Genomic DNA, 72089 nt, shown 5'->3' with positions numbered 1-72089 from the left:
TCTACACAGGGATGGCGTGGTTACTGTTGGGTTTGGCATGGTTAATTTAAGGGGTGGCCATATGCCCTTCCTGTTGCCACCTGTACCCCCTGGGATGGAAGTAATGTACCCCAGCTGCTGCGTGTAGTGTAAGCCATGAAAGAATGCGAACGTGTTCAAATGCCTACGAGTCGTGTAACTCAGGCGAACTTGGGGACCAGCCCAGTATTCACGTAGTGGGATGTGGATAACCGCCTAAAAACCATATCCAGGCTGGCCAGCACACCAGCCCTCGTCTCCAGGCAGATTCGATCCGGGGCCAGCGCACCTACCCGAGTCCAGGGAGCAGCGCATTAGAGCGCTCTCGGCTAACCTGGTGGGTCGAAGCAAGAAACTTAATGTAGAAATATGCCCTATTCTCAAGGATTTGCGAGATAAAACACGTTTAATCTACACTGTTATTTTCCACTGTAGCGTTTGAATTTTCCTGCGACCATCGATGATTGTTAGTTGTGTTGTTGATTCCATTCCATGTGAACATCGCTTCATCAGTGAATAGTATTAATGAAAGCAAATCATGACAGTCATTTAGGAAGTGAACAAATTAATGTCGTGTCACATTGTCGCCAATGTGAAGATCGTGGACACGATGTATGTGCAATGGGTATAAATTTTCCGCTCGTTATATCCACCATATACTTGTTCGCGGGCACTGATTCCATGCGAACAGTTGCCGTGGTGTACGCTGGGCCATTTCAACGACGTATCACTGCTCCTGCATAAGTTGTTGAGCTACACGTTCAGGAAAAAATGGGAACTTCGAAGAATACCTGTTTCAGGCAATGTTCTGAAAACTCTGAGAAGCACTCTTCGATCAGGAAACCGACGTGTCGCAACGCGTCGACGGTATTCTTCGACAGCAGCAGAAGCTCGACCAGCGCATATGCCGTAAACATACAAGGTATCTGCATATTCTTTATCAGTGTATATGTGTGGCATTTTAGCCAGCGCGTACACGAGCAGTTAAGAGCTTCTCTCTGATACAGTCTCATTCTTCGCACTACTTCTCTCGCGATACACGACGGACAACTGCGCGTTCAGCTAGCTGGTTTCGAGGCATAAGACATCCCGAGCAAAGATGTTCGAAGCACGAGGTAAGCTGGGCTAGAATAAAACGCCAAAGTCTAAAAAGCACATTACATGCGTTCTATCTCGGAAACCATTCGAAATAGGGCATACGTGCATTGAGGTTTTTTGCTTCAAATTAGCCTTACTGTCATATTCCAGAATAATGGGCGTTCCTCCCGAGATACCCCGTATAGATAGTGTGTATTGCGTTAGTCTATACTAATAATAAATCTCTAAAACCGTCATACCTGTCTGTTTGTTTGAACACGATACTCCACAACTACTAGACGAATTTTCGGGTGGTTTTCGCCGGTAGCTTGAGTATATCTTGAGACTAGGTATAAGCTTTATTTCACGAAAATCGTATAACGGGAAAAAGAGATATCGTGATCTTAAGTTTTCGTAGCTGTCTGTTTGAACACGTTAATTGCTTTCATGGGGTTTGCACAGGTAACATGAGCGTAGCTCAGATATAGGCTTTATTTTATCAATATTGCATCACGAGGAGAATAATTGAAAGTTATATCCATAGTAACATTATAAATGCAGAAGTAAGTCTTTCTGTTACAGTATCACGATTAACCTGCTGAACTGTTTTTCCACGAAATTTGGTATGGAGATAGTTTGAGCCCTGAGGAAGAGCGTAGGCACTTTAGAAAGTGTATAGTAGAAGATACATATCGGTTTGAGGAATAGTACGCGAATTAGGGAAAAATATTTACTCTTTGAAAAACCTGTTTACTCCTTGACTTCCGATCTTTATCATATCTGTGGAAATGATTTTATTGGTTGATGCATGCTATGCTCCACGGTTCAAAGTAATGAACACAATGCTTGTACAACTTTCCGTATGCTTATTCCAGACTTCCACATTATTTGTTGTGTAATGTACACATTGTATAACGTATAGCAACTTCAGTAGCACAATGCACAGATGTGCGCTCCTGCCCATGCTCCTCTGTAAGCACTGCTCGGCAGCGATGTGTCGTTTATGTAACAGCTTGATGGGGTCGGGTGCGGAGGGGGTGGGGCGGGGGGGGGGCGGGGGAAGCACAAGCTGTGCTTTCCTCAACAGGCAGACACGTGAGGGCAGCTGATGTTATTACACTTATGTTAGTTTACTTACTCACCAGCACCCGTCATAACAAAAACTACTGATACACAAGTGCAGCTGCAGTCTTAAATACTTGATTCATCTACTCTGATAAATTAACTCTCGCCAACACCAGGTCATTTTCAGTAACGTGTATTACCAAGGGGGGGGGGGGGGGGGGGTTACTTCGTCCCCACCACAATAAAATTTAAAAAAATAAATTAATTAAATTAAAATAAATAAAATTACATTAATAACATACTTTTGAAAGATCTGTTAATGCATTATTAGGATCTAGAACCTGAATATTTCTTTTAAAACTGTCTTCAAAAATGCATTTTATATCTTTCACTTACTTCGTCATTTAAGTTTATCTTGGAAAAAATTGGTAGTAAAAGTCGTTATAGTACTATTGAAGTACACTTTACTATAATTAAAAAATATTAAAAGAACTTGAGGCAAAATACAAATAGCTTCGGTATATAACAGAGTTTTTGAGAAGAATTATTCACCACTTTCTTCAGAATCTATTTCACACTGGGAAGATACAACAGTCTTTTTGCTGTGTTTACCAGATGTGTATCTCTTACAATTGTTGCAGATTATTGTTGTTCTGATCACTTTGTTGTACTGTTCTTTGCTCCTTTGTTGTACTGCTTTTGAACGGATTTCCATAACACACAAATGACAGCTACCTTTACCTCCATGAGCTTCCTTTGCACCGGAGTTCTGCTTGATTTTCCGTCCGAGAATATCCTTCACACTTGAAACTGCAGGCTTTGGCAGTCATGTAGTATTTGTAACCCTTTCTTCAATGTAAGGTTTCGTGAGCTGTAGTCCCAGCCCTTGAAGAAAAAGTTGTCGCTTATTAGGTTTTATCTTATTCCAGTCCGGGAATTTCAACAAAAATAGTGTATAACTACTTACCGCTGCTATATCCACAAGAGTATAGAACACAGACAGCGGCCAACTTCTTGTAGCCCCCTTACTTGAGTATTTCCTCACCATTTGATCTAGCGTGTCAACGTCATCTTTAGTCTCATTACAATATAAATTTGCAACTATTTTCTTCATAGTGTCAGTAGGTGAGCCAACTGCAGTGTCATAATGTTGAAGTGATAGAAACAGCAGATTTCTTTTGAGTTTCTCGTGGGGGTAAAAGAAACAATTGTGAAAGTAATATTTCCAGTACTAGTATCACTGAAAGAAAATTTACTAGAATATAATTCTCGTCTTGAGATCTCTTATAGTTCTCGAGGTATATGTTTCCTATTAGCTTGTAATGTTCCCTTGAGAGTCAGCTTGTGATTCCTCCATAGATCTTCGGCCAAATCAGTTGAAGTGTCATTTCGTTCTGAACTATGTATAGGAAACACCAGGCATTTGACCACAGCTGCACCGAATTTGATTGTTGTGTATCATCGTTTCTTTTCACAACATGAGGCTCCATGCTGATAACATATCTGGATTTAGCGTCTGTGAACATGCGTGTAAGTATAGCGTATTTACCAGGTTGTTCTTCATGAAGACCTTGAAGGGGCACCTGACACGGAACAGTGACAACATTTAATCAATAACAGGGTGTATTCCAACAGAATAATATTTTTTCAGTAATTCATTCATTTTATCAAAAACTTCTGGTATTGCAGCAAAATTATCACGTTCCCGGCGATCGCTTGGCGACTCTCTGTCATCAAATCTTACTATTTTAATAAGCTGCTTGAATCTGGTTCGGTTCATGGTAGCGGTATAAACTGACTTTCCTGAAGTGTAGGACCATAAATCTGGAACAGATGACTTACTGTCATTCCCATCCCCATTATAGTAAATAGCCCTATATTGTCATGAATTCAATCAAGTCTGTCTGCCTTGGGTATTTTCTACCCCAATGCCTCTTCATTAGTATGCTTTATGATGATGATGACAATTTCTAGAGACGAAAACCTTTCAAATGATTCTGTTATTGTTCCTACATTTCCTTCGTCTCTTTTGTCTTCCCTTCTGTCACTATGTTTTGTGCTACCCGTCTTCTAATGGGAGGAGGTTTCGAGCTATAAAATTTCCAGAGCCTGTTTTATACTCGTCACTAACCTCGCAAGCTGCGTTGTCATCAGTTTCCGGTGCCCAGAGTTCATCTTCAGCGTCTGTAAGAACTCCATCACAGCCTACATTCTCACGCATAACACATTCTTCTTCAGGTTCACTCACTACATAGTTTCATCAAATTCAATTTGAGAATCTGTAGATTCTTCCTAAATCTGTGGTATTTCTCCGTCAGTAAGTGACTGTTGATACATTTTCAATCAAAGTTGTATCTAACACTGGGCTTAGTGCCACTGAACAAGAAACAACATAGAACCAAAGGGAAATGAATCGTTGTTGAGACCATTGTCCCTGTCAACACAGAGGAGTATAATGTCCATGTGTTCTAAAGTGACGTAAAGCTATTATTTGTGGAGTAAAACGAGCGTTTTGGGAAGTCGCATCTACTACCAAGGGAGGCGGAGGGGGGGGGGGGGGGGGGGGGGGGACTTTATGAGCACCTCCCTTAAACTTAAATTTTCCGATTAACCTTAAACGAAAAATGTAAAGCAATCATAGAATCTTGAAGAAGACCATTAAAGACAATGAATATTTCTAACAAAATTTTGAAAAATAAAACACCTAAGTACATTTCAGTATTTTCAAAAGGTGGGCATGAAGTAACCCCGCCCCCCTTTCCTTGGTATTGGGAGGGTTAATCATTTGCATACTGAAAACTGGGTATCCTTTCACCGATTTTCAGATGTGATTATCATAACTGTTTTTTAATTTCTGTGATATTTATGTTAGTGAACCCAGCGGCTTGTATGAAAGGATTACATGCTAATTAGTACAATACGTATTCTGAATTCAGCGGAAGTAATGAAAAACAAAGGAGGTGGTCAAAGTTAGTGTGGATTTGGGTATACACTTACCGGCATATGTTTCCATCACAACTGTCAGCTAACATTCCACTTGCGATCAATAGTGAAATTTTTACCATCCAGAAATAGATATATTGTTCAAAAGTTTTCTTACATTCTTTATAAATCCACATAAAAAAACCTAGCATTGTACATAAATCAAGGTGATCCATCATCAGAATTATAAATACAATAAAAATGTACTAAGCTGGAGTACAAGACCGAGAGCTCCAGATTTACCTGAGGATATTACCTTCACTTTCATCCATCTTAGACCCGAATCCTCGTTTCAAAACATCCACTGCAGTTAGAATCAAGGTCATCTTATCTTCATTTACCGAAACATTATATGGCACTTGCGGAAAAACTTCATTCCTTGTTTCCGGTGATATTTGAGATTATATGTTGTACCCGAATCACTGCCCGAATCACAACAGCTTGAAATTTGAGCAATGTATGACAGACATTCGTTTTTATTTTTTAGGCACATTTGCAATTAAAAATGAGCCTTCGTCTGTATACCAATGTTTGATGTGTGTATTGCTTAGTTACACACTGTCATTGGAATCAACATTGTGTAATAAATTGTGTATATGTGATTTTGGAGTAACAAGTGAATAAAAAACTGATCAGCTGTTTGATTTGAGAATTGATCGAGTAATACACGTGATACACTTGAAAACATTTTACAGATAAATGATATTGGTGTATTTCACACAACCTGATTTTAACACTCTTTTTCGTACACAAGGCACAACAGGTTCGCCTACTGTTTCCGCAAGAAAATCGGCATTACATGGCGTCATTCAGCACGTATTGATGGAACTTTACTACCAAACAAAAAACTAAACTTAACTCCTCCCGCACAGGCCATGAAGGCCCAAAGGTACCGACTGACCGCCGTGTCATCCTCAGCCCACAGGAGTCACTGAATGCGGATATGGAGTAGGGTAAGGTGGGGTAAATCCTACCTAGTAAATTCTTGTGGCTTTAAAACGCTTATCCGAGGTCGGATCTTAACGTTATATAAGCTAAATTATACGTATATAAAGGAGAAAATGTTTGCAAATTATTTTTGTTATACCATCAATAGTTTATGAGATATCCGTATTTTAAGAAACTTCCATTTTTGCAATTTGCAAAAATGGTGGGGTAATTCCGACCCCTATTTGTTGGGCTGATTTTACGCAGAAATAGTTCTAAATGAACGGTTTTTTGGGAAATAATTATAAGCAATTATGTTTCTTACATAAATGAACAAAACGTATTCAAAGAAATAACAATGTTTAGAGTACTAAATGTACTGAAAGTTAAATTAATGTAAATATTAATTTCAAAAAAGATGATTTCATTGCACGGCATTGTAACAACAATGTCGATCTCGGAATATTAAAATCACGAGCGACAACTCGTAAAGACATTCCCATTTGCATTGCAGCAACTGCTCGGCGAATATCGTTTCGATTGCATTTTGTCGTTTTTCGATTGTAATTTCGTACCATTTTCCTAAAAATAAACAAATATTCCATTTGTTTATATAAATAAATAATTCCATACACATAAACGATAAAAAATATGCGGTCGGATTTACCCCACCATTTAGCAGTTGGACTTACCCCACCATGCGATTTTCATTTCACACACTTAGAAACAATTTACACTTTTCCAACAAAAACAATACATACACTGAATAGGTCACTAAATGCACTACAAAAGTCACTTACCTTTTGTTTTGCGACCGCTTTATTTAGTAAGGTAAATCTAGGGATGAAATTTGCACAAAAATTAAATTGAAACAATCGAAAACACACTTGTTATTTTTTGGGTGTCTAAATGTCAAATGCGACAAAGCTGTCAAGGTGACATTTTCGTTATTTCGAATGCTCCATACGGCAACCCTAATGCGAAATCGCTCCGCTTTGCCATTTCTCACAAATGGAGGGCGGTCGGGTTTACCCACCCGGTCGGATTTATGCCACCTTACCACATGTATTAAACGCCCAACTGAGAGCCAGCAGAAAGCTGTTGTAAGACTTTTGGTGCATGACTGGTCAAAGCAACACGATGGTGAAAGTACATCTACATTTACATTTATACTCCGCAAGCCACCCAACGGTGTGTGGTGGAGCGCACTTTACGTGCCACTGTCATTACCTCCCTTTCCTTTTCCAGTCGCGTATGGTTCGCGGGAAGAACGACTGCTGAAAAGCCTCCGTGCTCGCTCGAATCTCTCTAATTTTACATCCGTGATCTCCTCGGGAGGTATAAGTAGGGGGAAGCAATATATTCGATACCTCATCCAGAAACGCACCCTCTCGAAACCTGGCGAGCAAGCTACACCGCGATGCAGAGCGCCTTTCTTGCAGAGTCTGCCACTTCAGTTCGCTAAACATCTCCGTAACGCTATCACGCTTACCAAATAATCCTGTGACGAAACGCACCGCTCTTCTTTCGATCTTCTCTATCTCCTCCGTCAACCCGACCTGGTACGGATCCCACACTAATGAGCAATACTCTAGGTCGAACGAGTGTTTTGTAAGCCACCTCCTTTGTTGATGGACTACATTTTCTAACGACTCTCCCAATGAATTTCAACCTGGTACCCGCCTTACCAACAATTAATTTTATATGATCACTCCACTTCAAATCGTTCCGCACGCATACTCCCAGATATTTTACAGAAGTAACTGCTACCAGTGCTTGTTCCGCTATCATATAATCATACAATAAAGGATCCTTGTTTCTATGTATTCGCAATATATTAAATTTGTCTATGTTAAGGGTCAGTTGCCACTCCCTGCACCAAGTGCCTATCCGCTGCAGATCTTCCTGCATTTCGCTGCAATTTTCTAATGCTGCAGCTTCTCTGTGTACTACCGCATCATCCGCGAAAAGCCGCATGGAACTTCCGACACTACTAGGTCATTTATATATACTGTGAAAAGCAATGGTCCCATAACACTCCCCTGTGGCACGCCAGAGGTTATTTTAACGCCTGTAGACGTCCCTCCATTGAGAACAACATGCTGTGTTCTCACATCTTGGATATTCGGAAATCCAGCCGGATGTTCGCGTCGTTCTCGCACGATATTTCAACAGCGTGCCTCGCTGTCTTCTTCAGGTGCTACCTGAGACTGGTCCTTGGGTCGATCGAGTCCAGTATTTATGCCTGGGAGGAGCTGTGCGATCCCTAATCGGTCCGCGCCGAGTCGAGTGTTCCATCTGTGGTCCGCGCCCGCCAGACTCGGCTCAGTCATGAGATAGAGTACCCAACATTTCAGATCGGGTCTGACACACCTCAGATGACAACCACAACCGTTGAGGACGGCCAAAACGGGCGCCAACGGCAGTCGAAACATCCGCGACTGGAAGGGTCCGTTGAAGACAGCGAGGCGCGCTGTTGAAATATCGTGCGAAAACGACGCGAACATCCGGCTGGATTCCCGAATATCCAAGATGTCAACAGATCGCCGGGAAAGCATGAAGAATTACATGCTGTGTTCTGTTTGCTAAAAACTCTTCAATCCAGCCACACAGCTGGTCTGATATTCCGTTGTTTATCAGGCGACAGTGGGGAACTGTATCGAACGCCTTCCGGAAGTCAAGAAGTACAACCGGTTTACGGTACCGAATCGTATGGTTCCCGTCATGCACTTATCGCGTGGTTTCATGAAGGAGTTGCAACTTCAGTGGCAGTAATTCACACGACGGTGGTGGTGTGACATGCAGAATGCTCAATGGGCCAAATAGTAGTACTTTTAACAGGTACGTAGCTCGACTTGGCGCACGCCGGTTCCGGAAGCGCCTGGCTAAGGCAGAAGCCCCACTGCTGCAAAAGGCCTTCGACTGGAGGCTTCGCCTGCAGGCAGCGCCGGGCCGCTTGCCGGCCGCTCTGGCCGTGGCTGTGACGCAACGCGCTAATAGCCGGTCGGCGGCCCTTGTGCAAGCTCTGAGGACACTGACCCTGCACCCGCTGCTCCGGCCTCCTTCCGGGCGAGCACCTCCGTCCTGGACACCCACCAAGAGCCACCCAACCAGGAAGCTGACAGCTACACAGTTTGGCGCGCAAAAAGTATCTACTGCTCCGTGCCAAGGTCGGTCCGCGCGCAGAGTGCGAGTCCTTTCACTGTGAGAACATTGAGTGGAAGTGATTCAGCAACGCCATCCTTATAAATTGCGTTTTCGACCTTATGTGGGGCTGTAGCCTCTACGGCTGAACTGCCAGTACATCTGATTGCCTGACAGACACGTTGGGTTCTAACCCCAGTATTGCCCAGGATTTTGCCCGGTGGGAAAGGGTCAACGGAGCCTTGAGAGAGCCATTACGTAGGATCACTGGGAGTGAAGTTTTGGGTCTGATATATGCTGACTACATACGATGATCGCCACCATTCTGCACAAAACTTACGAGCTCTTTCCCTACTTTAAACGGAATCAATAGACAGGGTGAGCCAGAACCCCGCATATAAACTTTTACAGCTGTTGTACGGATCAATAAAAAAAAAGAGAGAAAAGTCTATTAAACATGTGTTATAAAACTGCAAACTGTAAGAAATGCACTACTGGCCATTAAAATTGCTACACCACGAAGATGACGTGCTACAGACGCGAAATTTAACCGGCAGGAAGAAGATGTTGTGATATGCAAATGATTAGCTTTTCAGAGCATTCACACAAGGTTGGCGCCGGTGGCGACACCTACAACGTGAGGAAAGTTTCCAACCGATTTCTCATACACAAACAGCAGTTCACCGGCGTTGCCTGGTGAAACGCCGTGATGCCTCGTGTAAGGAGGAGAAATGGTACCATCACGTTTCCGACTTTGATAAAGGTCGGATTGTAACCTATCGCGATTGCGGTTTATCGTATCGCGACACTGCTGCTCGCGTTGGTCGTGATCCAATGTTTGTTAACACAATATGGAATCGGTGGGTTCAGGAGGGTAACACGGAACGCCGTGCTGGATCCCAACGGCCTCGTATCACTAGCAGTCGAGATGACAGGCATCTTATCCGCACTGCTGTAACGTATCTTGCTGTAACGTCTCGATCCCTAAGTCAACAGAAGGGGAAGTTTGCAAGACCACAACCATCTACACGAACAGTTCGACAACGTTTGCAGCAGCATGGACTATCAGCTCGGAGACAATGGCTGCGGTTACCCTTGACACTGCATCACAGGCAGGAGCGCCTGCTATATTGTACTCAACGACGAACCTGGGTGCACGAATGGCAAAACGTCATTTTTTTGGATCAATCCAGTTCTGTTTACAGCATCGTGATGGTCGCATCCGTATTTGGCGACATCACGGTGAACGCACATTGGAAGTGTGTGCGCCATACTGGCGTGTCACCCGGTATGCTCGTATGGGGTGCCAATGGTTACACGTCTCGGTCACCTCTTGTTCGCATTGACGGCACTTTGAACAGTGGACGCTACATTTCAGATGTGTTACAACCCGTGGCTCTACCCTTCATTCGATCCCTGGGAAACCCTACATTTCAGCAGGATAATTCACGACCGCATGTTGCAGGGCTTGTACGGGCCTTTGTGGATACACAAAATGTTGGACTGCTGCCCTGTCCAGCACATTCTCCAGATCTCTCACCAACTGAAAACGTCTGGTCAATGGTGGCCGAGCAACTGGCTCATCACAATACGCCAGTCACTGCTCTTGATGAACTGTGGTATCGTGTTGAAGCTGCATGGGAGCTGTACCCGTACACACCATCCAAGCTCTGTTTGACTGAATGCCCAGGCGTATCAAGCCGTTGTTACGGCCAGAGGTGGTTGTTTTGGGTACTGATTTCTTAGGATCTATGCATCCAAATTGCGTGAAAATGTAATCACATGTCAGTTCTAGTATAATATATCTGTCCAATGAATACCCGTTTATCATCTGCGTTTCAACCTGGTGTGGCAAGACCACAACCATATGAACATGTGTTTATCTTCGATACTGCGAAACACGTCTCTAGTGCAAGTTCTTTGCTTTCCATGTTTTTGGAGGGGTAGGAAGGACGAAACACAAGGAAATATGTCCAGTAAACAGGCGTACCTTAAGAGCTATGAGCAATCGTTCAGTGGAAGGGATGACTTTCACGCTATCGAAGCTGAACAAGAGTTTATGGCTCTTTAGGTATAAATTTTACAGCCCATAATTATTAGATATATTTTCTTTCTTCCACCTCTCAAATATGGCAGACGAAGATCGGTCGGCAGATGTGTTTCAAATGGTTCAAATGGTACTAAGCACTATGGGTCTTAACATCTGAGGTCATCAGTCCCCTAGACTTTGAAGTACGTAAACGTAACTAACCTAAGGACATCACACACACCCATGCCCGAGGCAGGATTCGAACCTGCGACCGTAACAGCAGTGCGGTGCCGGACTGAAGCGCCTAGGACCGCTCGGCCACAACGGCCGGCCAAAATCTGCAACGTCGAGTGAATTTCCAGAGCCATGGTGTCGTGTTTGTGTGGTCACCGTGTTGGACTGTGAGATTGTACCGGTTACAGTGGCTAGCTAGATGTGTCACATTATCTGAGATGAACAAGTGGCCATATCTCTTAAGGTATGCATTTCAGAGCCAATGCTTAATACACATTTTTTCTTGTTTTGGTTCATACCCGCGAAATTTTATCGGTTAAGTTCTGGTTCACTCTGTGTAATGTTCAAGCCACTGTACACTGCACAGTACATCGAACCAATTATATAAATTTTATTTTCTATTCCATTCGCGTCTTGACCGACGGAAATTGACTGTCTCTATGCCTCTGGGTTATCTTTTTCTCATGATCCCTACGGGAGATACACATTGGTGTCAGCATAATAGTCGCAGGTCTTATTCGAGCTCCACATTCTCTAAAGGCACCCAGAAGGTTTTTACTAAAACTACGTCTTCATTCCTTCAAGGTTACATTCTCATATTTCTTACCGGTGCATTTCTGTTACACTTTCGTATAGGTTGCGCAGACTAGTTCAACTTTTAGCATAGTGTCTGAGAATTCACTCTATGTCCATTGTCATTCCTATTTGATAAGTTTAGTTTCTTGAGTTTCTGCGTGTTAATGTAATATCTAATAGCCACAGTCCTCATATTTTCGTTTGCGTCGGAAAGTAAGCCGATTTTGGGGATATTACAAGTTCCTAATCAAAGGCGAATTATTCAGTTTCACCTGAGTACTTCGGTAGTTAAGATTCTGAATCTCTGCGTGTTAAACTAATTTATTAGACAAAGTCCCTGCGTTTTCGTCTGGGTCTACAGTAGAGTTGCGCGGCACGTGCCGAGAGTCTATTTATGTGCATAGTTTAGTTTTCCACGGTCTTTAGTATGGAAAATAACTGCGACTGTTGTGTGTGGAGCGAGCCGAGTTGATGACACTTCGCTCTCAGCTTCAGGCTGTGATGGCTTGAGGCTGCAATGGACGGGCACCACTGTTGTGGGCTGGCCGTCGGGATCCAAAGGACGTCCAGCACGTCCGAGTCCACCAAGCGGTCCACACTGGTGACCAGCCCAGTTACTGCCCGCACTGAGGTTGACCCCTCACCTGTAGTCTAGTGGGAGGTCGCTCTGGGGCGTAGCAGGCGGCGAAGGGCTTCCCAGGCGGCCGCACGTAAGGCCTCCACGGTTTGTCTGACAAACAGGATCCATGTCCTGCCTGTGGCTGACACTGTCGCTGAGCCAAATGCTGTCGCCTGCAAGATCCGGACAATCACATGGGGTGGGATTATTTATAGTTGGGAGCTCCAACGTTAGGCGTGTTATGGAGCCCCTTAATGACATGGGTGCCAAGAAGAAAACCAATGTACACTCCGTAGCATAACGGGTGTCCAGATGTGGAAAGTGTCCTTCCGGATGTCGTGAAGAGCACAAGGTGCTGCCAACTGCAGGTGATGGCTCACGTCGGTGCTAATGATGTATGTCACTTTGGATCAGAAGAGATTCTCTCTGGTTTCGAACGGCTGACAGAAGTGGTAAAGGCTGCCAGTTTTGCTCGCAAGATGCAAGCAGAGTTGACTATTTACAGCATAGTCGACAGGACCGATTGCGGACCTCTGGTACAAAGCCGAGTGGAGGGTCTGAATCAGAGGCTCAGACGGTTCTGCGACCATGTAGGCTGCAGATTCCTCGACCTGCGCCAAGGGGTGGTTGGGTTTTGGGTTCCGCTGAATAGGTCAGGTGTCCACTATACGCAGCAGGCGGCTTCACGGGTAGCAGGACTTGTGTGGCGTGGATTGGGTGGTTTTTTAGGTTAGAGGGTCTCGGGAAAACACAAGAAAGGCTTCAGTCATAGAGGCTGCAAGCCGAACATAGGAAGAATGTAGATACAGGAACTATCGGTATAACAGTTGTAAATTGTCGTAACTATGTTGGGAAAGTACCAGAGCTCCAAGGGCTAATAGAAAGCACTGATGTTCAAACCGTTATAGGCACTGAAAGCTGGCTAAAGCTGAAAATAAGCTAAATCGAAATTTTTGTGAAGAACCTAACGATGTTCCCAAAGAATAGGCTAAACACGGTTGGCGGTGGCGTGTTTGTTGCCGTTAGAAGTAGTTTATCTTGTCGCGAAATTGAAGTAGGTAGTTTCTGTGAGTTAGTATGGGCTGAGGTAATTGTCGGCAGCCGGAATAAAATAATAATTGGATACTTTACCGACCTCCCAATTCAGATGATACAGTTGCTGAAGGTTCAAAGAAAACTTGAATTTGATTTCAAACACGTACCCGACTCATTCGATTATAGCTGGTGGTGACTTTAAGTTACCCTCGATATGTTGGTGAAAATACATGTTTAATTCCGGAGGTACGCATAAAATATCATCCGAAATTGTGCTAAATGCATTCTCTGAAAATTATTTCGAGCAGTTGGTTCATGAGCCCACGCGAATAGTAAACGGTTGTGAAAACGGATACAGGGATTAGTGAACACAGGGTCGTCGTAGAGAGTTTGAGTATTGTAACCCCCAAATCTTCCAAAAATAAACGAAAAATAAACCTATTCAAAAAAGCAGATAAAAATTTATTTGACGCCTTTCTGAGAGACATTCTCCAGCCCTTCCAAGTTAATAATATAAGTGTAGACCAGATGTGGCTTGGATTCAAAGAAATAGTATCGGTAGCAATTGAGAGATTTATACCAAATAAATTAACAAACGACGTAGCTGATCCTCCTTGGTACATCAAGAGGGTCAGAATACTGTTGCAAAAACAAGGAAACAAACATGGCAAATTTAAACACACGCTAAATCCCCAAGATCGGCGACCTGTTACAGAAGCTCGAAATTTACCGCAGACTTCAATGCGAGATGCTTATAACAGTTTCCATAACGAAACATTGTCTCGAAACCTGGCAGAAATTCCAAAGAGATTCTGGTCGTGTGTGAAGTATGTTAGCGGCAAGAAACAATCAATGCCTTCTTTGCACGACAGCATTGGAGATACTATCGAAGACAGAGCTGCAAAGCAGAGTTACTAAACACAGCCGCCCGAAATGCCTTCACAAAAGAAGACGAAGTAAATATTCCAGAATTCGAATCGAGAACAACTGCCAACATGAGTAACGTAGAAGTAAATATCACCGGAGTAGTGAAACAACTTAAATCACTTAATAAAAGCAAGTCTTCTGGTCCAGACTGTATATCAATTACGTTCCTTTCAGAGTATGCTGATGCATTAGCTCCATACTTAAGTATCATATATAACCGTTCGCTCGACGAAAGATCCGTACTCAAAAACTGGAAAGTTGCACAGGTCACACCAATATTCAAGAAAGGCGGTAGGAGTAATCCACTAAATTATAGGCCCATATCATTAATGTCGATATAAAAAAAATGGCTCCAAGCACTATGGGACTTACCATCTGAGGTCATCCCCGAGACGTAGAACTACTTAAACCTAACCAACCTAAGGACATCACACACATCCATGCCCCAGATAGGATTCGAACCTGCGACCGTAGCAGCAGCCTGGTTCCGGACTGAAGCGGCTAGAAACGACCAGCCACAGCGGCCGAACGTCGATATGCAGCAGGATTTTCGATTGCATTCGTTTGTAGATACATTGCATAAAGTGTAACTTTCGATTGCATTCATTTGTTCGAACACTGTGAATTACCTCGAAGAAAACGGGCTATTGACACACAGTCAACATGGATTTAGAAAGCATCGTTCTTTTGAAACACATCTAGCTTTTTATCCGCATGAAGTGTTGACTGTTATTGAGAAGGGATTTCAGATTGACTGCGTATTTCTGGATTTCCGGAAGGCTTTTGACACTGTACCATACAAGCGGCTTGTACAGAAATTGCGTGCCTATGGAATATCGTCGCAGCTATGTGACTGGATTCGTGATTTCCTGTCAGAGAGGTCACAGTTCGTAATCATTGACGGAAAGTCATCGAGTAAAACGGAAGTGGCGTTCCCCAAGGTAGTGTTATAGGCCCTTTGCTGTTCGTTATCTATATAAACGATGTGGGAGACAATCTGAGCAGTCGTTTCAGGTTCTTTGCAAATGACGCTGTCGTCTATCGACTAATAAAGTCATGAAAGATCAAAACATGTTGCAAAACGATTTACAAAAGATATCTGAACGGTTCGAAAATTGTTGACAGTAAATAACGAAAAGTGTGAGGTCGTCCACATGAGTGCTAAAATGAATTCGTTGAAATTAGGTTACACCATAAATCAGTCAAATCTAAAGGCTGTAAATTTAACAAATACCTACGAATTACAATTACGAACAACTTAAGTTGGAAGGAACACGCAGAAAATGTTGTGGGGAAGGAAGGCTAACCAAAGACTGCGTTTTATTGGCAGGACACTTAGAAAATGTAACAGATCTACTAAGGAGACTGCCTACACTACGCTTGTCCGTCCTCTTTTGGAATACTGCTGTGCGATGTGGGATCCTTAGTAGATAGGACTGACGGAGTACATCGAAAAGGGCAGCACGTTCTGTATTATCGTGAAATATGGGAGAGACTGTCACTGAAATGATACAGGATTTGGGCTGGACATCATTAAAAGAAAGGCGTTTTTCGTTGCGGCGGAATCTTCCTTCTCATTAAATTCCAATCAGCAACTTTCTCCTGCGAATGCGAAAATATTTTGTTGATACCGACCTACATAGGGAGAAACGATCACCACGATAAAATAAGGGAAATCATAGCTTGTACGGAAAGATATACGTGTTCGTTCTTTCTGCGTGCTATACGACATTGGAATAAAAGAGTATTGTGAAGGTGGTTCGATGAACCCTCTGCCTGGCAGTTAAATATAATTTGCAGAGTATCGACTTAGATACAGGTAAGGACTCTAAACTCTCGAACAACATAATTTAGCACACTAGAATCTTGTCTATGATTTCGTTTGTAGATGCATTGCATTTCCTTAATTACTAAAAAATTGAAGTCTAACTTTCGCTGTCCCTAATAGTGATCTTACGCGAGAGTCCAATTTGTCATCGGTTCGCAGTAGTACCACTAAATACGCAATTTTGTCTTCAGAGTAAACTTGTACGGAGTTGAAATATGGAAGATAAACTGTTCAGACCACTGGAGAATGAAAATTTTTGAATTGCAGTACTGCAGAAGAATGGTGAAGTTTAAATGGTTAGATCTACTAAGCAATGACAAGGTACTAAATAGAATTAGGGAAAAATGGAATTTAGGGCCCAAGTTGACGAAAGAAGAGATCGAGTGATAAGACATATTATTAGACAGCAAGGAAGCTCCAGTTTCGTGCTAGAGGGAAGTGTGGAGGATAAAAACCGTAGAAGAAGAGCAAGACTCAAATACAGTAAACACGTTGAAACGAACGTATGTTTCAGTAGGTATTCAGTGGTGAAGAAGCTTGCGCAGGATAGACTAGCTAGGAGAGCTTCATCAAACCAGACTGGAAAGCAATAACTTATACACTGCGGTGATAAAAGTCATGGGATAGCGATATGTATGTATACAGATGACGGTAGCGTCGCGTACAGGAGGTATAAAAAGGAGTGCGTTGGTGGAGCTGTCATTTTGATTCTGATGATTTATATGAAAAAGTTTCCGACGTGATTACAGCCGCACGACGGGAATTAGTAGACTCTGACAGCGAAATGGTAGTTGGAGCTAGACGCATGGGCCATTCTGCGTCGCAAATCGTTTGGGAATTCAATATTCCGAGATCTACAGTGTGAAGAGCGTACCAAGAATACAAAATTTCAGGCATTTCTCCTCATCACGGATAACGCAGTGGTCGACGGCCTTTACATAAGGAGCGAGAGTAGTGGCGTTTGTGCAGAGTTGTCAGTGCTAACAGACAAGCAACACCGAATGAAATAAACGCAGAAATGAACGTCGGGCGTACTACAAACGTAACCGTTAGGGCAGTGTGGCGCAATTTGGCGTTAATGGACCATGTCAGCAGATGACCGACGCGAGTGCCTTTGACAGTACGACATCGCCTACAGTCCCTCTCCTGGGATTGTGAGCTCGTCTGATGGGCCCTAGAAAATTGGAATACCGTGGCCTGGTCAGATGCGTCACGATTTCATTGGTAAGAACTGGTGATAGGGTTCGAGTGTGGTGCAGATCCCACGAAGCCATGGACCCAAGCTGTCAACAAGGTAAGGTGCAAGCTGGTGCTGGCTCCATGATAGTGTGGGTTGCGTTCATATGGAGTGGACTGGGTCTGGTCCAACTGAGCCGACCATTGATTGGAAAAGGCCACGTTCGGTTACTTTGAGTCCATTTGCTGCCATTTATGGACAATTTGTTCCTAAGCAAGTAACTGGGCCACAACTGTTCGCGACTGGTTTGAAGAACATTACGGATAATACGAGTGTGATTTGGCCACCCAGATTGCCCGACATGTATCCCATCGAACATTTATCGACTGTAATAGAGAAGTCAGTTCCTGCACAAAGTCCTGCACCGCACTTACGGACGGGTATAGTGGCAGCATGGCTCACTATTTCTGCAGGGGACTTCCAACGACTTGTGAAGTCCATGTCACGTCGTGTTACTGCACTAGGCCAGGCAAAAGGAGGTCCGACCCTAAGTTTGGAGGTATCCCATGACTTTTGTCACCTCAGTGTTTGATGTGAACTGCACAGGATTTTCATGACTATTATTTTAATCAGTCACTATTAAATTTCTTCTCTTCGTTACAGGTATTATCTTACATTTATCCACATTCAATAAGAGCAGCCAATCAATACACAAAGCGAAAATGTGGTCCAGGTCTTCCTTTGTTGAGCCAACATGGCTCAAACAGCCCAACTCAGCTCTCATATAGGAACCCGATGCCACAAAACAACTCGGCTCTAACCGTGTATCTCCGCTGTTTAAGACCATCTGCCTTCCCACCCAGAAAACACACCACACAGCCAGCACTTCCGCCGAGGCCGACTTCGACCAAAGATGCTTACTGAACAAATAGTAAATCGATACCAAACTCGAACCAGCAGCGCCAAACAAGACGCCACGTCTCAAAAGTGTTTGGAGCTGCGATGAGGACAGTTTCGTGATGATTTATGGTTTGGTGGTTATTTAACTGAGGGCCGCTGAGACATCAGTTGTCTAGGATCTGAACTTCAAATGGGTCTACTTTGTGGCACTGGAAGTAAAGAAAAGATCTATTTTGTGTAAGGTGCTCGAAGGTGGCTGGAGTTCTGTAACCAGGGGTATTATGTAGGTCGGATCATGGTTATTACAGACACGCACTGTGCTTCGGATTTCTAGTTTGGTTTGCTGTAGATATGGAACAGATTTTGATTATGAACTGTTAAGCTATAAAGAGGCGAAACAGGAACGGAAACACGTGAAACCAATCAATATATGTATATATATATATATATATATATATATATATATATATATATATATATATATATATATATATATGCTTATGTTGCATATCTTTGAAATACAATGAACGACCTTGTGTAGGTCTTCACGAAAAGTTAGTCGGATGGTACGAAGAATTAACAAATATCAAATGGTTCTAGTGTCAGTACTCAGGTATCAACAGGGAAGAATGGAGACCCTGGACTATGCAGACTAAGAACTTTTACACCCTTGAATCCCTTCGTTCCGAAACAGCCTTGGTAGTTACAGGATTGTGACCACGGATTGTATTTAACTTTGGCTCTAAGCACTATGAGACTTAACTTCTGAGGTCATCAGTCCCCTAGAACTTAGAATACTTAAACCTAACTAACCTAAGGACATCGCACACATCCATGCCCAAGGCAGGATTCGAACCGCGACCGCAGCAGTCGCGTGGTTCCAGACTGTAGTGCCTAGAACCGCTCGGCCACTTCGGCCGGCTATTTAACTTTCTACATCTACATGGTTACTCTACAATTCACACTTAAGTGCCTGGCAGACGGTTCATCGAACGATTTTCATACTACTTTTCTACCATACCATTCTCGAATGGCGCGTGGGAAAAAGGAACCCCTAAATCTTTCCGTTTGAGCTCTGATTTCTCTTATTTTATTATGATGATCATTTCTTCTTACGTAGGTGGGTGTCAACAAAATATTTATGCATTCGGAAGAGAAAGTTGGAGATTGAAATTTCGTAAATAGATGTCGCCGAACCGTCCGCGGTGGCCGAGCGGTTCTAGGCGCTTCAGTTCGGAACCGCGTGGCTGCTACGGTCGCAGGTTCGAATCCTGCTGCGGGCATGGATGTGTGTGCTGTCCTTAGGTTACTTAGGTTTAAGTAGTTTTAAGTTCTAGGGGACTGATGACCTCAGATGTTAAGTTCCATAGTGCTCAGAGCCATTTGAACAATTTGAGATCTCCCCTCAAAGAAAACCGCCTTTGTTTCAGTGACTGCCACCCCAACTCGCGTATCGTATCAGTGACACTCTCATCCCTATTGCGCGATAACACGAAACGAGCTGCCCTCCTTTGCACTTTTTTGATGTCCTCCGTCAATACTACCTGATAAGGATCCAATACCCTGCAGCAATATTCCAGCAGAGGACGGACAAGTGTATTGTACGCTGTCTCTTTAGAGGGTTTGTCGCATCTTCTAAGTGTTCTGCCACAGAGCGCAGTCTTTGTCTCGCCTTCCCCACAATATTATCTATGTGGCCTTTCCAATTTAAGTTACTCTTAATTGTTATTCCTAAGCATTTAGTCGAATTGAAAGTCCTTAGATTTGTGCGTTTTATCGTATACCCAAAATTTATCGGATTTCTTTTAGTATCCATGTGGATGACCTCGCACTTTTCTTTATTTAGTGCTAATTACCACTTTTCGCACCACACAGAAATTCTCTCTAGATCATTTTCTAATTGGAATTGTTCGTATGATGATTTTACTAGACGGTAAATTACGCCATCATCTGCAAACAATCTAATGGTGCTGCTCAGATTATCACCTAGATCAATTATGTAAATCAGGAACAGCAGAGGGCCGATGACACTACCTTGCGGAATGCCAGATATCACTTCTGGTCTACTCGATGATTTACCGTCTATCACTACGAACTGTGACCTCTATGAGAGGAAATAACGAATCCAGTCACACAACTGATACGATACTCCATATGCACGCAATTTGTTTAACAGTCACTTGTGAGGAACGGTAGCAAAAGCCTTCTGGAAATCTAGGAGTATGGAATCTCTCTGAGATCCCTTGTCGACAGCACTCATTACTTCATGGAAATAAAGAGCTAGCTGTGTTGCACAAAAACGATATTTTCTGAATCCGTGTTGGTTATGTATCAATAAGTCATTTTCTTCAAGGTGATTCACAATGGCCGGCCGAAGTGGCCGTGTGGTTAAAGGCGCTGCAGTCTGGAACCGCAAGACCGCTACGGTCGCAGGTTCGAATCCTGCCTCGGGCATGGATGTTTGTGATGTCCTTAGGTTAGTTAGGTTTAACTAGTTCTAAGTTCTAGGGGACTAATGACCTCAGCGTTGAGTCCCATAGTGCTCAGAGCCATTTGAACCATTTGATTCACAATGTTCGAGTACAGTATGTGCTCCAAAATCCTACAGCAAATTGAGGTCGGTGATATGGGTCTGTAATTCAATGGGTTACTCCTATTTCCTGTCTTGAATATTGGTGTGACCTATACTGCTTTCCAGTCTTTAGGAACAGACCTTTCGTCAGGTGAGCGGTTGTACATGATTGCTAAGAACGGCGCTATTGTGTCTGCAGACTCTGAAAGGAACCTGATTGGTATACCATGCATTTGACATCAACTCTAAATAGCGCACCTGGATGTTATTCACTGTGACCTCAGTGCTGGCGAATCACTTGCTCATAAATAATAGAACTGCCTCGCTAGTGTGTGTTATCTAACTCCAACCTCGGACTGTACCGAGTCGGAGTACAAGTGTCTCGAATAAAAAGGTAGCGACAGTGTTCTAGCTATTCGCAGTCTGAGATGTATTTTGCTTCCATGGCCGCGCCGTATCTTGTGCGGAGGTAAGGAACGATACGCACGACTTGCTGGCTTCTTGGCGCGTGACTACAACCCAGAGCGCGCCGCCGTCGCTGGCGAGAGCATTGTTTAGTGAGAACAATAGTACAGTATTTCTGTCAACCATCTCATCATCTAGACTGTGAGCTTCATATTTATTGAATCTATTTGCTCTCTAGCAGAAAACATTAGCGTCGAAGCTATATGCACTTACTCTCGCAACATCACATACTGTTTGTCCACGATAAGTTGACGACTCGTACGGTAGCTGTCGGGAATGGCAGTGCCCCTGCGTTACAGCTGCTGAGGGGATAGGAGCGATGACGGGAAGGTAGCGTCGGCTGCTTGCAACAGTCCTGGCACTGTTTCACGTTTTTTACGCTTAACACGAAATCGCAGGCGGCACTCGTGAAAGTATTGTCCGCTTAAGTGACACTTCCGTCGGATCGGGAATCACCTAATTTGTTGAAATATTCATGCTCTAAGGTTTTTCCTATAAATTATTTATTATTTATGCAACGAAAACAATGAAAAATGAATGGAGATGAATGTACCATTTACGACACTATGAACTGAAAGTTAAAAAAAAGAAAAAAAACACTGATTTTTGGTAACTGTTTGCACTTTGCATTTATTAAACGCAGACAGCAGTAGTGTTTACAGATCGTAATTAATTGTCCTTGAAAGAACTGTAAAAATGATGTACATTAAAAATCACACCCATTTGTGTTTGTTTCAAGATCATCAACATCGCTTGATGGCATGGTACTGGTGATAACTTCATCGATGGCCATTTCCATTATTCCATCTCGTATACAGTATTCTTGCTCCAGCTGTTGCACATTCGTGCAGTAACCTTGCCAGTCCTGTTCGGTAACTGAAAGGAAAGCAGCATTAACAACACTCTGCAATCTTTCATTCAACATGTCACGAGCGACATTGATCTCCCTGAAACTGTGTTTTATATTGGTATAAGCCAATTCTATCGGATTTAGATCGCAACTGTATGGCAGTAAACGCACTACTTTGGGGCCTCTGTTTTCAGCAGTTTAATCCGCGACGTACACTTTAACGGCTGATTTGTTTTCCTTTACTGCGGATAACAGTTCAGCCTTCCTCACTGAGTCGTTGCAGTTTATTTGCCTATTTTGCAACCAGTCTAACATCGGTATTGTGAAATTATATTTATTAGGCATTCTGTCGAACTTCCTGCTGTGGTATGCCGCATTATCCAATCACCCACAGAATTGTGTGGAATATTACGAACGGCCACATCTGCAAGCTCGCCCCCCCTCCCCCCTCAACCAAATCTTCGTCCGCTGGTTGCATCAAATTCAAGAAGTTGGCAAGTAAGTGGAAACAGTTTCTCGCATGAAACCTCCAGACAAATCAAAACTGCGTGCCAGATCCGGTTCCCAGGTTGCAGACACGGCCCGACACACAGTTTTAATTCGTAAGGAAGTTTGAAAGCAAAGCATACTCTACTTTGAGGTGAAAATTAGTTGTACTTCCTTGCAGCTTGCTCCAAGTACTTTCAGAATTTGTCTTTTCGTGTAGTACTTACAGAGGTTCTGTGTATTCAGTAGATGTCCGAAGTGGCCGAGGGGTTCTAGGCGCTTCAGTCTGGAACCGCGCGACCGCTACGGTCGCAGGTTCGAATCCTGCCTCGGACATGGATGTGTGTGATGTCCTTAGCTTAGTTAGGTTTAAGTAGTTCTAAGTTCTAGGGGACTGATGACCTGAGTTGTTAAGTCCCATAGTGTTCAGAGCCATTTGAATCATTTGTATTCAGTACAATTTCGAAAGTATCATTGTCGAAAAGGAGAATGGCACAAAGCCAGATGTATCGAAACAAATGTATCGTTGAAATTCCTAAACACACATAATTGGCATCATTAGTCAAGGAATTGCGAAATGAGTTTACCGATCACTTTGTTTCGACAGAAGGCAAAGTAGAACGGCCGTGCAGACGCCCTTAAAGTTAAGCTGATTTCTTTTAATGTTACTGTAAACATAAATTTATCACATTTGTGATGAAAGTAGTAAATATTGCTTGCAAAAATCGAAGAGTAATTAAAAGGACGTCTGTTGGTGAGATACCGCGCCGCATTTTTGTTTCTTGTTATCGAATACTTGATTATACAACAGAAAAGAGATGTTGAAATTTGCATGCGACATCCTCAAAGCTTTTGATCTAAGAGTAGTCCTCTGATATTAGTTAATTGAATATTGTTTCTTGGCAACGCACTGTAGTATTTTTTCTGAGTTTTTTTAATTTTTTGTATTTCGTAACGATTTTTTTACACTAATAATAGTTCAACAACAGAGGTCACTGCTGTGGTTTTTAAGAATAACTGCACTTCTGTAACAAGTACTTGCGGCGAGTTCCTGAAATAAACTTGCCGCAGTGACTTGAACAAGTAAATTTGAGTATTTGTTCTAATGTAAACACCTCAGCAAGTGCTTACAGAAGTTATTTGCTAGGGGAAGGAAGCCTTTTGTCCTTTTGTAATACTTCGCATCTTGGGGTGGCTTGACGTTGGCAGCGCTCGGAGACAAATGAATGTCTTTACGTAGTGCCGTAGTTACAGCAGTTTACTAATTAGCAAGTTATGGAGAATATAAGCTAGTTGCCATTCATATCGTTTTTTCTAATAAGGAAGATGTGTTATCATTTCTGTATTTATTTCCAACTAACAAAAGAAAGTGTACCTCTTCAATTAAATGAAATAAATAAACAACTTCCTGCTTAGTCAAATACTATTTCTTTTCCGTGTTTACTTGACAGTGTCCTTTACTCGTCCGACGACGAGGTGAAAGAAGAGGTTCATAACTTTCTGAACAGCATGTCGGCGAGCTGGTATTACAAGGGCATACAAAAACTGCCACAGCGTCTACAAAAATGCAGCGACAGAAATGTGATTATGTCGAAAAATAGCTAAATGTTCAAGCTGTAAACGGATGTAAACCATTGTAGAAATAAACAGGTCTATGTACTTATAAAAAATAGGAGACCTTACTTTTGGGATTACCCACGTAGATAGAAGCAGTGTAGTCCTCAGTTGACGACAACCTCTTTGGCGGCTGTCAACACTATCGGCGGTCGAGTACATCGGACAGATGGATGTGGCGCGGAAGCAGAAAATGGTCCGAATTCTTGAGCTCCATCTGGAGGATGCGGCTAGGGACTGAGAGGCGAGTAACTGTGCTTGTTTGGTGGCCGCCTCTGACGGTGTTTTTTGTGTGCTTCTTGGACCTGATACGGAACATATTCATAACTCATCGATTGAACTTTCCTCCAAACTGAACTAAAATCATCACTGTAAGAATTTGAGTTCCATAATTCAAAACAATAGACGCTAAAGATTTAGAAGAATGTCATTTTTATCTGTTTTCCGTCTTTCCCTTAGTTGCTCTAAATTCGTGGAGGTATGTACCGTCTATGCAACTGAATGAAGGCAGTTTGTTTGTTGCCATACGCGTTTCGCTTCATTTCTTTGGGAAGCATCATCAGTGGCGATTTCCAGCGCTGTTAACACGTGTGTGTTCCTGGAGATGTATTTGTTGTTCTTCATACTCCAGCTGGCTGATTTCTGGCGTTGTTTCATACACACTTGTCACATCGCATCTTTCACTTTCACTTCCATTAGGCGACCAACATATGTCGACGAAAAGCGGCTGTTTGTTTCTCATTACTGACAAAATGATTTTTAAAGCGTAATTGTTCGTGCCGTTTAGATAAGTAGTAGTAGTATGGTATTCTGCTTTACGGCAAGTCTTGTCATGGGTTAAGCCTCTTACACCTTTGTCTGTCCGTAGCCAGTCGTTTCATTTCTGAATATTTGCCTCCTTTGATATTGTCCAGCATTTGATATCTTCTGTTTCCTCTTCCCCTTTTTCCCTCCACCATTCCTTCTATTCCTTTCTTCAATAAACAGTCACCCCTCAAACAATGTCCAACCAGTTCCGTTTTTCTTTCTGACGACTTTCAGCATGTTTCTTTCTTCTCCAACTCTTTTTAATACTTCTTCATTCCTTACTCGGTCTTCCCATTTCACTTTTTCCATTCTTCTCCATATCCACATCTCTAGTGCCTCCAATCTTCTTTCATCTTCCTTCCTCAATGTCCAGGTCTCCGCGCCATATAGTACAACGCTCCAGATGTAACATTTGGCAAGTTTTTTCCTCAGATCTTTGTTTAGTGGTCCACAAAGTAATTTCTGTTTCCTCTCGAATCCCCCTTTTGCCATTGGAATTCTTTTCCTAATTTCTGTTGAGCAATACATATCATCCATTATTACACTTCCAAAGTAATTGAAGTTTAGATAAAGCGATCCAAGATTAGTCTAGTGTGATATTCGTTTTATCGACATATTTCAATAGAGACAGTGAAAACACGAATATCCGCCAGTACTCTAGGAGCGTTTAACGAGCGCTGCTGCATGGACGTAGCAGACTGCTTGGAACAGGGCGGTGCTGCTGATGTTATAGTGATCGTTATTCTTCTTGTTTTGCTGTCCATGTTGAAAGACATCGATTAAACGAATATCACACGAAACTAATTTGGTACTGTTGTATCGAATGGGCGCTTAAAATTCTACTTTAAAAACAATTTTGTTTTGTAATTGTAAACAAACCGCCGCTTTCCGTCACTGTGCGTCGCATTAAAAACGCAATATTTGTCTGGAATAACTCCAGCTACACATGAAATTGCAAATATGTGCCGAAACATCAGATAAAATTCTCCTGACGATTCGTAGGAGGACACTCAGTATATACTTCATTCTCACTCATCTTGGTGACGGAAATGAACTTGCCAAATGGGTATATTATGCTCCTTGCGTGAAACTCATGGGTGAGGCGATTCGTAATTACAGGCACAGAAGAACTGGAATGTCTGTTACGATGTACTCTCTGCTTCAAAAATGGCTCTGAGCACTATGGGACTTAACATCTGAGGTCATCACACACATCCATGCCCGAGGCACGATTCGAACCTGCGACCGTAGCAGTCGCGCGTTTCCTGACTGAAACGCCTAGAACTGCTCGGTCACCGCGGCCGGCTACTCTCTGGTGTTTGGCTTGTTTAATAGATGAAAGAACATCACCTCTTGTGGGGTAACTGTATTTGCTCATCCATGTCGGATAGTCTAATTTTCATTAGAATAATATACACTCCAACGGTTTTTATCTCTTAGTGGTAAGATGCAAAGCTTGCTAAAGGTATAATAGTCTAACTAGAGGCTCTGGACTTGTCGATAATGAATTTCCGTGCAAGACATCTCTCTTTAAAATGATTGAGAAGACAGAGGGAAAGTGTTAAACGAAAGCGCACGGATGCACGTCGCTTTAAAACTGTTATGCCCGGGAGGCAGGCGTCTTATTGGCACCTGAGTCACCAGCTTCCCTTTAAGCCGGCAGCGATCCGCCTTTGTGTGTCAGTTCACTTGCAAGAGGAGCCTCTGTCTGGCTGCCATTAACCTACCGACTAATTGGTATAAGCGTCTCTTTCAGTTTCATTACGGGAAGTACTTGCTTGCCGCGGAATGGGTCGTTCTTCTCGGTAATAGTTTCGTAGAACTCTGAAATATTTGCTCACTGCAAAACATTGCCCTCGAATTACGTGTAACGCGAAGTCAGAAAGAGTTACTCTTAACATTAAAGGTAGCAGAGGCAGTTTACCAAGTTATCTCAAATATAGACATGATTCTAATTCATTATGTTGTTGCGTGGTAATTGATAACTTGTACATGGGACTGAAGAACTTGTAAGTGTTAAGTGAGCTTGGAGAGTGCTTAACGTAGTGTGAACAGACTAAACAAGAATTTATTTTTTATAGCCACTAAGAATTTTTTGTACAGTGTCAGATAACATTTTATTACTTTATCTCTAAAATTGTTTATACCTTCCATATAAGTGCAACAGCAGATTTTCTCTGAAAATTGAGTTATGATATACACTTTTCTGAGGTGTTCCATATTTTCCCATGACGTCAAACATGTAATGGAATTAGCTGACATTCACCTGTTTCTCAAATAAAACGAGTAAGGGAGACTGTTGTACACGGAGGGTTACATACCCGATCGGTGTTTCAATCTAGTGACTGATTTTAGAATCACGTGAAGGAATCTGGCTATAAACATTTTCCTGAATTTTCTACAGTTTTTGTTGTTAGGTTGTGTTTAGTGCAACGTTTGTAAATATTACGACTTTTATTATTGTTAGCGCTTTAGAGTACAGTATTACTGCTATATAGTACATTAAAGCTGTTTGGAGGAGGTAGTTAATGCATCAAAAAAATGGTTAAAATGGCTCTGAGCACTATGGGACTCAACTGCTGTGGTCATAAGTCCCCTAGAACTTAGAACTACTTAAACCTAACTAACCTAAGGGCAGCACACAACACCCAGCCATCACGAGGCAGAGAAAATTCCTAACCCCGCCGGGAATCGAACCCGGGAACCCGGGCGTGGGAAGCGAGAACGCTACCGCACGACCACGAGATGTGGGCAGTTAATTCATCAGTTTGAGATTTTATTTGGTTATAAAAATTCACTAAACTTTTAGAACTAATTACATAACGTGTGGGCAGTTAACCCCTACTACATTGGTGATGCATCATCTTGTACCATGAAACGGAGGAAGGTCTACCATGGAACACGTGATATTTGCAAATGAAGTGAGTTTCTTTAACGTGTTAAAAATTGGACTTGTACTAAAAATTGAAATTTCTGTTGGTTTCCAATTGCTTTTATTTCATTATGCTTTTAACTTGAAACTGGTTTTGATTATACTTCTTCTCAATTTGATTTCACTTACAAGGGGCGGCCGCCAATTGTGAAATTCAGATTCGATTCATACTGCGCATAATAAAAGCTCATGGCCAGAGGTGTAATGTGGCAAAGCACCAAGATGCACTTCTCAGCCGTTGTCGAGAAAATCGACAGTTAAAAGAAACCGTTGCGGTGAAATACTCTCTACGATTAATAATTTTCTACAGCCTCGTGGCGCAGCGGTAAGCGCTCGGGTTCGTAATCCGAAGGTCGCCGAATCGAATCTCGCGCCATACAACCTTTTTTTTTTAGTATTTGTTTTTTGTAATTCAAATATATATATATATATATATATATATATATATATATGGTGAGTCGCCTAACATTACCGCTGGATATATTTCTTAAACCACATAAAATATTGACGAATCGATTCCACAGACCGAACGTGAGGAGAGGGGCTAGTGTAATTAGTTAATACAAACCATAAAAAAATGCACGGAAGTATGTTTTTTAACACAAACCTACCTTTTTTAAATGGAACCCCGTTATTTTTGTTAGCACATCTGAACATATAAACAAATACGTAATCAGTGCCGTTTGTTGCATTGTAAAATGTTAATTACATCCGGAGATATTGTAACCTAAAGTTGACGCTTGAGTACCACTCCTCCGCTGTTCGATCGTGTGTATCGGAGAGCACCGAATTACGTAGGGATCCAAAGGGAACGGTGATTGACCTTAGGTACAGAAGAGACTGGAACAGCACATTACGTCCACATGCTAACACCTTTTTATTGGTATTTTTCACTGACGCACATGTACATTACCATGAGGGGTGAGGTACACGTACACACGTGGTTTCCGTTTTCAATTACGGAGTGGAATAGAGTGTGTCCCGACATGTCAGGCCAATAGACGTTCAATGTGGTGGCCATCATTTGCTGCACACAACTGCAATCTCTGTCGTAATGAATGTCGTACACGCCACAGTACATCTGGTGTAATGTCGCCGCAGGCTGCCACAATACGTTGTTTCATATCCTCTGGGGTTGTAGGCACATCACGGTACACATTCTCCTTTAACGTACCCCACAGAAAGAAGTCCAGAGGTGTAAGATCAGGAGAACGGGTTGGCCAATTTATGCGTCCTCCACGTCCTATGAAACGCCCGTCGAACATCCTGTCAAGGGTCAGCCTAGTGTTAATTGCGGAATGCGCAGGTGCACCATTATACTGATACCACATACGTCGACGCGTTTCCAGTGGGACATTTTCGAGCAACGTTGGCAGATCATTCTGTAGAAACGCGATGTATGTTGCAGCTGTTTGGGCCCCTGCAATGAAGTGAGGACCAATGAGGTGGTCGCCAATGATTCCGGACCATACATTTACAGTCCACGGTCGCTGTCGCTCTACCTGTCTGAGCCAGCGAGGATTGTCCACGGACCAGTAATGCATGTTCCGTAGATTCACTGCCCCGTGGTTTGTAAAACCCGCTTCATCGGTAAACAGGTAGAACTGCAACGCATTCTCTGTTAATGTCCATTAACAGAATTGTACTCGATGCTTAAAGCCATCACCATGTAATTGCTGATGTAGCGACACATGAAATGAGTGAAAGCGGTGACGATGCAGTACGAGCATGACACTACTTTCTCTGTCCACCGGCTCTCGCAATGTCCCGTGTACTCATGTGTGGGTTTATGGCAACAGCAGCTAACACACCAACTGCACCCGCTTCTCCTGTGACGGGCCTGTTACGGACCCGTCTGCGTGCTACAACCATACCTGTTGCATACAGTTGGCGGTAGATGTTTTGCAATGTGCGGCACGTTGGATGTTCTCTGTCCGGGTACCGTTCTGCATACGCCCTGCAGGCTTCAGCTGCATTTCGTCGACACTCGCCATAGATGAGTATCATCTCCGCCTTTTCAGAGTTCGAATACACCATGGTTACAGTTCCTACAATACTACACTGTCACAGACGTCTGGTAACACGGTGTACTACAGTTGGTCTGCGTGCGGAGACGAATGCAGAATAACAATAGCAGCAAGCGCTACATGCGGACACTGCGACAGCCAGACCAAACCACAACAGTGCACTACAGCCACACTCGTAAACACGGTCGTCATCGTAAACATGTCCCTGCAGATGCTGCTCGCCGACCGTGGCCCGTGTTTGTTACAACACGCAACCGAACGTCGGAGGTTTCAAACGTCAACTTTAGGTTACATTATCTCCGGATGTAATTAACATTTTACAATGAAACAAACGGCACTGATTACGTATTTGTTTATATGTTCAGATGTGCTAACAAAACTAACGTGGTTACATTTAAAAAAAAACATAGGTTTGTGTTAAAAAACATACTTCCGTGCATTTTTGTATGGTTTGTATTAAACAATTACACTAGCCCCTCTCCTCACGTTCGGTCTGTGGAATCGGTTCGTCAGTATTTGATGTGGTTTACGAAATATATCCAGCGGTAACGTTAGGTGACTCACCCTATATATATATATATATATATATATATATATAATTCCCGGCAATCAGTTGCAACAATTATGCATATAATAAGTTGTTGAAAGTCGTTTGTCGTGGAAAAACTGGCGACTTCGAACATCATTATGTTTTCCGCAAACAAAGTTGTATTTCACAAATGTTATTAATTGTCTTCATAATGTTAACCACGTATAGTTAACGGAAGACGTAGAAACGATATTGGCGAAACGAATACGTATAGCGTAAGTCAAACGTTCGAATTAGAATAGGGACCCCACGAACAGAAATTTGCTGTGGCAGGTATGAAATATAAACTCCGTTACTCGCTCGTTACACTTGAAGGACAGATGTTGAATAGGCCGAAACGAGTCACCGCATAACAGCGTAGTTGCCTGCTAACTTCGAAACAAGGTAGATGCGGTCCCTAGCGCAACTTAATAACATCGTCGAAAATCAGTGCAGACGTGAGAGCTTTGGTACACCCTGTTAAACAAACGGAAAAATGGAGGCGGTACAATTGTAGAGCATATATATATATATATATATATATATATATTACAAAAAACAAATACAAAAAAAAGGTTGTACGGCGCGAGATTCGATCCGGCGACCTTCGGATAACGAACCCGAGCGCTTACCACTGCGCCACGACGCTGTAGAAAATTATTAATCGTAGAGAGTATTTCACCGCAACGGTTTCTTTTAACTGTCGATTTTCTCGGCAACGGCTGAGAAGTGCATCTTGGTGCTTTGCCACATTACACCTCTGGCCATGAGCTTTTATTATGCGCAGTATGAATCGAATCTGAATTTCACAATTGGCGGCCTCCCCTTGTTAGTGATTATTTCTGTGTAGTAAATTAATAATGTTACATATAAAGTATTAAATACAGTATTGATACGATTTACTCGATTGTAACGCTTTTTAAACTGAATAGAATATTTGTTCCTACACATGATCTTGGTGGACCGTGGAATAGTTTTTTAAATTACATAAAACCTTATTTTTAGGAGCAAGTTTTATAATTTTAGAAAAAGTCCACAGCATATGAGTAAAATCATTTCGAAATGGAGTAACACAATATATTACATTTCCATTACGGGGATGGCTTGAGGCGAAAATCTGAAAAGTTTTCCAAGATTACGTATTATGGCCATGTAGAGCGAACAGAATTGCGTGACATTCTACATGGTTTGCAAATAACGTTTATGGAAGAATTAGCACATATTTAATTTAAAAATAAGCAGTTTATCTGTACAATAGTGAACATCATAAATAACAGTGATTCATTTGCTCTCTCAGTTACAAATAACGTCCTGAAGAAGTCAGGGGTCATGCAAGTCTATGAACTTGTTGACATGGAGTTAACCTAAATACTACATGAACTCCATGTAACATACGTCCCTTGTTACACCTTCACCATTGTCATAATCTGATCATCAGTCACTAAAGTAATGATATATTGTTAACGTAAGTACCATTTTCTTTCTCTCGCTCTTTATACCACTCCCGATTTGATGTCGAATTCATTTAGTTTTATGTTTTGTAAGTCATTCACCGACGTTTTCTCTTCGTTCATTCCTACTAATGCTTTATCACTGATTTTCTGAGCAATGCAAAGCAGTGCAAAAATAAAAACTATTTACGATTTTGGGGTAAACCTTTTTTATTTTTCGACATAATCTCTTTTTAGACTTATACACTTCGTCCAACGCTGTTCTAGTTTGTTGATCCCTTCTGAATAATAGGAATTGTCCAAGTCTGCAAAATAGCTACTAGTTTCTGCAATCATCTTTTTGTTTGAATAAAATCTTTGTCCCGCCATCCATTTCTTCAAATTGGGGAACAAATAGGAGTTCGAGGGAGCCAAGTCTGGAGAACAGGGGGGATGTGAAACGAGTTGGAATCATATTTCCATTAATTTTGCGGCCACAACTGCTGAGGTGTGTGCTGGTCCATCGTCGTGATGGGAAAGGACTTTTTTGCGGTCCAATCGCCGGCGTTTTTCTTGCAGCTCGGTTTTCAAACGGTCCAATAATGATGGATAATATGCACCTGTAATAGTTTTACTCTTTTCCAGATAGTCTATGAGGATCATTCCTTGCGAATCCCAAAAGACAGTCGCCATAACTTTCCGGCCGAAGGAATGGTCTTCGCGTTTTTTGGTGCAGATTCTCCCTTGGTAACCCATTGTTTAGATTGTTCTTTGGTCTCAGGAGTATAGTAATGTATCCATATTTCATCCACAGTGACGAAACGACGCTTAAAGCCCTGCGGATTCCTCCTGAACAGCTGCAAACCATCCTTGCAACACTTCACACCATTCCGTTTTTGGTCAAGCGTGAGCAATCGCGGAACCCATCCTGCGGATAGCTTTCTCATGTCCAAATGTTTACGCAAAATATTATGTACCCGTTCATTCGAGATGCCCACAGTACTAGCAATCTCACGCACCTTAATTAACCCTTCTGTCATCCATACCATGGATTTTGTCAATGATTCCTGGAGTCGTAACCTCCACAGGGCGTCCAGAACGTTCAGCATCACTTGTGCCCACATGGCCACTCCGAAAATTTTGAAACCACTTATAAACTGTTGTAATCGAACGTGCAGAGTTACCGTAATGTTTATCAAGCTTCTCTTTAGTCTCCTGAGGCGTTTTGCCTTTCATAAAGTAATGTTTAATCACCACACGAAATTTTTTTCGTCCATTTTTTGACAGTCACCCGACTTCCTTGATGCACATGAAAGCCAAACACAAGGAAATAGACCAATATGTCTGAAACTTGGTGTGCGTTCTTTTCAAAGATGCTACTAACTAAACATGACCTCGATACGCGCCGGTGGTGCCATCTCTCGGACTTTGCACGGACTTTTCAAATGCCTCTCGTACCCATCCATATTACTGCAAGGTTTTTCTTCTCCTCTTTCCTGAGGGCTCTCTCATCAAAAGAGTGGGTTAAAACACTCCAATCAAATATCGTTGGAAATATTTCGCCACGTGTTGAAGACGCTGACAACAGAACTGCTCGAACGCCTGACAAGTGGTGCAGTTTGCGAAATGCTTGTGTGGAGCCTTCGGGCCATCACGATCTGTCCTCGGTCAAGCTCACAAGGATTGGCCAGGCGTTGGGACCATGGATTTACTACGAACTTTGCACTCGTTTAGTGGGCTATTAAAGCAACGCAATGTGCAAATAATGAGGTGCACTCCTCTGGAAATTCCGAGAAAATCGCAAGAGAAGTTTTATACGTCTGTTATGTAACTGGTGTACGCCGGCACGGTAACTCAGCGTGTTCAGTCAGAGGGATCGCTGCCCTCTGTAATTAAGATCAACGACAACTGAAACGGGTGTCTTGCGACGTCCGCCCCGAGCAGATAAAACGAACGAAATGAGGTTTGAAAACAAAAAAGTGACAGATCGACTCTAGCTCACAGTTTCATTTTTGTAGTACGTGAATTCTGTGATATTCAAAAAATTTTCACCTACACTATTCGTTCTTGCTACATTAGCAACGTCTAACCGCTACGCAGGTTAACTGCCAAATGGGGCCTGCCTCTGCCTCTACAACTCGAAGCATCGAGATGAAAAGCAGTTCCGCGTAAATTACCAGATTGCGTGTATAAGCCGGCCGGTGTGGCCGTGCGGTTCTAGGCGCGTCACTCTGGAACCGCGCGACCGCTACGGTCGCAGGTTCGAATCCTGCCTCGGGCATGGATGTGCGTGATGTCCTTAGGTTAGCTAGGTTTAAGTAGTTCTAAGTTTTGGGGGACTGATGACCATAGATGTTAAGTCCCATAGTGCTCAGAGCCATTTGAACCATTTTTTGCGTGTATAAAGGAATACTCGAATCACAATAGGCATACATTTTCAGGAAAACTGTATCGTTTCTTCATTTACTTGTCGATAGTTGTAAATATGTTTGTTGTAATAATTAAATTTAATTAAAATTATAATTAATCAAATCAAATTAATATTAAATTCACTAAAACTTCATACAAATACATGTGGTTTTTTAAGTTATATTACCTCTCAAGTTTCATATAAATAAATAATCACCAGTGATGAAAGAAATATAGGTTAAAAATTAAGTCTGAACTGCAATCAAACTGTCGCCTCGTACGTAGCTTTTTATTTTTTTCCAGCATAGATACATCAGTCACATAATAGACTCCTAAAACTTCTCTTGCGATTTTCTCGGTATTGCTAGAGTAGTGCACCTTAGTACTTGCATGTTATGTTGTTTTAATGGCCCATCAAAGGTTTCCTAAGTTTGAAGTAAATATGTGATCGCAACGTCATGGCTTCCGTTTGTTAGATAGATCGTGTGCCTTCCCCGTTCTACACACACACACACACACACACACACACACAGTACGCTCACTGACACAACATGGACCGTGCGTGTGTGTGACTAGCAGTCATTCCTCATCAGGTGACGCTGCTGTTGCCTGGATGGGTTTATATCTGTATTAGGTAGGTGGTCATAATGTTCTGGCTGATCAGTGTGTTATTTTCGTTGGCGCCAGTGAACATAGTCCTTCATGACGTCGCGTTTTCTTTCTTTTTTTTTCGGAAGTGTCTTGCTTATGTCGTATGAGTGCGCGCCTATGTTTCGAGCTTCAACTGTGTCTTACGCTGTATCAATTTTTGAAATTTTATTCTGCATCGGTCGGCTTCGTGTGAGTGGATTAACAACTTAATACAGACAAGTTTTCGATCCCTGCCGACGGGGAAAAACATCAGAATTCCTGCGCAGCCTTGCGGAATGCTACGTGCGGAATAGGCAGCAATACATCTGCAGAAAAGCTGGTCGTCCTCTGCCACAGAGTTAGTAGTTTTCGGTATAATTTTCGTAGCTTCGGAGCACAATTTAAGACCTTGAGACAGCCGCGCATTAATACCCTTTGATCTGAAGTAATACGGACCGACATTTTCTTTACTAATCAAATCTTCATTTACTTGTTTCTTCTCATATACAGGGCTCTTGGCGTAGTGGGAGAGCGTTGTATGTTCTAATGAATCCAGACATCCTCTTCTTCGTGCCGATGGGAGGACTCGAATCCGTCTTCTTCCAGGGGAACAACTCCTTGACACCTGTACAGCGGGTCAGAGAGAAGCTGGCGGTGGCTCAATTATGGTTTGGGGAATATTCATGGGGCACCCATGACTCCAGTGGAGCTCGTGCGAGGCATCCTGACGGCCAAGGAGTATCGTGCACACCACACGCGCCCCTTAATGAGGATCATGTATCCCGACGGCAGTGGCATTTTTCAGCAAGATAATCCGTCATTTTAAAGGCCAGACGTGTGATGGAGGGGTTTGAGGAACACAGTGGAGACTTCCAACTGATGTGCTGACCCTCCAACTCATCAGATCCGAAGCAAATCGAACACATCTGGCACTGACCGTTCCGTCAGAGCTCATCGTCTCCCTCCCAGGAATTTAAGGGAATTAGGCGACTTTTGTGCGCAGATGTGGTGCCAACTCCCTCCAGTGATCCATCAAGGCCTTACTGGTTCCCTGCCACGACACGTCGCTTCTGTTATCCGTACCAAAGGTGGACATACCGGCTATTAGGTAGGTAATCTTCCTGATCAGCGTATGTGCGTACTGAGGGTTTTGCAGTATTGTGATTTATTTGTCACGGCCATAGGCGACAGAGGGTGCTCAGGAAGCCTATATGTGCACCCTCTGATAGGGAGTATCTGTGCTGAGTATATGGGGTGTCCCATTTATCTTGACCACACTAAATAACTGTTTGTCCAGATGCTAATTACAAAATATTTCAAGCAAATGTTCTTTAGTCGTCAGGGGGACATCAATCAGTATAATTGCCTTAGCTGTAGCTTTGTTTTTTACAAAGATATATGCCGGCCTGGGTGGCCGAGCGGTTCTAGGCGCTACAGTCTGGAACCGCACTACCGCTACGGTCACAGGTTCGAATCCTGCCTCGGGCATGAATGTGTCTGATGCCCTTAGGTTAGTTAGGTTTGAGTAGTTCTAAGTTCTAGGAGACTGATGACCTCAGAAGTTAAGTCCCACAGTGCTCACAGCCATTTGAACCATACAAAGATATAAAAAGCGATGTGACTTTTCTAAATGGCACCCTGTATTTTTTATTCGGTAATTCATTTCCTCTCCTAAAGACCTATTCAAAAATGTGTCACAGTGCACCATTCACTGAAACACAAAGTTATTGATTACATAACCCAACACTGACTTCTTCTTCTAATATTTCGGCTGAATACTGTCCAGACATCTTCAGGGTGAGCCGAGGTTACGGACTCTCCAGCACTTGCTCCGTCCTTTTAAACTAAAAATGAAGGATATCTAGAGAGCTGGAGGAAATACTTCAAAGAACTGATGAACAATCCGCTAGAAACCTACGACAATGGAAACAGGGCAGAAAACGTGAACGTACAATCATTAGTCGAAGAAGCAACTCTAATGGAAGTGAAGCAGAGCTCATCAAAGAAGGAGGGGAAAAGCCATATGAAAGGTTAGCCGAATAGATAAAAGAGGAAAGAAGTAATCCCGGAGGAGTAGAAAACTGCTGCTGTATGTCCCATACATAAGAAGGGAGACAAAATGTTGACGTAGAACTATAGAGAGATATCTTTACTATGCACTGCCTATAAAATAACATCAAGAAGTAAACCTAACAGGTTCAGCCCATACACTGTAGATACAGCACAAGCGGTGTTCAGAAAGAGCAACTCAACAACCGACCTAGTATTCATACTAAGAGTAACGCTAGAAAATAACTGGGAACACAATGAGTATATCTTCTGTATGTTTATAGACTTCAACTAAGCGTGGACAGCTTAGTGAGAATGGAGATGTGTAATGGCAGAGTGTGGAATACCGGACAAGCTTCTTAAGCTAACTAAAATGTGTGTGATGGAATCAAGGTGTAGAGTGAAAGTAAATGGGGAGTTCTCAGAAACGTTTGAGGCAAAAACAGCAGTGAGACAGGGAGATATTATATCACCAACCATGTTCAATTTGGCACTCAACAACAGCCTGAGGAGAGTAACACAAGAATGTGCACGAGTCACCATAGGTAAAAAGGGAAATGTTTTGGTGACAGAAAAGAGCATGGAACACCTGGAGAGAATGGGAACTGTACTGATGGAAAAGTCTGAGAAAGTAGGTCTAAGTGTAAATAAAGGTAAAACAAAGTTCATGGTAATAGGAAGAAGAGCTCAGTTAGGACCAAACCATCTAACAATCAGGAGCCTAACAATGCAAAAGACAGATAAATTCACGTCTCACGGTGTCAAAAAAATGGTTCAAATGGCTCTGAGCACTATGGGACTTAACAGCTGTGGTCATCAGTCCCCTAGAACTTAGAACTACTTAAACCTAACTAACCTAAGGACATCACACACATCCATGCCCGAGGCAGGAGTCGAACCTGCGACCGTAGCAGTCGCACGGTTCCGGACTGCGCGCCTAGAACCGCGAGACCACCGCGGCCGGCCATGGTGTCAATGTCAAACAAGAAAACCTGATACAACTAGAGATTGTAATGATAATTCAAGCCAGGGAAGATTTCTAGGAGCTATACACAACACAATATGATCTAAGTTACTATCCAGGCAGGCAAAAATAAGAATATATCAGACCATCATCAAACCAATAGTGTGCTTCGAAAGCTAGACATAGGTCCTGAAAAGAAAACAATGAGAAAACTGTTACGGCATAAAGTCAATCGCCGGCACGCCCGTCAGGAACGATAGAGAAGAGATGGGTGGAAGAAGAAGTCAGCCAATAGCACGGTGACCCTCTCCAGGACGACAACGTGACAGCAGTGGCCCCTATTTGAAGATGACATAAGCGCCGCGATCGACTGGCGACGCTCCGGTTTCAAGTGGTTCAAATGGCTCTGAGCACTATGGGACTTAACTTCTGAGGTCATCAGTCCTCTAGAACTTAGAACTACTTAAACCTAACTAACCTAAGTACATCACACACATCCATGCCCGAGACAGGATTCGAACCTGCGACCGTAGTAGTCGCGCGGTTCCAGACTGTAGCGCCTAGAACCGCTCGGCCACACCGGCCGGCCGCTCCGGTTTAATAGCTACTTCAAGACTAGTCACTTGGATAGAAGCATCAACGCCCGTTACTTTGCTTGTACATTTTGTGTAACACAGACTTGGGAATTTTTATACTCAAGAGTCTGTTTATTTTGTATATCGCCACATCTGTGTAATTGTCAAAGATAAGTTTCGTCATTTACTTTTTAATATTTGGTGATGAGAAGTGGGACGAATACCACAGCGACATCCTAGAGCCTATCTGCCACTGTTTTCTCTTGTGATGAGCTTTTGTGTTTTGCTGGGGCCGTAATTCTACCTTGTTTTTTACTTAGCAGGTGTGTGTTTACATATTTTAACAGTGTCTCTTATAGTGTTTTTTCTATTCCGAGTTTTCAGGTGGATGTTGCAGAAACGTTTGTTGCTTGTGTGCTTATTTTTATTGCTTGCATTGTCTGTTTCTTGAATTTGCGTATTCCAAAATGTGCGACCCACCTCTCCCACCCCCTGCTCAGGTGCTAGCGACAGATGCAGCACAGCTAACTCATTGTTTCAGAAGCAGCAGATCTCAACACTACTAAACACGGTACAGAAGCTCCTGGCGACTGAGCCACAAATGCAGCGCCACAAACAACAACTGTAGCTCCGAGTGCCATACCGCCCTTTTGTCAGTTTAATGAGAAACAAGAGGAATTGCTCGAGCAGTTGCAACAGTATGAAGCCCACTCAATTGCTCACAACTTACCAGGTACTGTGAAACTACATTACTTTTTGTCAATGGTAGGAAGTGGTTTCTTTCGCCTCATTGAGGAACTAATCCCTAGCGCCGCTCCGAGTGCGCTTTTCTACCATCAGGTTGTAGATTCTCTAACTAACAATTATGAACAATAAGTGATTGTGCTGGCAGCAAGGTACAATTTTTTCGTTGCAAGAAAATGTCAGAACAAATTTATTGCAAGTGGGTAACAGATTTTCAGGGTATGACTAGTAAATGCAAATTCAAATGTGCTTGTGGTGCTTTATATTCACAAGTTATGTTGCGTAATTCGACTGTATACAAAATAACTCATGTCAGGTGCTGTAGTGGGCGATAAATTAGGGCAGCCTCCGATTTATCGGGTTGAGTCGTCTCTTGCGTACGACTGACCCAGTAGGCAGCCGCATAAACAGTTCTCTAAACAGGCAAACAGGATTAAGTCATGCACTCGGTACCGTTCACGGAAGAAATGCCAAAACTGCCTGTTCGGACAAGCACGGTGTTATGCTTGTAGCAAGAAAGGAATTCTGTCCCCTCACAAAAGACTAGTAAGAAGGCCCATGTAATCAGTCCAGTGTATTCAAAGCCTGCTGCAGGCATTAGCAAGTGAACAGTTTCTTCAGTGCTACGCCAGTCCAATAAACGTTTTGTTCATTTGAAATTTAGTGGAAGACGTGTGAAATTTTAGTTGGATATGGGTGGTTCTATCACATTCCTGGATCGTAACACATATGAACCGTTAGGCTCCCCACGCCTGTCTAAAACTAGCACGCACTTGGCGGCTTATAATGGACAAGACATTGCCGTTCTCGGAAAAGGTACTCGTACTTTGCCTGCCATGTATCTCTCGCATACGCGAACTGTGGCTTTCACTGTGCTACAGTAACACCATTGTGAGAAGATACGTGGCCTTCATTCGTTTGATTTGTTTGGCTTTCAAATTCAGGACAATGTGTTGTCAGTGACTGCATTCAATGCCAAAGACAGCGCAGCTAGTTTGCTGAAAGAATTCCCTGAACTCTTTTCTAAAGGTTTAAGCAAGACTAAAAATTTTGTTGCACATATTACTACAAAAGACAATGCTCAGTCGAAATTTTGCCAGGCCAGAACTGTTCCCATTGCATTACAGGACAGAGTAGCTACTGAACTTGAAGAAATGGAAGATAGCGGAGCTGTTATGCCCATGCAAGCTAGTCAATGGGTAAGTCCATTGGTTTTGCTCCCCAAACCTTCAGGTCGCGTTCGCCTCTGTGTTGACTGTACAGTCAACCCACAAACTGTGACTGATACTTATTCATTACCGTGCCCAGAGGATATCAGATTAGGCGCTGGTCGTCACTTTTCAAAAATTGATTTGCGCAACACATATCTTCAAATACCACTAGTTGAAGAATCTCAAACCGTGTTTGTCTTGAACACTCATTTGGGCTTATTTAAATATGTACGTTTTCCTTTTGGCAGTGCTTCCGCACACGCCATTTTTTAACGCTATTTGGAACAGCTGATTGCTCCAGTACCCAACTGGTCAAACTATTTGGACGATATTGTCGTAGCACGTCTTACACCTGAAGAACACATTGTTTCGTGTGTTATGTGATACAGGACTAAAGTGTTGACTGGACAAGTGTGACTTTTTAAACGTGAGTTGCAGTATCTTCGTCATGTCATAAACAGTCAAGGTGTACATACTCTTCAACTACATTTGTTAGCCATACGAGACCTGCCAAATCCTCGCATTGTCACAGAATTGCAGTAAGTCTTAGGTAAAATGAACCATTATATTCGGTTCGTACCGAATGCTGCACAAATCGCAGCTCCATTGCATCGCTTGCGTCGCAAGAACGTCCACTTTTTTTGGACAGACGAGTGCCAAGAAGCTTTTCAAAATCTTACAGATGCATTGCTCAATGATCGATGCTTGATTCATTTTGGCGGTTGTGTTGCAAGCTGACGCTTCTTCTTACGGAAACGGTGCAGTGCTTTCACACAGAATTGGTGATAAGAGCAGGCCTACTGCTTACGCATCAAAAGTGTTGTCTAAAGTTCAGTGTAACTATTCAAAAACAGAGAAAGGCGCATTGACTATTGTGTCTGGTGTCACCAAATTCCACCATGATTTGTATGGCAGAAACTTCTACTTAATAAAGGATCACAAGCCATTGCAGTCCTTGTTTCATCCGATGAAGCCGGTTCCTCTAAGAACTGCCCAAAAATTTCAGAGATGGGTTTTGTTGTTGTCTCAATACCAGTACGAGATTGTGTATCGTCCGTCAGCTCAACATGGTAATGCAGAAGCACTTTCACGTCTTCCGATTGGCCCTGATACAGACTTTGCCGCTTCTGCTGCATCTTGTTGTGATATCGATGCTAAGGACTCTGAATTGCTTCAATCCTTTCCGCCGGCCGCGGTGGCCGTGCGGTTAGGGCGCTTCAGTCCGGAACCGCGTGACTGCTACGGTCGCAGGTTCGAATCCTGCCTCGGGCATGGATGTGTGTGATGTCCTTAGGTTAGTTAGGTTTAAGTAGTTCTAAGTGCTAGGGGACTGATGAGCTCAGATGTTTAGTCCCATAGAGCTCAGAGCCATTTTGAACCAATCCTTTCCTCTGAAATACAGGAAAATTGAACAGGCCTCGGTTTCTGATTCAGATTCGAACATTTTGCTAAAATAAATTTGCACATCTTGGCCTCGCTCATTGCGTAACATAAAGAACTTTGCATAGCCTCGCTATACAGCAAGGTGTGATTCCTGTTCAAAATCACAGTGGACAGCCCCCAAAGCTTTGAAAAAAAAAGTGTTGCAGCTATTTCACGAAGGACACTGGGGAATTGTTCGTAAGAAACAGTTAGCGCATGGACACTGTACTTGGCAGGGTATGGACGCCCAAATACAACGGATGACGTCACACTGTCACGCATGTGCCGAAAATCAGTCCGCTGCACCGCAAAAATTTTCTGCGTGGCCTAAGTCGCAATCACCGTGGCAACGTGTGCCCATAGATTTTGCGGGACCTTTTTGGAACACACGTTGGTTGATTGCGATAGACTCCTTTTGCTGCGCCGATGATCTCGACAACGTCACGTAGCACAGTTCAGGCGTTGTCATTTGCCTCGAAGGTTTACCTGAAGACATAGTGTCAGACAACGACCCTCAGTTCACATCGCATGAATTTGAAACATTCTGTGAACGCAATGGCATACAACATCTAACTAGAGCACCGTTGCATCCACACTCATATGGCGAAATGGCACGTTTTGTCACAACCTTCGAGCAACAACAGAGGGCCAAATTTCGCACCGCACGCACCAGGGATCAAGCAGTGTAACTGTATCTCGCCTCATGTCGTTCGCATCCACGAGTTGGACCATCGCCAGCGGAATTGCTTCACGGCCGCCGCCATCGGACACTGCTGCATCTGTTCCACCCTCCTCAGCATCCGGCGCCGAGGGAGGGGCGCAATAATCGCTTCACGCCTCATGATATTTTCTTTTCCAGGATTTTTAGTGGCTGCAGATGGTGGGTGCGAGGCGAGAATGTTAGGGAGCAAGATCAAGCGCCAGACGCTAGACGGGAACAATAAAGAAGAGATGGCTGTCAGAAGACATCAGCCAATAGCACCGACCCCTCTACAGGACGACGGCACTATAGCAGCGGCTCCTATGTGAAGAGGACATAAGCGCCTCGACCAAATGGCGACGTAGGATTCCTAGAATTCACATATTTGACAAATGTAACGCCATCCTATGTCCGGAGTGCGGGACTTCGGCTGGTCGATTTCCAATAATAAAATACCAACAGCCGTTATTCTGGTTTTATTTACTAGGAACCAGTTTCGGCATTATATCATGCCATCTTCAAGCCTATTCAGCACAGGGTACAAAAGAGCAATAAATACATAGTAAAAAGCCAGAGAGTATTATCTAAATACAGCAAGTGTTACGCAAGTATAAGAAATCAGTCTTAATTAAAATCTATATGTTACTCAATGTAATATGTACTACCAGGAATTAACTAATTATTCATGCATAATGTGAGAACATCAGTAACCTAATGGAAGTAATCATAAAAGAGAAGTGTCAAAGTAAACCAACCATCAGTCCTGAATTTTTACCAACAAGAACCGAGCGAGGTGGCGCAGTGGCTAGCACACTGGCCTCGCATTTGGGAGAACGACGGTTCAATCCCGCTTCCGGCCATCCTGATTTAGGTTTTCCGTGATTTCCCTAAATTGCTCCAGGCAAATGCCGCGATGGTTCCTTTGAAAGGGCACGGTCGACTTCCTTCCCCGTCCTTCCCTAATCCGATGATACCGATGACCTCGCTGTCTGGTTGCGGTGGTGCGGGGTTGGTCTTCTGTGTTGTTGTTAACACTATCGTTCAATCCACCTATCTCGATAGGATTCTTGCCGATGTGCCTTCACTCTGTGGTAGCAGATATGTGCTAGGCAGTGTAAAGCAGCGTGTACCAAATTCGAACACAATCGAATAATAACTAATATGGATGATTTAGATTCGTAGAAGGTATGAACCTCGACTGAATGTTACACGATGCAGTTATCACAGCAGGCATCATCAGCTGTGCTGTGAGCAGAGCCGAAAAATAACATCAACATAACCATCCTGCAGTCTTCGTACTAGACAGCTGAGTGCCTTACTGCAACGAATGTTATCTCGTAATAGCTTGCTGCGTTACATGGTCTGCTTATTCCACAGCGTTCCCTGGTCTGCTTATTCCACAGCTAACCGGGGCTTGTGCCTAGACAACGAACACGGATTGATAAACAAACCTTAAAAAGAACAGATAAATGATTTAGTGGTAAGTTAAATCAAGTGTTAAAATACAAAACAATATTCGGATACAATCATGGCGGCAGGCGCAGTGAAGCAGGGATAGGGCTACACTTACAGAGCTGACCGCATCTCGATCCAGTAAACATGCTGCAATGAAAATCAACTATCACAGCAGAAGACGTCGAGCATCGCATCGCTTGCTATCGGGTGCTCCTATGCGCACCGCCTATCGGTGCGTTATACAAATTTGTTTCTTTTAAATCTTTTTAATTTTTAATGTGTTTGTCGTCGCACTCATTATTTCTTACTGTTCTTTTTCTATATTGTATTTGCAGCTTACGTTTGGAATTTTTGTTATAAATCTTAGGTGGAGCCTATGATGTGAAAACCATCTGCACAGCACACGGTGCTCAGTCTAATGCGCAGCTGTATACATGCTCGACGTCTACTACTGTGATAGGCGGTTTTCATTGCACTACGTTTGCGAAAAAAGGTGTGTGCACTTCTACAAGTGTGGTCCTACCGCTGCGCCACTGTACCTGCCGTCGTGGCTGTATCAGAAGTATTGTTATGTATTTTAACACTTGATTTGATTTGCCACTAAGTCATTTGTTTCTCCTTTTTAAGGTTTTCTTCTCAAAACACGTCTATTTTCGAGGCACGTGTCCCTGATAGCTCGATCTGGACGTGTGATTATTGCACAGCATAATAGTTCTAAGAATGTCTGTCAGTCCATTGTTCTTGAAAACACCCTTCAGTATTATATTACCACCGTGCATCATAGGACCACATCATAACTAATATTTTTCCATCATCCTTTTCGCAGATAATCTTACGATGCCCCAAACAGATGAAAGGATCATTAACGCAATATATTCTCAATCAAGATTGTTTTATTCACAAATAAATGTACAGCGTGCTTCACAATTCCTATTACAGTCTGATAAAGGTTGTAAATGGGAGTTAGCAGATAACAAGTTTGCAATTAACTCGTGGAAATTTTGGAAATTTGTGGTAAGCTCTTTGGAACCAAACTGCTGAGGTCATTGGTCCCTGGGCTTACACACCACTTAATTTAACTTAAACTGACTTACGCTAAGAACAACACACACACCCATGCCCGAGGGAGGACTCGAACCTCCGGCGGGGGAAGCCGCGCGAACCGTGGCAAAGCGCCCTATACTGCACTGCTACCCCGCGCGGCAATTAACACGTGTCCGGAGCTGATTCGTTTGGGCCTAAAATAAGTTTGAGCATTTTCAAATATCCCATTTCATAGTACGCAAACAGCGGAAACAGCACTGTAGAGAACCACTCACAATCAATTAGCAACCAAAATACATGAACAATTGACTAATAGTCGAATAGAAATGCCTGTAGAGGTGAAATAATAGTACGAGTAGGATTAACATACCTGTAGTGTTAGCAAGTAATTGTAATATGATTGTAGTATTAGGACCCACTAATGTAGTAAGGTAGTGGGTTGATATGTATCTTTGTAGTTAATTTTGAATAATTTTTTTAAAATAAAAAATAAAAAAAAGAAACAGCGGAAACAACGAACTCTGACTTTTCAACTCTATGGGAGCCCATGGCATAAACAATGTTTCGGTAACTCGTCGTTGGATTCTCTTCTACTCACCGTGCGAGGTTGCGCAGTGCTTAGCTCACTGTACTAGCATTAGGGATGACGACGGTTCAATCGCGCGTCCGGCCATCCTGATTTAGGTTTTCCGTGATTTCCATAAACCGCTCCATGAAAATGCCGGGACGGTTCCTTCGAAAGGGCATGGCCGACTTCCTTCCCCGTCCCTCCATAACCCGATGAGACCTATGACGTCGCTGTTTGGACTCTTCCCTCAAACAACCCAACCCCAACTCTCTCTTCTACTGGACAAAGAGGGTCTTCTTCAAAGTCGAGAGTGCGATTCCTCCGTGGAACACCGCAGTCAACCCTTCTAGTTGGTAACGTTCAAGTTTCTCGCAGTCGTCGATGTCGTCGGACGAAAACGGTAAGTGATTTCGCAGTTCTAACAGGGACTGACGACTATGCCTTCTTCTCAGTTTCTGTGTGTATCATTAAAGGGGAGATTTAAAAATGATACGCTACTCAAACTTATTTAATGTCCAAACGGTACGTTTCTGGATAAAGGTTCCATATGAAAAACTCCTAAGTCCCCAACAGAACCACAATAGGAAATAAATCGCTCCATGCAGAAAGGGCTTCAGTCACAAAATTGTGATAGTTCAAATGGCTCTGAGCACTATGCGACAACTTCTGAGGTCATCAGTCGCCTAGAACTTAGAACTAATTAAACCTAACTAACCTAAGGACATCACACACATCCATACCCGAGGCAGGATTCGAACCTACGACCATAGCGGTCGCTCGGCTCCGGACTGTAGCGCCCAGAACTGCACGGCCACTCCGGCCGTCACAAAATTGTGAAAATGAGATTATAATGGAAATCGTATCTTTATGGTTGTTCCCATCATTCTGAGCAAAAATGTATTCCGTCCAGTGCTTGGAAATATACAAACCGAAGCTTCTTGTTTTGAGTTATATGCAGAAAGGAATTCAGTCCAGGACTGAAGCCCTTCTTGCTAAGCAACTGCATTTCAGGCACGAAGTGGGACAGTTCACACGGAAATGTTAACTTCAATGTGCAGAGCATGTTGAAAAACCTGCACAACTTATTCAGTGGAGGTAAACAGGTGAATGTGTACGTTGTTAACCTACACAATCGTTTGAAACTTCCTGGCAGATGAAAACTGTGTGACGGACCGAGACTCGAACTCGGGACCTTTGCCTTTCGCGGGCAAGTGCTCTACCATCTGAGCAACCCAAGCACGACTCACGCCCCGTCCTCACAGCTTTACTTCTGCCAGCCTCGTCTCCCACATTCCAAGCTTTACGGAAGCTCTCCTGCAAGGTTCGCAGGAGAGCTTCTGTAGAGTTTGGAAAGTGGGAGACGAGGGACTGGCAGAAGTAAAGCTGTGAAGAGGGGGCGTGAGTCGTGCTTGGGTAGTGCAGACAGTAGAGCACTTGCCCGCGAAAGGCAAAGGTCCCGAGTTCGAGTCTCGTCCGGCACAGAGTTTTAATTTGCCAGGAAGTTTCATATCAGCGTACACTCCACTGCAGAGTGAAAATCTCATTCTACACATTCGTTTGTTGATAATATCTATCTATCTATCTATCTATTTCCGAAAGCGATGGACGGTGCCACTGTATAACGACATGAAGAAAATAGACAACGGAAGAAAAGGAAAAGGAATCCTTCAACATGGGAGAGGGATATTTCGGAAACAGCAAAGCTAAAAGACCAAGAATATATTAACTATAAAGGACAATGCATACCAGCTAAAATTACAGGATATGACTGCAGGTAATTTTTAATTATATTGGATGTTACTGACAGTTTTTTGAACACTGTAACTAGTGTTTGGGCTAAAATTTATGATGGATCGTCCATGACGCAGCTCTTGTTCACCGCGCACATTTTGGCATTGCCTCTGCTAGTATGGTAGTCAATTGAGAATATGTTTCTATATAGGATTCTTTTATGTTTTCAGGTGCAAGAGGTTCATGTGCTTTCAACACATCACTGCAGATGAAAAGGAATCTATTTTAGTACGGCTTCATACTTTGCCTTCTAAGGATGAACAAGATGATTATATCCAGTCACTTATAGACATACATAACGTCCAGCGACGTCGACCTAGAAAAGACAATTCAATTCGACAAGTCGACAAAGTATATACTTACCATGCAATTGTGGGTAACACCAAAAGGAGGGTATATTACTAAGCATTTCTGGCTCTTCTAGCTTTAAGTGACAAGAGAGTGAAACGACTGAGGAAGCTGTCTATATCAGATCAGAGTCCACATGATGAAGGAGGGAAAACACCCAGTGTAAACGCTTTGTCAGCCGAAGTCAGACAACTCACGAGAGATCACATTAATAGGTACTCAGTAAGAGAAAGCCACTGCAGTTGGAGAACAAGTAAGTACTTAGATGAAAGGCTCAATATTAAGTTGATGTATAAAATGTTCAAGGAGATACATACAGACGTTAAATGTAGCTACCAGACATTTGCTTTGTTTATCAATGAGAACTACTCCCTGTCATTTGGGCGACCTCAGGTAGATGCATGCTGCTTGTGTGAAGAATTAAAAGTTAAGATTAGAAATCCCCATATTAATGATGCGGCAAAACGGTGTGCAGTGGCTGGGTTGATGGTGCACAAGAGACGGGCTAAAAAATTCTGTAATAAACTTGAAGCGGAAACTGAAATGAAAGATAACACCATGTATTATCTCCGGCAATAGATTTCATGCAAAACATCCAGTTACCACTGATCCCTGTGCAGAAAACTTACATGCTCCAGCTGACTACTAATGTGTTTAGCATTCACGATATCGAGAAAAATAAAGCTAAAATATACATTTATCACTTCTACTCAGAATTACAGAGCCTCATTTGTATTCCGATAACTGTGCAGGGCAGAATAAGAACCATACTTTAGTAAGGCTGGCTCTATTTTTAACAGACATTGGCCGATTTAAACAAATCGAGCAATTCTTTCCAGTCAGAGGCCATTCTTTTCTGCCCTTTGACAGAGATTTTGCTGCAATCAAACGCACTCTTAGAAGGCATGATCGACTATATTGTGTGCATGAAACAACCAAACTGATCATAGAAAGTAGCACATCTGTGAAATTTGAAGTATGTGAAGTGAAAAGAGAGGATATCTTGGATTTCAAGAACTGGTGGCCGATTCATTATAAAAGAAACTGTATATCAGAAGAAACTATAGCGAAGTCAATACCACGAGACCAGAAAGTACATTTGGGAATCAGTACAATAATCCACCTTTCACACAGTAGCCAACTTTGTGGATGTATAATAACATCCAGTGTGTTGATGGTATTGTGAAACACACATTCTGTCAGTCACAACCTGGCCATACGTCACATTCTGCTTTTCCACCCAACTGAGAATAGCCCATGGGGAAAGTTCCAATAAAAGTAGCAAAAATAAAGGACATTACTAGATTACTACCTTATATACCGAATGAACATGAAGAATTCTACCACGCACTGACACATTGGCCCACAAGTGACGTTAACAGTGGAGAGCAAGATGACAACACAAAATGATGTATTGAATTGTTTTTCTTTCCAGTTATTTTCTTAATAAATATTGATTGAAAGCCATTGTTTTGCTTCATGTAATGCTCATGATCCTTTCATATTCCTAAACTGTAAGAATATCCTCAAAGTAATAAAGCAATCATTATATTTTCCTCAAGAAACTACTCAAAGCGTGAAAATCTATTTTGGTCCATGCAGAAAGCAGTCCATCACCAATAAAGACTTTTTTTTCCTAAATAAAAAAACACTTTAAATGCCTGTAAACTCTGTAAGGACCTTGATACTCGGTCGATAAACAACATATATTTTTTCTTTTAGCTTTGATCTCATACTCTAGTGTCTAGTTGTTTTTCTTGTAACATATTTCTATCACTTCTTGATACGTGGTTTTTCATTGGTTTCTTAGTAATCCGCATTGCCTTTCATGCAAATAACACTGACTGCATTGCACCGCACCGCAGGTAGAACCTCGCCTTGGTGACAGTCGTCACAGCAGTTCCCAGCGTCAGCGTGGAAGCTCCTGGATGTCTCTCGTGCGATGGCGTCGGCCTTCCAACGATGATACAGCAACTACCTGTTCCGCCTGGAGTAAACAGATACTAGGAGAAGCCTTGCAGCTCAGTTATCGCAACCGCGTTGAAAGCAACCACCTGTCCTTCGGGTCTGTGAAGCTCCCGTTAGCAAAAGAAAGTAAGGCAAGTAGGTGAAGGTAGTCCACGTGATTTGTCCATCCTTCTGCCGCTCTTTCTTGCTCACGCTTTTGATTGCCATAATTTTACACAAGCATACAGTCATTGCACACTTAATCTGTTCTCTTGTTGTTCCGTATCAGCAGAACGTTTGTAGAGCGAAGACCAGTACCCATCAAATATACAAACAGATATACTCATTCAGAGTGACACCATAGCCTGTTCCGAAAATTAACATCAGAACAACAGTGTCACACACAGAAGGCATTCGCCGAAGGCAAAAATTTAATAAACAGAATTCCCCAGACACTTTTCGGAATGAAATAGCGTATACACCTGGGAATAAAGTACATCCGGTTGACTATAAACTAAAATTTTAGATGGAATTCATTTCGTTCTTTTCCAAACTTGAGAATCAAATTATCTAAACAGAAAAAAAAAATTATCAGAAGGAAGGCCTGTGCTTATTTTAGACAGAAGGTTTGACAGCGGATATTTCGATCACGTTTGATTTCCTTTATTATGCAACCATGTTTCAGTGACAAGCGGACAAACTATGAGATACTAACAAATGGGCACCGATCACGATATATGTTTTCGTATTTAGGACCACCTAAAGTACGTGAGACTTTTTCCTGCACTTCGATGTTGCGTCGATCAAATCGTCTCTTACTTTAATCTTTTCAAGACCGAATTAATTTCTGCATCTCATATTACTGTAATGACACTGACGTAATCCTTAGCTTTCATAATGGGCTGTCTCGAGTTGATTTCAAATCTTAAAACAGTTTCCTGAGTCAAACCAGTTTGTAAAGATATCGAGAAAAAAATTACATGTTTTTCACGGAACACCATCACTAAAATTCTTTAATCTGGTTTCGTTGTCTTGCATACAAAACCGTAAGTTATGTTACTGCTCTAAATGGAACTCCAATAAAACCGTTCTCAGAACAGCATTTTTGCGAACATCGAAATATTTTTAAGCACCGTCTTATCTCAAGCTTCACTGTGAAGTACAGTGTTAAGCGTTACAATTGTTCATCGGTTCTTCTAATACAAGCTTAAATGTTGTATTATCATAGAGATGTGCGTCAATAGGCATTGGATATTCTGTCCACCTGCAAGAGAGGTACCGTAATGTGTCACTGCGAGTGCAATTGGCGCGCTGGTATCTGTGTACATTTGAAAGTATTCACTTTTCTCATGGGAATGGAGACAGAGTACACCAAGTACTACTGATCGGCGATTGGGATAATCGCCACTAAATGAAGAAGACTGGAATGAAACCAGGAAGTAAAACGTCCATCGTGTGTCATTGGTTGAGCATGAGAAAATCATTAGGCCACCTCTTCACGCATAGCTTGCATTCATGAAGAATTCCATAACGTCATTAGATAAAAACTCAGATGCTTTTTGATGTCTGCGCAACAAGTTTCTAGAGGTGAGTTACGCCAGACAGAAGGAATGCGTGTTCGTTGTTCCACAAATAAGAAAGACAAATACAAAACAGCCGATTACAAGCTCATCTTAGTCGTGCTGAAAAACATGCATAGGTGGAAGTCAAATCAGCTATAGCCACTTTCCTAAATTAGGAAACTGATGACTAAATATCATGCACAGGGGTATTCGTTCCTACAAGCAATTGGGTAACAACATCTCCCTCAAAATTCGTCTTCGTGGCTCACCTCCTGATATCTTTTCCGAGAACTTGAGTTCAGTCAGCGACGAACGTGGGAACATTTTCATCAGGACAACGCGGGGTGAAGTTGCGCCATCAGGGTTGATGGAGTGCAGATATGTGGGCTAATTGCCGTTTGACGATTCAGTGCGATTTTCCAAATGTTAAGCACAAATACACTCCAACAACCTAGAAATTCACACCAAACAGGATTTAAATTAAGAAAGTATATTCCGTCCGAGTATACACATACATATGTATTCTCTATGTGCATTATATCCGCTGCCATATTCACAGATATTACATGTGTTAATAAATGATGTGGTGAAATTAGAACTTCCGTGTTATTTGCCCCGATACAGTGTTGCGCACGTATGATGGCTGATGTCTTACATCTCGAGGATGGAGAGCGTAAGAGACAAATGCTTTGTTACCATGAATCAGATAAACTGCTGGATATCAATGTATCCAATGATTATTTTTAAGTCATCGATGTAATTGTGTGATTGTTTCCAAACTTTGCAGAAGCTCTCCTGCGAAGGTACTGGCAGAAGTGAAGCTGTGAGGATGGGGCGTGAGTCGTGCTTGGGTAGCTCAGATGGTAGAGCACTTGCACCCGAAAGGCAAAGGTCCCGAGTTCGAGTCTCCATCAGGGACACAGTTTAAAATGCCAGGAAGATTCATTACTCAGTTTGTTTATCCTTGGCACGATTGCACCAACCATCAGGACAATGCGAAAAGTCACACAACTCGCAGTGTTCGTGCGTTATTCAAAGGGCACCAGGATGAAGTTACCGTACTCCCCTGGGCACCAAATCCGTATGACCACTTCGATCAGGCTGTTCGCGTAATGCATCCTCGACCGAGAAACCTAGCGCAGCTGGACAAGGCACTGCACTGGCTGGGCTCGATATCACTGTCGCTACCTTCCAGAACGTCACTGTCTCTTTTCACACGTCTACGCTGCAAAAGGACTTGATCGTGTAGGTAGAGTTCTACGAGGAAGAGAGTCGACTAGTTACTGAAGTTATGGAATATTCAGCTGAAGGCACTCAAAAATGATTAGTCTCCATAGAGCTACGCAATTCGACCGATGTTGATTCCTCTCCTTCACCTGCTGTTAAAAGAGTCTCTGATATTTTTCTGAGGGATTACAGTCTTATAATTTGGAGGGCCAGCAGAGATGCGATAGGTCCTTGAGTGTCCACCGAGCCAGTTACGTATGCGTCCAGACCTGTCAATATGAGTGTTGTCATCCTGGAACATGGAAGTTCAAACGGTTCAAATGTCTGTCAGCAGTATGGGACTTAACACCTGAGGTCATGACATCCGACGTCTCGCCCGAGAACCATATGTACAACATGTCCGTCGGGAAAGCCTCAAGCAACACAGGCACAGAATCATTTCGACCTGAAATGCTTTGCGGCTTAAACACCTCAGTGACCCGTCGGTGCACTCTACACCTTGCTTCACGTGAGAAAAAGCAAAATAGTGACTAGTCGGACCACACTACATACCTCTAGACTTGTCAAATTTTTGAAGACTGACTCACTGAAGATATGCAGCTATATGTACCGCTGCCAGCAGTGGCTTTTGTGAGGAAGTTTAAAATTACATTGCTTGCAGTTCCCTTCGCAATGATCACTCGGAAAATAGTTGAGATGGATCTCCATTCACTGACACTAGCATCTGCGTTGAAATTTGAAGCCGTCTGACATTGTCAAGGCGTGATACTCATCAATGGTTCCTGTGTCTGGATCTACACTACTGACCATTAAAATTGCTACACCAAGAAGAAATGCAGATGATAAACAGGTATTCATTGGACAAATATATTATACTAGAACTGACATGTGATTACATTTTCATGCAATTTGGGTGCTTAGATCCTGAGAAGGCAGTACACAGACAACAACCACCTCTGGCCGAAATAACGTCCTTGATACGCCTGGGCATTGAGTCAAACAGAGCTTGGATGGCGTGTACAGGTACAGCTGCCCATGCAGCTTCAACACGATACCACAGTTCATCAACAGTAGTGACTGGCGTATTGTGACGAGCCAGTTGCTCGGCCACCACTGACCAGACTTTTCAATTGGTGAGAGATCTGGAGAATGTGCTGGCCAGGGCAGCAGTCAAACATTTTCTGTATCCAGAAAGGCCCGTACAGGACCTGCAACATGCGGTCGTGCGTTATCCTGCTGCAATGTAGTGTTCCGCAGGGATCGGATAAAGGGTAGAGGCACGGGTCGTAACACATCAGAAATGTAACGCCCACTGTTCAGAGTGCAGTCAATGCGAACAAGAGGTGACCGAGACGTGCAACCAATGGCACCCCATACCATCACGCCGGATGATACGCCAGTATGGAGATGACGAATACACGCTTCCAATGTGCGTTCACCGCGATGTCGCCAAACACGGATGCGACCATCATGATGCTGTAAACAGAATCTGGATTCAACCGAAAAAATGACGTTTTGCCATTCATGCACCGAGGTTCGTCGTTGAGTAAACCATCACAGGCGCTTCTGTCTGTGATGCAGCGTCAAGGGTAACCGCAGCCATGGTCTCCGAGCTGATAGTCCATGGTGCTGCAAACGTCGTCGAACTGTTCGTGCATATGGTTGTTGTCTTGCAAACGTCCCCATCTGTTGACTCAGGGATCGAGACGTGGCTGCACGATCCGTTACAGCCATGCGGATAAGATGCCTGTCATCTCGAGTGCTAGTGATACGAGGTCGTCGGAATCCAGCACGGCGTTCCGAATTACCCCCCTGAACCCACCGATTCCATATTCTGCTAACAATCATTGGATCTCGACCAACGCGAGCAGCAATGTCGCGATACGATAAACCGCAATCGCGATAGGCTACATTCCGACCTTTATCAAAGTCGGAAACGTGATGGTACGCATTTCTCCTCCTTACACGTTGCATTACAACAACGTTTCACCAGGCAACGCCGGTAAACTGTTGTTTGTGTATGAGAAATCGGTTGGAAACTTTCCTCATGTGAGCGCGTTGTAGGTGTCGCCACCGGTGCCAACATTGTGTGAATGCTCTGTGAAGCTAATCATTTGCATATCACTGCACCTTCTTCCTGTCGGTTAAATTTCGCATCTGTTGCACGTCAGCTTCATGGTGTATCAATTTTAATGGCAAGTAGTGTATTTCCGAACATTGTTCTTATGCCGTGTTACATGACGGCGAGTGATACTTCATTCCTTGTAGACACGTTGAAGAGTCCACGTTGACGTATGACCTCTTTCATGTCCAAATACAATGTTCGTTCACTTTAATGTGATCACCTGCCAAAGCTCGAGTAACAACCTTCTGAAGCACGAGACACTGCGACACGTGCTGAAAGAGAGTCAGTAAGATTCTGGAAGGTCCGACAGGGATCTGGAGTCTTGCCAACTCCAGTACCGTGGCCAGTTTTGCTGGGGTGGTCGGCTGAAGATCCATGGCGTGAACAGCCCGATGAGGTAATCGCACAGGTTCTCAGTCGGGTTTTAATCTGGGGATTAAGGTAAATTCATCCTGGTGCTCTTCTAATCACGCACGTACACCATGAACTGTGGGACACGTTTATTGTCCTGCCTGCGTGATGCTTCATATAGGGATGAACATAATCCCCAAGGGGCAACGGCCTTGCCGCAGTGGATACACCGGGTCCCATCAGATCACCGAAGTTAAGCGCTGTCAGACGTGGCAGCCACTTGGATGGGTGACTATCCGGGCCGCCATGCCCTGCTGCCAATTTTCGGGGTGCACTCAGCCTCATGATGCCAATTGGGGAGCTACTCGACCGAATAGTAGCGGCTCCCATCAAAGAAAACCATCATAACGACCGGGAGAGTGGTGTGCTGACCACACGCCCCTCCTGTCCGCATCCTCAACTGAGGATGACACGGCGGTCGGATGGTCCCGATGGGCCAATTGGAGCCTGAAGACGGAGTGATTTTCTTTTAATCCCCAAGGATAGACGCATACCTGCGTTTATCCATTGTGCTTTCCCAGAATTACGAGATCTCCCAGGGAATACCCTCCGACCTGGACTCTTCCGACGATTGTTGCAGGGTGTTCGGTTTCAGACGTTTAACGCCGTAGACGCCGAGGGCCATACGTCCGATGGAGCAAAAAGCGTGATTCGTCTGAAAAAGTCACCTGTCGCCACTCAACGGATGTTCAGTTGCGGCACTGGCGTGATAATTCAGCCTTCATCGCCAATGAACAGCAGTCAGCATGGGTGCGTGAACCAGTAGCCTACTGTGCAGGCAACGAAGCAACGTTCACTGATCGATCGTTGAGGGGACACTGTTGGTAGCCTCTTCCTTCATCTCGGTGACGAAATGTTCAACAGTTGCACGTCTGTTCGCCCATGTCTCCGCAGTCTCCGATCATCCCTGTCATCTATGCCCCGCGGTGCATTACGGTTGTTTAGGCGCCGGTTCTGGATAGCACCATTCTGCCATGCAATGTGAACTTTAACCATGGCGGCCTGCGAACAGTTTACAAACTGAGACTTTTCGGAAATGGTTCCATCATAGTCCCGAACTCTAATGATCACGCCCTTTTGGGCGTCAGATAAATCAGTCGTCGGCCGCTGTGGCCGAGCGGTTCTAGGCACTTCAGTCCGGAACCGTATTGCTGCTACAATCGCAGGTTCGAGTTCTGCCTCGGGCATGGATGTGTGTGATGTTCTTAGGTTAGTTGGGTTTAAGTAGTTCTAAGTCTAGGGGACTGATGACCTCAGACGTTAAGTCCCTTAGTGCTCAGAGCCATTTGAACCATAAATCGGTCTGTTTCCGCATTACGGCAACGACTGCACTGTTTCCCAGGTTCACTCGACACGCTTTATATACCCTCCACTACTAGTGCTGCCACCTGTCGTCTCTCAGTGGTTGTTGCACGTTGACGTTGAATATAGACGCTGGTAATATTAGTGTGATTGGACCGTGATTCGCAGCTCCTTTCTGCCATTCTGTCACGTCTCGTTGATGCATCTTTCTGCGTCGTTTCCATAGAGGCGATTGCCGCATGTACACCATTTCCTGACACGAATGAGGTCGGCGGTACAGGATTATATGGTCGTCTGGTACCACCTCCACAGAACCTAGAACGAACCAAAGCTTCCATTATCATATTAAAGATTCCGTACCTCAATCGGTAAAGGCGGAACACTTTTGTTCGTCTATCAAGCCACGTTCTTCTCAGGAATGGGCAAAGGTGTCAATCGGAAATTTATGTCGGGTACTAAGGTCTACTGGTAACATCGGTTCCCGTCAGATCACCGAAGTAAAGCGCTGTCGGGATGAGCTATAACTTGCATGAATGACCATCCGGTCTGCCGAGTGATGTTAGCAAGCGGGGTGCACTCAGCCTTTGTGAGGCAAACTGAGGAGCTACTTGATTGAGAAGTAGCGGCTCCGGTCTCGGAAGCTGACAAACGGCCGGAAGAGAGGTGTGCTGACCACATGCCCTTCCGTATCCGCATCCAGTGACACCTATGGGCTAAGGATGACACGGAGGTCTGATGGTAACGTTGGGCCTGTTCGGGAGGAGAAAAAAAAAGGTATACCGTACCGTTGCTGTGAAAAAAAAAGTGAGCTTCTAAGTCAATACAATCAAAATATGCGGCCACGTATGTCACATATTTTGATACTGCCAAACTCACCCACGAAACTTATGGACTACTTACGTTGACGTATAAACATAACATTTGGCAAAAAGCGAAGTTTCACAGCACAAGTAAAGGAAAAAATTCCTAAAATCGTTAATTCCTGATTAAAATGCTAACCAGTCTTGATTGCAAGGTTTTATTGAAAACTAAAAATCAAACCTCAAAATGGTCACCCATTTTAGATTTTACGCGTGAGTTTTAGTTTCCATTAAATCCTTGCGATCAAGACTGACGAATACTTCAACTATCTATCAGTCACTATTAATTTCCAGTAATGTTTTCAACTGTTAATTTGTAATTAGATCATATACAAAATATTTTTTTGCCTTTTTCCGTCTATCTGGCTGTCCGCCTGTGATCTCCTTCTTCTCAGGAAAGGGTAGAAGTATCGAGATGAAAATTATCTCCAATACTGAAGGCGTAAATAATTTTAGCTTCTAAGTCGGCGCAGTCAAAAGATATGTCATCTGTTTAGATACTCGCAAATTCAGTCGTCAAAACCGATAGATTAGCTATATCGATACTCGTACACGTCGGGCCTGGCGATCTAGCGGTGGATGCACGGTATCTGAACGTGTTCGACCAGGCGATTTGCCACCTTATGTAATTCGAAAGAAGCGAAAATAAATGAATAAAAAAGGGCAGTGATGTGCTTGCCTGGAAACCGCGAGGTCGCGGGATCGAATCTCTTTTGGAGCATGGGGTTCTCAGGCCCCGTTTTAATCTAGTCCTCACCTCTGAGCTAAATGAGGAGCTGCCAGAAACGTCGTTCGGACTCCACGTTCAACTATGGGTCCTCTTTTTTAACCAGGGTAGGCAAGCCACCGAAGTGACGTCGAGTAGAAAAAGTTTCAGCAGGTCGCTGAGACACAAGAAATTATTATTCTTATCCATTGCTCGTGACCGGACCAAATATCTCACGAAATAAGCGTCAAACGAAAGAAACTACAAAGAACGAAACTTGTCTAGTTTGAAGGGGGAAACCAGATGGCGCTATGATTTTCCCTCTAGATGACGCTGCCATAGGTCAGACGCATATCAACTGCGTTTCTTTTTTTATAGGAACCCCCATTTTATTACATATTCGTGTAGTACGTAAAGAAATATAAATTTTTTAGTTGGACCACATTGTTCGCTTTGTTATAGATGGCACTGTAATAGTAACAAACATATGGCTCACAATTTTAGACGAACAGTTGGTAACAGGTAGGTTTTTTAAATTAATCTACAAAACGTAGGTACGTTTTAACATTTTATTTGGATTATTCCAATGTGATACATGTACCTTTGTGAACTTATCATTTCTGAGAACGCATGCTGTTACAGCGTGATTACCTGTAAATACCACATTAATGCAATAAATGCTCGAAATAATATCCGTCAACCTGAATGCATTTGGCAATACGTGTAACGACATTCCTCTCAACAGCAAGTAGTTCGCCTTCCGTAATGTTCGCACATGCATTGACAATGCGCTGACGCATATTGTCAGGCGTTGTCGGTGCATCCCGATAGCAAATATCCTTCAACTTTCCCCACAGAAAGAAATCCGGGGACGTCAGATCCTGTGAACGTGCGGGCCATGGTAAGGTACTTCCACGACCAATCTACATGTCATGAAATATGTTATTCAATACCGCTTCAACCGCATGCGAGCTATATGCCGGACATCCATCACGTTGGAAGTACATTGCCATTCTGTCGTGCAGTGAAACATCTTATAGTAACATCGGTAGAACATTACGTACGAAATCAGCATACATTGCACTAGTTAGATTGCCATCGATAAAATGGGGGCCAATTATCCTTCCTCCCATAATGCCGCACCATACATTAAAACACCAAGGTCGCTGATGTTCCACTTGTCGCAGCCATCGTGGATTTTCCCTTGCCCAACAGTGCATATTATGCCAGTTTACGTTACCGCTGTTGGTGAGTGACGCTTCGTCGCTAAATAGAACACGAGAAAAAAAAATCTGGCATCACCCCTTATTTTCTGTTGTGCCCAGTGGCAGAACTGTACACGACGTTCAAAGTCGTCGCCATGCAATTTCTGGTGCATAGAAATATGGTACGGGTGCAATAGATGTTGATGTAGCATTCTCAACGGCGACGGTTTTGACATTCCCGATTCTCGCGCAGTTTGTCTGCTACTGATATGCGGATTAGCCGCGACAGCAGCTAGAAGACCTACTTGGGCATAATCATTTGTTGCAGGTCGTGGTTGGCGTTTCACACGTGGCTGAACACTTCCTGTTTCCTTAAATAACGTAACTATCCGGCGAACGGTCCGGACACTTCGATGATGTCGTCCAGTATACCGAGCACCGTACGTAGCACACGCCCGTTGTGCATTTTGATCACAATAGCCATACATCAACACGATATCGACCTTTTTCGCTTTTGGTAAACGGTCCAATTTAACACGGGTAATGTATCACGAAGCAAATTACGTCCGCACTGGCGGAATGTTACGTGATACCGCTTACTTATACGTTTGTGACTATTACAGCGCCATCTATCACAATGCGAAAAAAAGTGGTCCAACTAAAACATTAATATTTCTTTACGTACTACACGAATATGAAATGAAAAATCGGGGTTCCTATTTAAAAAAAAAAAAAAACGCAGTTGATATCCGTTTGACCTATGGCAACGCCATCTAGCGGGCCAATCATAGCGCCATCTGGCTTCCCCCTTCAAGCTAGACGAGTTTCGTTCTTTGTAGTTTTTTCGTTTGATGCTTATTTCGTGAGATATTTGGCCCGGTCATTATCAATGGACCACTCTGTATACACACAAAAGTTCGTGTTGAATCATCTGAGCTCGAGCCCTACTCGCACGGGTCCTGCTTTTCTTTCTTTTTTACAGCTGATAACTAATGTTTATTGTGGTGAGGTAATGTTGGTTGGGCACGTATATACCTCGCTGCACATGAAAATGTTAAAACATGTTGCTGTGTTGGTGGACTCTCGGCCCGGCCTGTGGTATAGCCTGCATACGGATGGCAGCCCCAGAGCTCAGCTCGGCAGCCGCAGGGCGACCTCAACTGCGCTGCACCACTGGCCGGTCGTCACCTTGCGCGCCGACCACTGGGCCGCGGTTTGACAGGCAGCCAGGCCACGGCGCTCGCCGTTGACCGCAGAAACCTTTTAGTCGTCCGGCCTCTCTTGCAAGCTGAGCCTCAGTAAACAAGTAGGGCGCCGGTGAGGGATTTGCTGTACTGAATTCCGAGCCGGCCGTCTGACGGAAACACCGACAACGGTACGGGATCACGGCCGGAGACGGACTCGCAGGGAGGGAAGGGAGGGGGTGTTGGGAGGGAAGATTCTCATTTCTCATGGACATTTCCACACCTCCTCCCCCCCCACTTTCCCCCCCAAAAACATTAAAATTAATGGAAGTGTTTATATTTTTAAAAAATATCAGCTTCCAAATTTATCAACTAATTTTCGGAGAGCAAGCCGTCATGTGACCTAATAACCTTGAAAATTGCATGAAATTCTAGGAATTACAAGGCTCACTTTTTACAAAGAGTAATTTTCAGATGCTTACCTGACGAGGTGCTCCTATGGATGGGATTGCAGCCTGACATTTCAGCCAGGTAAACGCGCATATTCAAACGCTGGCTGTACGTGATGTCAACAACAAATCCGACCCACTTCGTTTTGTCCACAGGCAGAACAGCGAGGCCCACGAGAAAGACGTCTTTCTCGTGGGCCTCGTACAACACGCTAACCTCAACGAAGCTGAATACCGCAAGCGGTATAGAAAGGAAAACAAACCACTATCAAACAAGGAAAAGCAGAAAGTCTGCCTTCCCGTCGGCGGTATGCACGTTGATTATCATTTACATCTGCGCATAGGGTCTGCAGACCTGTGTTCACAGCCGTAGTGCCTAGTGAGATGTTAATAACAGTGAGTGCATGTTTCCATTTGATATTCTGTAAAATGTTAGATTGTCTTACATGTGCGTATTTGTAGGTGTTATAATACTTAAATTGAAAGTGTCGTTTTCAAATTTTCTAAAATCCATGCTTTTCAACTAATAAACAGGGTGATTATAATTAAAGTTAAACTTTCAAACCGCTGTAGAAATAACACCACTGCTCAGAATGACGTCAAATTGCAACGCAATACTATCGGAGAAGAAAAATAAATAGTTACAAAATGTACCAATATTTGACGCTGTAAGCATCTAATTTAATAGTGGTCGACTACAAATGAAAAATGGATCATACAGCAATGCCTAAGGTGTACGTTTGACGTTAAACAAACGGTACTACTCAGTGTGCATGGGTGTACATGAGTGATACTGTTAGTTACCTAAGCCTACCCACCACGATCAGATCATGCGACAAATCGGTTTTTCAAAATTTTGAAAAACACAGCCCTCAGTCGCGAACACAATTAATTTGTCACCTAGGTTTCGGTGTCACAATGGACACCTTCTTCGGACAAAATTAAAACTAAATGTTACAGCCTAAAGTACCAAGAAATACGAAATCTGCGGTCATACATGACAGCGTCAGATAGAATTAAAACAAAAAGAGATCCAAGCCACTAGGGGCTGCCATGTGTCCTCTGTTACAGTCAACACAAAACTGAAACATCATGTGACTTGTGCGCCGCGCCAACTTAAAGACAATACCGCCATCTGGTGGCTAATTGGTAAAGCCAGGCTATTTTGTAAACATCTCTCGTAACTGCACAGAGGCAAATAAACGAACACCTGAACGGTGTACATGAAATAATTACAATAGCGGGATACCGCATGATATAAAATACAACTAATGAATGACTGGCTGTAGTACAAAAATTCCAGAATAAATGCATCAAGAAGACATATACGAAATAATCCATTAAATGACATTACTGCTTGCTATAATAGATACGTTATAAAAACCAAAATAGTTTTCTAATTTACATACATGAGTTGTAAAAAGTAGAAAGAAACCTCTGAATCTGCAAGAAGTAGTTGGTACATCAACGTGTTAGATCTCGGCAGCGGCTTTATACGTACCATTGAAATAACTTCTTCCGCGCAACTGCATCTGCACGTTGAGAAAAAGTCCGTCATACGAAAGCAAATGCTTGAAAATTTCCAGCTCCTCCAAAATATCAAGTTTACGCCCTTTTTTTCCCTATGCAAAATTTCCAACTTCTCAACCGCTTTAGGAGAGTGCCCTGTGATTAACATGTGATCTGCAAAAGAAAATGTTCTTTACAGCGAACTGAAAAGGCACGTCCTGTTTGACCACTATAATAGGCACCGCAAGTGTCACACGAAATCTTGTAGTCACCAGAATTCTGCAGAGGGCTAGTAGTTTACTTTAAATTAGAAAAGGCAATATTACATTTGTATTTAATCCGAAGCAACCTTTGAATCTGGCATGACATTGGACCTAAAAATGGAATTGAGAAGAATTTTTCCTCCGATTCTTCTGGGACGCTGATGAAAGAACCAAGTGCAGTACCCTTCTTGCCAATCTTCTTTCTGAGGATATCATCTACTAACCGAGCTTCGTAACCATTATTGACCGCCACAGTTTTAATAAGATTAATCTTATTAAAGTTTTCTTTCGAGAGGGGAATAGAGAAGTGCTCTGTGAATAGCCGAGAAAAAGAAAGCATTTCTGTGAGAGGCTGGATGTGTAGAAGAAGGTGGAACGATTTTATCAGTTTGAGTCTCTTTACGGAAAATGTTGAAGGAAATTCTGTTTTCGATTAATGACAACGTAAGATCGAGGAAATTTAATTGACGATTTTAATTTTCTTGTTCACAAGTGAACTTAATATTATCATGAAGATCATTAAACAGATTGAAAATGTGGTTGATCCCATCAGGAGGACCTTTGTAGACTACTAATATAGCGTCAGCGTATCTACAGTAGGACAATCTGCCCAGATCTGTAGCTGAAAACAACGTAAAGAATTTCACCTCTAACGAATTGATAAAAATATCGGCAAGAATTCCGGCTAGCGGTTTCCCCATGGCTAGGCCGTCATTTTGTTGGAACAGTTGCCCATTGAACTGGAAGTAATTGTACTTAACTACAACGATGATGGGTACTAAGGTCTACGGTACCGTTGCTGTGAAAAAAATGTGAGCTTCTAAGTCAATACAATCAAAATATGCGGCCATTTATGTCACATATTTCGATTCTGCCAAACTCACCCACAAAACCTATGGGCTACTTCCGTTGGCGTATAAACATAACATTTGGCAAAAAGCAAAGTTTCACAGGACACGCTTCAATGGGTCGTACGTGTGACAGATGTTTTCATTTAGGTATTCTGGCACATACAGCGTCATCTAGTGATCAATTTTCACACTATTTTTTCTTCTGCAGCACATTTTCCCCCTTCTCCGATAATATTCCGTTGCAATTTGACGCCATTCTGACTAGTGGTGTTATGTCTACAGCGTTTTGGTAGTTTAACTTTGAATATGACCACCTTGTATTTCTCTAAATTGCACTTCCTTGAGCGTTATGACAAAAAAATTGCTAAGCGCTGACGCAAAAATTATTGTTTCGTTAAAATATTTTATAAATTTCTTTTTTTATTAAATTTTTATGAATTTCTAGCGTATTAAGAGGGAAGGTGACAGCAAGTTATGCATGGTGGAGGTAGGGGGAGGGATATTAACAGGCTGTGACCTCTACCTGACATGAGCACCGCTTCTACAGTCGTGGCGTCGTGTTAGCAAGATAGAAGCGTACTCCACTGACTCTAGCTCTCTAGCTGATTGCATACGCAGGGCCGTGTCGCAAACACTGGACTTGTATTAGGACAACAGATGTAGTATAGCATTCTTTGGTCTAATTTGCACTTGCAAAGTGCTGACGCTATTGCGGGTTGGTTATGTCCCAGAGACAAAGCCATGACATCACGAACAACGCACCCCCTCCCTTATCAATGATATCATCAACATGGTGTGACAAGCCACGTCTCCTTCCCCCTTGCTCTATGATGTCATTCGAAATACAGCAAGCCACAACTCATTTCTTAGAACGTTGGCAGCATATTACGAAAATATATTGTTTAAGTGTTACAAAGCACTAACAATCTGGTCAAAACACCTTCTTCCTCTCCTAAAATGCTGTTGGTCATTTCATTTGTCTTACGTATGTTGTGAGCTCACAAATCGTATTTTGTAGCATTGGGATTAGATTGTGGAATTACTTTGTAGTTTATAAGTGAAATAAAGACTGTAAACGTTGTTAGATGTAAGAATACTGTATATTAACAACCATTACGTAATTTTTTGATAAAATAATAATTCAGGTCGTCCGGATCATTTTGAACATGACGCAGACAATTAGATAGTCAGATGATTTGAATATCCAAAATATGACGGCTCTTGGGATACACAGTGATTGGATATTCCATTTTAATGGCCACTTAAATGATACACATTTATTCGCTGTACCGTTTTAATGATGACCAGTTTTTCAAGAAATGAGGTGTAGCGTTTTGGGTTGTGAATGATGTCACAAATAAGGATGTCCGTCGCTTGTCACATGATGTTGATTATGTTACTGATAATTGTGACGTCACTCGTTTGCCGCTGGAAAGTAACCAATCCGGGTCAACATTCACTTCTCAAGGTCATTTAAGTTATGGAGAACGCCGGAATGGTTCCTTCGGAGAGAGCTTGGTCGATTACCTTCTATTTTCTTCCTGAATCCGAACCTTAGCTACATATCCAATAACCTCGTCATCTCCCTATCTTCCTTCCAATTACATATGGAATTTATCGTAGAAAATGAAATTTTTTATTAGACCGCGCGTCGAAACCTGATCATCGGAACATGGACAACACCGCCCTGAATTTTTGTGCCCACCCGAACATACCTCCAGGACCGATTCAATCTTTCAATCTCATTCCACTTTCCTTCGTCTTATTACTGAATAAAACACCCGGATTTTCTTCGCAGGCCATATGGGGGTACCATCACAAAGGTTACACACTTCGGCGCAGGTTTTGTCTTATCGTATCACTTATTAAATGAAACACCCACACTAAAATGAATGGATTCATTGGGAACGAAATTAATCAAGTGACGTCGACAAACCTGAAATGTGATAAGTATATGTCGTGACAAATGAAAATCTACCTCACACCGGTTAACTGATCCAGTCTTTGTGGTTTGGGCAATAGCTAACGGTAAGCAGAAGATTTTGTCTCATATCCAGGAAAAGGCGTCTATCTAAGACATCTTTCATGAAATTATTATTTGAAATGATTAACGTCGCTTCACCACATTAGACATTAGAAGATTGTTTTTCTGCCTTTTGCGTATCATACGGTTATGCCTGGGAGAAGGACTGCGTGATGAAGCAGCGTAGTGATTTTTATTTCATTTTATTTCATATCAGTGTCCTATGTTACTCATAATCCCGTTTGGTCTATGATATATGAATCTGAGGTTAATTGGAAGTATGATCTTGGGATCAGTATAGTTTTTTGGCTGTCGTTGTAGAAGCGTGGGAACATCCAATGAACTCTTAGTTTTCAAAACTGGCTTGCAGTGTGCCCACGTTGAAGGCGGCAGTTACTCCGCATGTTTCAACAAGTTCGATTTGAGTCTTGATGACCAAACCAACGGATGAGTAGCAAAAAATTTCATGGAGCGTTTGTTCAAATTTTGTGCGGGGAACTGGTGAGAGGACTGACCAATGGCCGCTGGCATAAAAATCCTTCTGATTGGACAAATCACCTGATGCCGCGATGTCGTTTCTTTACGATTGGCTAGCCTCTGTGCCTGTGCCCTCTGGAATGAGGCGTTATGTCATAGTGCCGGGAAGTGTTAGAAAAATGGCACATTTTGTTAGTCACGGGCTGATGCTGTGGTGCTCTCGAGAGCACTTACGTTAGACTTTTGGTTAGGATTCCAGTTAGACATGTTTGATAACGTAGGTAGTTCGTCCAGTGATTAAATTCTGTTATGAAGGGCATTATGTGTATACGTTTTGTGTGCGTAAACTTTTTTCCGTTTTCCGACTTGGTTTTTGGAAGGGCCACTTCCTTTTCGCCGAAGTAGCAATTGTTCGAGTTCTAGAGATTACCTCGGTTTTAATAAATGACCTTCTTCATGGAAAATAGTTTGTTAGTCTTTTCCCCAATGTGCTGTCCACCATTCGTTTTCATCTCTCGTGTTTATTGAAAATAACTGTCCTGCTTGAGAACTGGTTTCTTTCTTTTAATGTTTAGTGAAGGTAATTCCCTAGGTAGTCGTTCTGCCATCGCTGTAGTCAGAGTGCGATGCGCGTTATGGATTAATCAACAGGCCAAATTCATTTAAATTCCAGAATGAGATTTTCACTCTGCAGCGGAGTGTGCGCTGATATGAAACTTCCTGGCAGATTAAAACTGTGTGCCCGACCGAGACTCGAACTCGGGACCTTTGCCTTTAGCGGGCAAGTGCTCTACCATCTTTTTTTCTTTTTTTATTTTCTTTTTGTTATTTTATTTTATTTTTCTTATTTTTTTCTTTTTTTTTCTTTTCTCATTTCTCTTTTCCTTCTTTAATTTTTAGAAAGTCCCTTAATAAAATGGAACTACAAAAAAAAAACCCTAAGTGCCAACGCCACTTTTCATCCTATAACAAAAAAATCTGGTCCACTTCAGGCGTTGGCTCCTGACTAAACCTACTCCAGAGAGCTACCTATATACCAGGGGAAATATGGGAAATCAAGGTTAGGGCTATCCTTACAAACAAAACAAAATCTTCCTTCTTCTGAATTTTATTATTATTTTTATTGTTTTTATTTTTATTTTTTATTTTTTTACTATTATTTTTTTGTTTAGTTTTGTTGTGTAATTGATCAGAGGCCTTCTGCGCCCACGACTTCTCGAAATTAAGTGTTCCGTTCAATTGTTCAGAAATGTTCATTGGTTCAAACAGGAAACCTTGTTCTCTCTTGGCTTAACACATTCCAGCTGCGAGGCGGGTCGTGGAAAGCACTCCCAAGGACGTTCGAGAAAAATTGTCTGTATTTTGGGTGACGGACAACGACATAATGACGGTCATTGAGGTATGCCCAAAAATCGAGTACAGAGTCTACAGTTTGTCCAAATAAGTAGTGAATGGCATGTCTGCGAATCCAATTCACAGCATTGGTCTTTGTCCGAGGAAAATAGTCACGTTCCGGAAATAATAATGAAAGGGGAGTAATCCGATCCGGAATGTCCCGCGTTAGAAAAGCGACAATACGACGAACCAAGTGTCAAACCTCCGCCGCCGGTCCGCAAACAAACCGATGTTCATCATTGTCTGGCACTCCACACGTGGAACATAGAGGTGATTGGGCGAGGTGGATACGATGAAGGCGAAACTGGTTGATTTGCTTACCATTGACAGTTAGGTACCAGACAGATTGAACATTCGTGTCAAGGTAACAGGCGAACACCGCGCGCCATACATGACGCCAGTCATCCTGGGGGAACTTTTGTTCAATCGGGTTAGATGGACGACCTAATTGGAGGACATTGTGTACTGCCTTTGTCTTGAGTAAAAGCTGTCTTGGTAAGGTGAGGCGTAGATAACTGAGTTCAAGAAAGAAGTATCGTATGTAATGGAACTGGGCCGGAACATCCGAGATTATCACTGGGGCTGACAGTGAGACCGGCGAATATGCCGACAGGAGGAGACCAGTGAGGCTCGTTGCGCAACGTGTCCATACCGTCATCTGGGAGCTAACAAATAGGGCGCGAGCTCTATCCGGCAACATGCGACGTGCCACAGTAAGCGGAAAAGGTAGAACTTGTGCTACATGGGGAACTCGGGATGCGATATATATATTTACATATCGAGCTCGATGGAGAATATCTAGGGATCGAAGTCGATGGTCCGTAAGACCTGCTCTGATCGTTAAAAGGAGGCGTCGGCAGTTGATGGTGGCTGAACGCCGGAGATCAGATGAATGGTATCAACGGTGGTGAGAGTCGTAACGCACTCCACGGGAAGTCCCGTGCCAATGAACATAACTTGTGAGTTACGTACGTTTAAAGAGCTACCCGATGCCTCACCATAAGTCGCTACCCACGTCAAAACAGCTCGAACCTCGTCGGCACTACGTAAACAGATGACTACATCGTCAGCATAGGCCGCAACAGAATCGGTAGCGATCTATGGACAACCCTACGCCGGCCGAAGTGGCCGTGCGGTTAAAGGCGCTGCAGTCTGGAACCGCAAGACCGCTACGGTCGCAGGTTCGAATCTTGCCTCGGGCATGGATGTTTGTGATGTCCTTAGGTTAGTTAGGTTTAACTAGTTCTAAGTTCTAGGGGACTGATGACCTCAGCAGTTGAGTCCCATAGTGCTCAGAGCCATTTGAACCATTTTTGACAACCCTACCAAACGTTGTCTTCGTCCACATAGCAAGGATTCCAAGGAAAATGCGTACAAAATCGTTGATGGCAACCTTGACGTACGGATCGACCTATTTTTATCGGAGGAGTGAGTCTGCCATTGTACATAATCCTGGAAGAGGCACCCCGCAGAAGGCGCATCACTACCGTGATAACGGCGACTGGGAAACCCATATGGTGGAGAACGGCCGTAAGGAACGAATGGTCAACCCTATCAAAAGCTTGACTAAAGTCCAAAGACGCAAGTGCCCCAGAGAGGCGTTGTGCCTGGGTAACGGCGATCATATCCCTGTAGCGGCATAAAGCCGTGCGGATATTATTATTCCCTCCCAAAGACGCTTGGTCTGGCGACACAACATATCGGGCGACGTTTTTAAGTTGTGCCGCCAAAAGGCGAGTGAAGATTTTCGTATCACTGTTAAGGAGGGTGATAGGCCAATAACCACTGATAGTGTTGCCACCAGGCGGTTTATGTACAGGAATAATAATTCCTTCCATGAAAGCGTCCGGCACAGGTACTTCCGGAGACATCAGTTCCCGACAGATGGAGGTGAAGGTGGACTCTAACAAGCCACGGAAGGTGCGATAAAATTCGAGGGGAAGACCGTCGGGTCCTGGGGAGCGATTGATGGTTCCTGCCCGGATCGCATGGCGGACTTCATCATCAGTCACCTCTGACATCAAGTCAATCGCCGCATCTCCTGGGATACCACCGAAGTTGAGCTGTGAGACATCCTCGATCAACTCTGGGGAATGTGAAATTGCGGCGTATAGCTGCTGGTAGTGGGCGTGAAGCACATTCCCTATTGCAGATTGGGTTACGTAGCGACGCCCTTCTTGGTCTGTTATGACGTGAATCAATTTTCGGCGTCGATTTTGGCGTTCTTGGATGATATAGTACATCGACGGATGTTCATGAGGCGTGCGATCAGCAGTACGAGATCGTACTATCGCTCCTTCCAAATGCCTCCGCATGAGATTGGAGATTTGTGCCTTAGCATGGTTCATCCTTGTATGACGCTCAGGGGAGGCTGGCATCGTGGAGCATTCTCGTAGGATCCTGTAGTAAAAGTCCATAGTGCTCTTCCTCCAGGCGACAACATCTTTGCCATACCGGATCTAAGTTTTTCGAAGAGCAGGTTTTGCACACTGGATCCACCACGATATGGTAGACGGATACGTGGGACGGCGTCTATTACATGTGATCCAAGTGTCTTCTATTAGAAGTCGACAGTCAGGTGAATTAAGAAGTGCCGTTTTCAGTTTCCATAAACCACGTCCGTGCCATACTGCCTGTCTTGTGAGAACATCACAGAAGTAAGCCTCATGATCTGAGAAAGCAACAGGCCAGATTTCAGCCTGTCGAGTGTGTTGAATTAGGGATCGCGAGATGTAGATGCGATCCAGTCGGCTAGAGGAGTGCGCAGTGTAGTACGTAAAGCCCAAAAGATCACCGTGAACATGTCTCCACGTGTCGACAAATTGTAGCCGCGTGACGACTGTTTCCAGAGCTGCGCATGGTGAGTGACACGGCAATTGATCCTGAGGTCGCTGGGTGCAGTTGAAGTCTCCACCCATGACCCAGTCATCGTGTGGCCCCATAAAAAGGGGTGTAACTTCATTCGCGAAGAAGGCATTGCGTTCATGACGGTAGCTGGAGCCCGATGGCGCATAAATGTTGACGATGCGTACACCAAAGAGATTAAGGGCCATACCTCTGCCGTTGGGGAGGTAGAGGACATCTTCGGCAGGAAGTCCTTCTCGTAAGATGATGGCAACACTACTACAGGTGTCCGAAGCGGGAGAAAGATGCGCCGTGAATCCATGTGGTGGTGAAAAATCGGCGACATGCACTTCCTGAAAAAGCGCAATATCTATGTCCGCATCATAAATCGTATCGCGGAGCAGCGCTAGTTTGTGGGGCGCACGAATGGTCGCGAGGTTAATCGTTGCGACACGATAATGCTGGTGTTGGAGTCCCACAGGCACAGGTGGGGCTCCTTCTTCAGGAGCGAGAGGTCGTCGATCTTGCCGGTCCGCTGAAGGGGTTGCTATTGTGGAGAGTTCGCGGGCGCGGGCGCAACCGATGGGGGCGCCCCATCATCAGCCCCGTCCACCCCAGTCCCTTCGATCTCCACGTCGTCCACCCAGGAGGCTGATACTGCGGTAGGGCATCGGCTGTGCACATCATCCACGTGGAGAGGAGACGTAGTTTTCGGCTCAGCGGATAGGCTCTCTTCGACCTGTGGGGGCGACGGCGCCAGTAAGGAGGGGTGTTCGTTGCCAGTGGTCGCCTGTGGCGTGTCGTTCTCATCAGGCTTTTGGTCATCAAAGAGCGGTTTGTCGTCATCTTCGGGTCTACATCCCTGGTATCCATCCGTAGAATGGATTCATCAGGGGGTGTACGGCTACGTTTCTTTCTCTTTCGTGTCGACTCTTGTTTTCGAACATGTCGTTCAGAGTCTGATTGCGGGTGGCTTTCGTCTGACTCCGGACCAGTCTGAAGGAAAGCAGAAGTAGGTACCACTCCCGAATCAACGTCCATCTCAGTAGCATTTTCAGTCACAGTGCTGCGAAGATTCGGTAGGTCAGGATCTGGCGTCTGTGGCACCTCAGAAGGAATCTCAGTAGCTGTTGCATCTACCTGATCAGTCGTGTTAACGGAGCAGAAAGACCCTTCCTTGGCAACCTTGGCATATGTGACAGGGATCTGAGTGATCACCGCTGGGGACGCTTCCTCGCTGACCGGCGTCTGGATCAGGCGATGTCGTATGCAGGCGGATCTGACGTGGCCTTATTGTCCACAACCCGCACATGTTCGGGGTTGGCCGTCGTACATGACAATGGCTCGCACCCCGCCAATTGTCAGGTATGATGGTATATGTTTTTTCAGTTCAATTTTGACCTGACGCACACCATTAAGGACATGATAGGTCGTGAAGGTTTGTCATTTTTCCTCTACGTAACCGATGACGTTACCGTATGGTTGTAAAGCAGAGACAACTTCGTCCTTCGGCACTTCAAAAGGTAGTTCAAACACCTTAATCGTGCGTT

The sequence above is a fragment of the Schistocerca americana genome, chromosome 1 (assembly GCF_021461395.2).
Source record: "Schistocerca americana isolate TAMUIC-IGC-003095 chromosome 1, iqSchAmer2.1, whole genome shotgun sequence".
NCBI classification, from domain to species: Eukaryota; Metazoa; Arthropoda; class Insecta; order Orthoptera; family Acrididae; genus Schistocerca; species Schistocerca americana.
This window is presented reverse-complemented; position numbering follows the sequence as displayed.